This window comes from Vicia villosa, linkage group LG4, assembly GCF_029867415.1.
Source record: "Vicia villosa cultivar HV-30 ecotype Madison, WI linkage group LG4, Vvil1.0, whole genome shotgun sequence".
Taxonomy (NCBI): domain Eukaryota; kingdom Viridiplantae; phylum Streptophyta; class Magnoliopsida; order Fabales; family Fabaceae; genus Vicia; species Vicia villosa.
The window spans coordinates 178,680,905-178,752,993 of record NC_081183.1 but is presented as its reverse complement, the minus strand read 5'-3'; the positions used below and the strand labels follow the sequence as shown (position 1 = coordinate 178,752,993).

General features: G+C 34.7%; 4 protein-coding genes across 7 annotated transcripts; 2 read left to right on the top strand and 2 right to left on the bottom strand.

Annotated features, from left to right (window-relative positions):
- The first annotated feature begins 3,512 nt into the window (after nucleotides 1–3,512).
- Nucleotides 3,513–5,051, top strand: LOC131596172 (uncharacterized). The gene is made up of 3 exons (XM_058868757.1): nucleotides 3,513–3,632; nucleotides 3,761–3,869; nucleotides 4,170–5,051. The coding sequence occupies exons 1-3, from the start codon at nucleotides 3,594–3,596 to the stop codon at nucleotides 4,892–4,894; spliced, it is 873 nt and encodes a 290-aa protein (XP_058724740.1). The 5' UTR covers nucleotides 3,513–3,593; the 3' UTR covers nucleotides 4,895–5,051.
- Nucleotides 5,052–27,454: 22,403 nt separating this feature from the next.
- On the top strand, nucleotides 27,455–43,559 carry LOC131596165 (helicase and polymerase-containing protein TEBICHI). Of its 2 annotated transcripts, none has more exons than XM_058868746.1 (26): nucleotides 27,455–27,747; nucleotides 27,954–28,333; nucleotides 28,783–28,984; nucleotides 29,136–29,948; nucleotides 30,181–30,245; nucleotides 30,689–30,794; nucleotides 30,927–31,127; nucleotides 31,288–31,488; nucleotides 33,049–33,210; nucleotides 33,293–33,532; nucleotides 33,689–33,901; nucleotides 34,230–34,580; nucleotides 34,729–34,881; nucleotides 35,256–35,462; nucleotides 36,564–36,782; nucleotides 36,889–37,006; nucleotides 37,371–38,530; nucleotides 38,654–38,851; nucleotides 39,844–40,103; nucleotides 40,597–40,786; nucleotides 40,884–40,988; nucleotides 41,592–41,944; nucleotides 42,199–42,307; nucleotides 42,437–42,577; nucleotides 42,657–42,753; nucleotides 42,873–43,559. In XM_058868746.1, exons 1-26 carry the CDS (start codon nucleotides 27,712–27,714, stop codon nucleotides 42,971–42,973), a joined length of 6,381 nt encoding a protein of 2,126 aa, XP_058724729.1. In that variant the 5' UTR covers nucleotides 27,455–27,711; the 3' UTR covers nucleotides 42,974–43,559. The 2 variants fall into 2 exon arrangements, with proteins under 2 accessions (XP_058724729.1, XP_058724730.1); XM_058868747.1 differs by having other exon boundaries at nucleotides 27,457–27,747; nucleotides 40,597–40,696.
- A 133-nt stretch (nucleotides 43,560–43,692) lies between these two features.
- On the bottom strand, nucleotides 43,693–45,049 carry LOC131596167 (BURP domain protein RD22-like). Its single transcript, XM_058868751.1, has 3 exons — nucleotides 44,924–45,049; nucleotides 44,731–44,839; nucleotides 43,693–44,624 (listed from the first exon to the last, which is right to left on the bottom strand). Exons 1-3 carry the CDS (start codon nucleotides 44,960–44,962, stop codon nucleotides 43,786–43,788), a joined length of 987 nt encoding a protein of 328 aa, XP_058724734.1. The 5' UTR covers nucleotides 44,963–45,049; the 3' UTR covers nucleotides 43,693–43,785.
- Nucleotides 45,050–51,225: 6,176 nt separating this feature from the next.
- Nucleotides 51,226–54,466, bottom strand: LOC131596166 (uncharacterized). 3 transcript variants are annotated; one of them, XM_058868750.1, is made up of 6 exons: nucleotides 54,363–54,466; nucleotides 54,103–54,250; nucleotides 53,333–53,959; nucleotides 52,554–53,213; nucleotides 52,376–52,435; nucleotides 51,226–52,255 (listed from the first exon to the last, which is right to left on the bottom strand). In XM_058868750.1, exons 1-6 carry the CDS (start codon nucleotides 54,399–54,401, stop codon nucleotides 51,579–51,581), a joined length of 2,211 nt encoding a protein of 736 aa, XP_058724733.1. In that variant the 5' UTR covers nucleotides 54,402–54,466; the 3' UTR covers nucleotides 51,226–51,578. The 3 variants fall into 3 exon arrangements, with proteins under 3 accessions (XP_058724733.1, XP_058724731.1, XP_058724732.1); XM_058868748.1 differs by having other exon boundaries at nucleotides 51,226–52,435; XM_058868749.1 differs by having other exon boundaries at nucleotides 51,226–52,435; nucleotides 52,554–53,153.
- Between the last annotated feature and the right edge of the window lie 17,623 nt (nucleotides 54,467–72,089).

Here is a 72,089-nt window from a genome sequence, read left to right as displayed (position 1 = left end):
CAACAATGTATTTATGGATCTCATCCCAAATACAGTGAAAGTGAACGTAATGAACCTTTTGATCGCATAAACTATCAAATTATAATTTCAATCAGTTACAGATCACTACCTGAGTCTGCATATCATCTCCAGTCACAATATATCCAACTGTACGAACAACAGGACCCAATACTGAAGGAGATGGGTGTTTGAAAATGAGACCATACACAAAGTTAGGCAAACAATCAACCATTGAAACAACATGATCAGGATCATTTTAAATAAAGTACAGTACAACTAATACTCACTGAAGGAGCTGCGCCAGTCGGCCACATACACCAACATCAATAATTTCTTGTATTTTATCATTTGAGTCATCAGAAAGGTATGATAAAGCCAAATGCCCAAGAACTGGAAGAGCAGGTCTCACCTGTCATACAACATATTAACAAAAAGAATAGCCAAAATCTCAACAGACCTATCTCTAAGGTTTGATTTCAATAAAACAATAGATATCATTTAAATGAAACAATAGATATTATACTACCAGCTCAAATGGAGGTTGTGGCTTTCCCCTACATAAGTTTGATAATGTCCACGTCGCATTTCAAGAAGGAAATTTGTGTTTTGAACTTCTTTCTTTCCTAATTTGAAGAGTGAGTACATGAAGAACAATAAACTGAAAACATGGATTAAGAGGGAAAACCTGAATTCTATCTCAAGAAGAATAAGCAACGCAAACAACAACGACTTCATCAACGAAGCCGATCGATCCGATTCAACAAACAATCTGCGAACACACTCTTTCAACATCAACATCATCAACTCAGCAACCAAATTAAAATCTTCAATTTCTCAAAACCAAAGAGAGAATAAGCGACAAAGAAGAGAAGGAAGAACGCAGCCACCACAAGCCGAATGGAAGTAGAAGAGGAAGGAAAAGTGACTTCGAAGCCTACCTCAATTCGTTCTCAAGACTGTTGAAAGTCACTAATTTGCATCTGATAAGAAGTTTAATTGGCAAGACATAGTTGTTGTTTGTTGATATTAGCGATGAGATAAGAGAGGAGATCGGAAGCGAAGAGACCATCGGAGAGATGAGCACTTCGATCGGAGAAGAGAGGCTGAGCGACTAAGGGATCTATACCGGTCGTCGTCGTGAGTGTGAAGTTCGCCGGAGAAGACGAGATATGAGGGAACGGAGTACCGCCGCCGTAGTTTGCGAAGAGGAAAAGAGTGTCGAACTCAATTCAGGACGGGAGTGAGGAAGAGAGAAACAGTATAACCCTAACTTCAGTTTTTAATTTTAAAAAAGGCTTTTGTCAAAAAAAAAATATTTAAAAAAGGCTACGACAGCGCTTTTCAAAAGCGCTTTCATAAGTCCACCTTTACAAGCGCTTTTAACAAAGCGCTCTCGTACCCCCCTCTTTCCCAGCGCTTTCAAAAAGCGCTCTCGTAGCCCCACCTTTACCAGCGCTTTTTTCTCTTGTTTTTTAGTTTTGTTTTTAGCGCAACCTATAGCAGCGCTTTTCCCAAAAGCGCTTTCGTAGATGCGCTGCTAAAAGCCAAATTTGGCGTAGTGTGACTATAACAACAATTCAGGTAAATAACTATAATATGAATAAATCAAGATTAAGTTTATAAACATGTAAAGCGAAAGTTACTTATGGCTCTATAATGAAAAAAGTTGTCCCATGTTGTTATTTTACTATAGTAATACAATTTTATCTGACATTGAAATAATATTGTAGAATTCATCTTCAAACACAAAACTACATACTCACATGCTCTTCCTTCCATATTGATGGACTCATTGTGTCTTTCCAAATGTCAACTTTAAAATAACCATAGAGATATGCAATACATAAAATCATGAAGTCATTCCACATATAGCACAATTGTGTACTAAATGTAAGTCTACAGTATACAAAAGCAACTTCTTCACATAATACAATTAAAAGGTTCATGGATAAGAACCTAAATTTATATTTTTAGGCACAACCAATAAAAAATGAGAAAATTGACATTTGTTAAAAATTTAATTTCGTTTTTAATTGAGGTGGTTGGTTTAATGGAGGAGAGAGACAATTTTATTTTAATTTTCTAATTAATAAAAAAATATGATTGGTTGTGTGTAAATCTATGTAATGTGGCTGTGTCATATAAGAATTTTCCATTAAAAGAAACAAAGACCACACATTTATTTATTCGATATCTGAAAACCCCATTAGTAGGTTCATTACTCTATCCAAAATTAAAGTCAAATGTTTTGTTAGAGTTGTAAAATATTTAAACGGGGAAAAAGACCTGCAAGTTTGAAAAAATAAATCTTTCATGTATTCAACTCCATCTTTCATTGATAGTTATAAATGGTTCACCTTATTTTTACCATGAATGAACAAAAAGCAATCATATATCTTAATTAATCATCTGCCGAGTCCAAGAGTAACATGCACATAAAAGAAAGTAAATGTATTTGACATATATGCATCAATTGAGGGATTGTATCAATAAAACTTATTTTGGCTGAAATCTTATATGACTAGAATAAAAAATATAAGTACATCTCCCTAAAATTTACGGATTTATTGTAAATATGAATTACGACATGAACTAAGAGTGGTTGACATTCTCTCTCAAAGTAAAAAAAATAAAATAGTCACGTTTAAAGTCTTGTAAAATTTCCACCATTGCTTTGTAGCATGGCCGATTTTGTGTGAGCCTCCATAAGCAGCAACACTATGTTTATATGGCGGGTTTTTGGTTGGCGGGCACAATCTGATAGTAATCGTTTTTAAAATTTTAAAAAATAACAGGACTAAAACTGTATGCATAAAAACTTTAGAAAAATTATTCATTGAAAGAAAATTTGTTAAAAACTAAAATTAAATGTTGGTTTATTGATAAGGACGAAAAATATATTTAACCTATGTAATGTGTGTTTGAAATATAATAACTACAATGACTCTTCCAAATATGTGATTGTGTTTAATATCACAGATCAGATTCCATAACTTACTAGAAAAAAAATATGAATAGCATGATTATATGGTTGATTTATTTTGTGATCAAGTTTTTCTCCTGGATTTAAAACAAAAAGTTGAAATATAAATCTGAATATTTTGCCAAAAATATTTTGCAAAAGTATTTCCATTATAGTCAAGCATCGATCGAATGTTTACGCTTGGACTAAATATTATTATGTGTCTACTTGCATTTTTTCACATGTTTCATCAATTCGGATTCCCCAGAACAATGTGTAGCCTAAAAAAAGAAAAGCTGGTGTTGATTATAAAAAGAGGAAAGAGAAAGAAAATTATTGTTTTATCATAATACCAGTAGACAATTATTTCAATATCATCTTTTGTCTTCATTCCAATGCAAGTCCAATTTTCCACACTCACTCCAAACACACCTACTATTGTTTTCAGCACCGTTTCCTAACAAAGTCACACGTTTGCAAATCTGCATGGCACCACCACCCCTTGAAACAAAGCAATTTTAATAATTAATTACATCATACCATCCATTCTCTACATTATATAAAGGCTGCATGTGTCTTTCTTTTTCATTCCATCCTTTCTTTTATAGAATTTCACACTCACTGATCCAATATGGAGTTACATTTCTTTCACTTTATTACCTTTCTCATGGTGACTAACAACTCCATAAACTCCACCACTTTCATTTCTTCAAATACTTGTTGTCATATTCTATCTCTCTATTTTTGCCTTTAAATAAATGATTACTAATGTTAATATATATTCTCAAATGCATGCAGCTTCTGCTAGTGGAAACTAATGCTGCAAGATTATCACCTCAACTTTACTGGAAGTCCGTACTCCCCAACTCTCCAATGCCAAAAGCCATCTCTAATCTCCTACTCCCTAGTCAGTATCATGCTCTAAAATTTATGTCTATGTGATAATATCTTTAAAATCTCTCTACTTTAGATAAAAATTTACTTCGACATATTTAAAATTATTTACTTTTTAAATTTAATTCTCGGTTAAATAGGTATAGACTTTAGATTCAAAAAGGGTTACTATGATGGAGGTAAAGTTGATGTAAATTTCGGAGAATTATCTAATTTTCTTTTTTTAATGTGCTCAAATATAATCATGATGTAATTGACTTGGGTGTGAGTTTTTGAGAATTTTCTAATGTGTTTCAATACGATCACGCTGCAGGTGAGACTGATGTAAGTTCTGAAGAATTACCCAATGGATTCATTTACCGTCATGCTGCAAGAGAGGCTGATGTAAATTCTGGAGAATTATCTAATGGATTTACTTACCGTCATGCTGCAAGTGAACCTGGTGTAAGTTCTGAAGAATTACCCAATGGATTCATTTACCGTCATGCTGCAAGAGAGGCTGATGTAAATTCTGGAGAATTATCTAATGGATTTACTTACCGTCATGCTGCAAGTGAACCTGGTGTAAATTCTAGAGAATTACCTAATGGATTCGGCTACCATCATGCTGCAAGAGAGACTGGTGTAAATTCAGGAGAATTACCCAATGGATTTACTTACCGTCATGCTGCAAGAGATGATGATGTAAATTCTGGAGAATTACCCAATGGATTCATTTACCGTCATGCTGCAAGAGAGGCTGATGTAAATTCTGGAGAATTACCTAATGGATTTACTTACCGTCATGCTGCAAGTGAACCTGGTGTAAATTTTAGAGAACTACCCAATGGATTTACTTACCGTCATTCAGCAAGAGAGACTGATGTAAATTCAGGAGAATTACCTAATGGGTTTACTTACCGTCATGCTGCAAGAGAGGCTGATCTAAATTCTAGAGAATTACATAATGGGTTTGGTTACCATCATGCTGCAAATAAGCCTGGTATAAATTCTGGAGAATTATCCAATGGATTCGGTTACCATCATGCTGCTAAGTAGAACCAGGGTGTGTTGTGTTTGCTATGATGTGTTATTAGAAATATGCTATTTGTTTTACTTTGATGTATTTGCTATAATGTATTACATGTGTACTAAATAAAGTTGCTCTGATGCTATGTCTCAGTGCAACATAAATAAATGTTGTCTTTATCTATCACCCCACTTGTTCCACCTTAAAAAACTAGCAATAACTTGCAAAAAAAAATTTGGAAGAAGAAATGCAAATTTTCTACAATGTCGACACAAAATGATCTTAGAAATGCATGTGATGCTACACCCACTCTCCCCATATACGACCAATGTCTTAGAACCTTGGCACCATGTGCCCGTGCACCATTCTCCAAATCTTCACCGTTTGTTATGATGTTTGGAAAAAAGTCAAAACATTTACTCCGATGACCACGACTATCTCTAATCTATAGTATCAACGACGACCACATGATTTTCACAGTATCATTTTTTTTTTTTTTGGTTACAATGAGGGCCGAAGCCCGAAAAAAAAAGAAACTAAGCTACAATGAATCCCGAAAAGAGAGATCCAGACAAATCATGAAATACAAATTGAGCAATACTATGATGTAAAAGGGTTTAGCAACTATTACCAAAACTAGGGTTTACCATTGAACAAACACAAAACATAAAAGAAGATAAGATTTCATTAATTTTTTCCTTCCTTTGAACAGCAAGGAGGCTTAAATACATACAGCATTGGGTGGATATTCATAATGGGCTCAGCCCAAACGAAAAAGGACTAAAACAAGAAAATATAATAACTTAATCTAAGTTGTAGTCTTTCAAATATGTGGGTCTTTTAATCATCCTTTTGGGCCTGCTATCACTACTTTCCGGCCCACTGACAACCTTGTCCTCAAGGTTGGGGTTAAAATGGGATGCGGGTCGTTGAAAAGCTGTGGCCCAATTAGTGAGATGTTGTGAAGCAGCATTAGGGCAAGCTGGCAACGACAAGGAGGGAGGTGTTGCATGTGATCTAGCTGTGTTGCACTTAGGGGTCTTGGGAACACGCGTCTGGGAGCTGGCAGTGCAAGTGGTCTTGGGAACAGAAGGAGCATGTGATGGGTTAAATGAGGTAGTTGGGGTAACGGACGGTAGTGATGAGTTGGAAAAAGAATCCAAAGGAATGGATGGTGGAGATTGTAGAGACGTTGGGTTCTTGGGAACAGAGGAAGCGTGGATAGTACAACTAGTACTTTGACCCTCATATGTAGATACATCTTTAGTAGCTTCTCCTTCTTTCACAACTCTCTGTTCTCTCTCACTTGTACTTTCTTTTTTTTCATGCCTATCAAGAGTTGTTGAACCCAAATCCTCTGCTAAGTCCTTCTCACTGTTCACACTTCCGTCTTCACTGTGGAAATCCTCTGGAATCGGACAAAAATGGGCCACGGGGTTGTTGCCATGATACGCTCGGAGCTGAGAAACGTGTACAACCGAGTGGATCCGAGATGATGGTGGAAGCTCAAGGTCGTAAGCAACGGGGCCGATACGACGGCGAACTTTGAAGGGTCCAAAATAACGATTGGATAGCTTTTGGGAGCGGCGGCGGTGGACACTCACCTGCCGATAAGGCTGAAGACGTAAGAGGACTAGATCTCCGATCTCAAAGGTACAATGGACTCTTTTCTTATTAGCCTGATCTGTCATTCGTTGTCTTGCGCGTTCCAGGTTGTGTTTCAGAGTATTAAGTAAAACTTGACGTTTTTGCAGGTTGAGATCCAGATCTGGGATCGTGGTGGAACCGATGTGGTGCTGAGGGAAAGATGGAGGTTTACGTCCGTAAAGAGCTTCAAAGGGTGACATACGAATGGCAGAATGAAACGCGGTGTTGTGCCATAACTCTGCAAGGTGTAAGTATTTAAACCACTGATTTGGATTATCACTAGTAAAACATCGTAAATAAGCTTCTAAACATCTGTTCATTACTTCTGTCTGGCCATCTGTTTCAGGGTGATATGCAGAACTAAACTTTAGAGTTGTTCCCTGAACACGGAATAACTCCTTCCAGAAGGAGCTCAAGAAAATAGGGTCTCTGTCCGAAACAATGGAGCTAGGCATGCCATGCAAACGACAAATCTCTGTTGAAAAATGGCGGGCAAGGTCGCGAGCTGTAAAACTGGTTGGAAGGGCAAGAAGATGCACAAACTTTGTCAGACGATCGCAGATCACCCAGATGGTGGTGTGGCCGAAAGAAGAAGGTAAGTGAGTTATGAAGTCCATTGATAATTCATCCCAAACCTGTGAGGGTACTTCCAATGGTTGAAGTAAGCCTTGTTTTTTCTTTGGTAGGTACTTGTTAAGTTGGCAGGTTTGGCATTCCTTAACAAACAGCGCAACATCCTTGTAGATTCCGGGCCATAGGAATGATGCCGAAAGTCTAGCCAAGGTTGGTTGGAGTCCCGAGTGACCTGCAACTGGGGTGGCATGAAACTCCTGAATGATAGCCTGGCGAAGCTCGTTTACTGCAGGTATAAAAATTTTATCCTTGTAGTATAGGATTCCGTTCTTACTCTGAAAATGTGTCAGCATATCTAATTCTGAGTCTGTTTTTGCCATGAGGTTCTGTCCATCTGTTGTGGTGCTATAGTACTCGCGCAGCTGAGTTAGCAGTAGAGGGATAGGAGACGAGATGGCAAGCATGAGGGAGTCTTCGTCCTGTTGGATTCGGCTCAACGCGTCTGCAACTTGATTTTGTTTACCAGGTTTGTAGAATATTTCAAACTGAAACCCTTGTAATTTCGCCGCCCATTTCTGTTGCTCTGGGGTTTGGATGGTCTGAACAAGTAGATTTCGTAGGCTTTTCTGGTCTGTATAAATATGAAAAGGTCTGCCTATCAAATACTGACGCCATTTTTTAACTGATTCAGTAATGGCGTACATCTCCCGCACGTAAACGGAAGAAGCTTGCATCCGGTTGCAGAGTTTCTTGCTGAAGAAAGCTAAGGGATGCCCCTGTTGAGAAAGGACAGCTCCAATGGCTAGGGCGGAGGCATCAGTTTCCACGACAAAGATTTTGGAGAAGTCAGGGAGGCACAAGACTGGTGTTGTTGTCATTTGTTGTTTTAAACTTGTAAACGCTGCTTCGGCAGATGGATTCCATGTAAACTTTGTATGACGTAATAAATCGGTGAGAGGAGCGGCGAGAGTGGCATAATGACGTACAAAACGTCGATAAAAACCAGTGAGGCCAAGGAAACCCCTGAGTGTCGTGAGGCAACGTGGCCTAGGCCAATCAATAATTGCTTGAATCTTTGTAGGATCAGGGGTTACACCAGAACTTGAAATGACATGACCTAGGTAATCAACAGTAGGAACAGCGAAAACACACTTTGACAATTTGGCATAAAATTGGTGAGATAAAAGCAATTGTAGTATCAAAGATAAATGATAAGTGTGATCAGCAAGACTAGAACTATAAATTAAAATATCATCAAAGAAGACTAAAACAAACCGTCTTAGAAAAGGTCGTAATAAGTCATTCATTGCTGATTGGAATGAGCTAGGTGCGTTAGTAAGCCCGAAGGGCATTACTAAGAACTCATAGTGGCCGTCAAACGTGCGAAAAGCTGTTTTGTGTGTATCCGCCGGTAAAACCCTGATTTGGTGATAACCAGATTGAAGATCAATCTTAGAAAAAATAGTTGCTGACCCTAATTCATCAAAGATTTCATCTATGGTTGGGATTGGGAAACGGTCTCGTATAGTTACGGCATTAAGAGCACGGTAGTCAACGCAGAAGCGCCAAGTACCATCTTTCTTGCGAACTAGCAGTACGGGTGAGGAATAAGGGCTTTGGCTAGGTTTTATGATGCCTTCGGTTAGCATATCCGAAATAAGGGAAGACATAGCATCTTTTTGGGAATGAGGGTACCTGTAAGGTTTTACATTGACAGGTGTTGTATTGGGTAGGGTGGGAATATGGTGATCGTGCGGTCTGGGAGGTGGAAGGCCTTTGGGTTTTTGAAAAACTGCTGTGAAAGATTTGAGTATCGTGGAAATTTGGTGAGGAATGGTTGAGGGTAAGGAATCCAAAGGATTAGAGATGTTGGTTGATGTGGGTGAATCTGGTGGTGAAGTGGGTTGGAGAATGAGTAAATGGAAGGAAGCTACCGAATCTGTATGAATGAGGTGGCAAAGTTGGTGGTAAGACGAAGCTGATGGAAATTCTTTAGGATCTCCGGTCAATGTAATGTCGTTGTTGTTGTGGTTGAAGGATAGTTTAGGAATGGAGAAATCAGCAAAGAGAGGTCCAAGGGTGCGTAACCATTCCATTCCAAGGATAACATCAGCTCCTTCAATCGGAAGTAGGTGGAAGGGAATGGTGAATAAGTTATCCTGTAGTACGATCGGAACCTGTTGACAAAGCCCAGAACAGACTAGTTTAGAACCATTGCCGGCCATAACAGAAAAGTTAGGGATGGGAGTTGTAGTGAGCTTGAGGTGGTGAGCAATTCGAGGTTGAAGGATGTTATGGGTACTGCCTGTATCGATTAGGATAGTTACTGGTAATCCCAGAATAGTACCACTAAACTTTAGGGTCTTTGGAGAGATGTGGCCACAAGCAGCCTGTGGTGAGAGTTGAAAATATGTTTCATCAGAATCCGGTTTCAAACTTGTATCAGAATCAGTTAGGATATCCTCTTGTATGCAAGATTCTGCCTCATCAACTAGGAGTAAAAGAAATTTGCTAGCTGAACATTTATGACCGGTTATAAATTTCTCGTCGCAATTGAAACACAACCCTTGCGCGCGACGTTCTTGGAGCTGGGCATTAGAAAGGCGACGGATGGGAATTTTAGGTGGTTGAGAAGGGGGGGTTCGGTTTTAGGTTAGGGGGGTGGGTAGCAGCACTGGTTGTTTGGGTGTTGAGGGGTTTATTGTATGGGCTGGGAAAAGTTTTATGAAGTTTAGGTTTGGCTTCCCTCAATTTAGATTCAATGAGTTTGGCTAGCCCGATGGCTTGTGAGATAGAAGTGGGCTTGTGAATTGCGATTTCATTCTGAATTTCTGGTATTAAACCAGAAATAAAGCAATTAAGAATGGCCTCATGCGACAAACCAAATACTTGATTACCCAATTTCTCAAAGGCAGCTTGATATTCAACCACAGAATTTGTTTGTTTCAATTTAAAAAGTTCTGCCTGGTGATTGGCAAAGGTAGAGGGTCCAAATCTGAGTTCTAAAGCCTTTGTAAAAGAGGCCCAATCAGTAAGTAAGTTGTTTTGGTGCAGCCACTTAAACCATCCTAAGGCTTCACCCTTCATGTAAAAAGAAATCATGGATAATCTATTTTCCGGTGGTAAGTTATAGAAACCAAAAAACTGATCAGCTTGGAACAACCATTCAAGCGGATTTGTTCCATCAAACAAAGAGAGCTCTAATTTAGGTGTGCGGAGAGGGGGTAAGGGGGGAATATGTTGGAAATGGTTAAAGGATTGGTGGGGTGTAAAAGGAATGGAATAATGGTTAGGTGGGGTTATGGTTGTGGAAATGAAGGGAATAGAAGTGTATGGTGCGGAAATGACGTTATGAGGGTTATATGTGAAACTCGGAATAGGAGTAGTGATGGTAGTAAAAGGTATGGTGGCGGCTGTGGAGCGGTACGGTGTAAAGGCTGAAGAGTTGGCAACCGTTGAGGGGGTAGAGGCGGTGGTGAAGGGTATTGTGGTGGTAGAGCGTGGTGGTGTATAAGTGGATGAGTGAGCACCGGCTAAGGGAGAGGTCAACATAGGAATAGAGTAAGTAGTGGATTTAGTACCTGAAGCGGAAGCAGCTGTTGCAGCAGCAACAGTATGTTGCGGTGGTTGTAACAGCAGCTTGTTTAGAGATGTCATAATCGAATCATAACGAGAATCTGAAATCTGCCTATCATTTTCCATGCGAGTGTTGATTTGCTGCAGATTTTGCTGGGTTTTTTCCAGATCTGTTTGAACAAAAAGGAAGCGGTCATCTAGATCTGAATGCAGCTGGTTGACAGCATTATCAAGGCGGATGCTGGAGGTTTGAACAGCCTGTTCAACAATCTCTTGAGGGGTGGGTTGGATCGGTTTAGGAGGCATGGGATCAAGATGAAAGCACCAATGATGTAAAAGGGTTTAGCAACTATTACCAAAACTAGGGTTTACCATTGAACAAACACAAAACATAAAAGAAGATAAGATTTCATTAATTTTTTCCTTCCTTTGAACAGCAAGGAGGCTTAAATACATACAGCATTGGGTGGATATTCATAATGGGCTCAGCCCAAACGAAAAAGGACTAAAACAAGAAAATATAATAACTTAATCTAAGTTGTAGTCTTTCAAATATGTGGGTCTTTTAATCATCCTTTTGGGCCTGCTATCATACTATTAGGAATGTTTTCACAAAACTCCAAATCATCCATACGATCAACAACATCTTTGGCGACAGTATCGTTTTTAGTCTCATAATATAGATGTGCAAACTTATCTTAGTAAGTTTGATTTTTTAATGTAGTAGTTTTCAAACAAGCACTCATGTCTCTATTTTTCCAATTTTTTTATCGCAGTAATGTGTGTATATCTTTATAAGATTTTTTGTGTAAATTTCATTAAAAATAATATTGTTTAGATAAAATTAGTAGAATTAAAGTTAGATAAAAATAAACGTGTGTAGTCTAAAAATGATAATAATATTATTACACAAGTGTAAAAATTATAAACAAAGTTATTTCAAAGGGTTAAATACGTTTTTAGTCCCTATAAATATGCGACCCTGCATTCTTAGTCCCTATAAAATTTCCCTTCAATAAATGGTCCTTATAAAATTATTATGCACATAGTTTCAGTTCCTACTGTCAATTTCTAGAAATGAACTAATAGTAAAATTTAAATTCTTGGTAAAAACAATATTTTATAGATAAATATCGGCAAATGAATAAAACAAAAAATCTATCGTTTAGGCTATTATTTCTCTTTTCATCATTTTCTAAAGTTCTGTTTTATTTGTTATCATTGTGGAACCCAAACCAATAGAGTAGATTTTCAGACTTTGACATGTTTTAATTAAGACAATAAAAGTATTTGTGAAATGATGATAAAAATGCAAAAAATATTTTTTATACATTTGTTGTAAAATATAAATACACTTATTGTCGACTTTGCAAAATGATAAAATTGTTTGTTTATCCTTCCTCCATGTGTTTCATTTATCTTTAAAGTCATGCGTCTAAAATGTATTGCACCAGAATATTGGAAAATGGCGTTCTTAAAAAAGCAGATGAATTTTGGCAGTTAAGTTTGAAAATTTGGGTGTTATAACCGCCATAATGTGCAAAAATGGCGTTTTTAAAAAAATACCGTAATTTTGGCTGCGCAAAGGATGAAATGCCGGTTTTTCAAGAAACGTCGTATGCACCGCCATAATGTACTTTACTTAATGGCGGTTTCTTTTCCGCATATATCAGCATTTTAAACTGTCACAATTTTTACTTCTTTAATTTAAAATATAGAAAATTTGGTCGTTTTTTAACCGCCAGAATTTGCAAAAAAATTTAAGAAAAAAACTTTCTTGTATGAAATAGACTAGCCAATTCTCAATAAATAAAATAAATTTTGTATGGCTTAATAAGTAAAATCAGATAATATATATATATATATATATATATATATATATATATATATAATAATCTCAGCAAGATGAAATGTACTACAAATAAAAAAGTATTGTAATACAAATATATGAAAATAAAAACTTAGGATTCTTATACTAAATTAAACGAAAAACCACCATCTAATATTGAAAGTTTAAATCCCACACCATGAGTCTCCTCCTACTTGAAGCCCAAACAACCTCGTTTTTAGATTCCAGCCAACTTGGAAGACATTGTCTCTGTTAAACTATAGCAACAATTCAGGTAAATAACTATATAATATAATTAAATCAAGATTAAGCCTCGATCAAATCAAAGTCAGCCAATCAAAGTCAGCCTCGCAATCATACTCGAAGAGCGGAGTCAAGGGAACATCCTCTTCAGCCCCGGAGTTTGAGGAACCCCCCTGTTCGCCATCCTCTTCTATCATAGGGAGGTGCGAGTTCCCAACTTCGATCTCCTCGACCTCCGAGCTACTCGCAGTTGTGTCCCGCGAACTAGCCCATGAGCTAGACTCTAAGCTAGAACCCGAGCTAGACCTTGAATGGGATTCAACTGCATGCAGAAGGAAAAAAATGAATTCGACACCTCATCAAATCCACCCTTCCACCGCAGTACAAGTGAAAGGGTAGAGCGGCGGGCAGTGGAGCCCCCGACTAAACCCCTCTTCAGGGACATTCTCGTCCACCAGCCGAGGACTCACCCCATTGAGACTTAGCGAAAATTAAACAAAACATATGCACCCGAGCCCCACGCAACATGATCGACAAAATCCTTGAACGCGCCGAACATAGTTATGAATAAGCCGATGAAAAGAACGAATGCACCGACCAAACCCATGTGTTTGACTAGCCAAATCGTGATGGCACCAGGCAGTGACAAAAAAAATCAACTGCATAATCAACCACTCCCGAGCATCGCTTGAATAACCCGAGGAGACGATTATGGCTTTTGAATCTCACAACGAGAAATTTCCGACTTAGACGATAAAAACAGCGGGGACGCACTCTGCGAATCCCCTGAAAGCAAAGAAAGGCATTTGAAATCAAGAAATAAATCTCAGTCGTACCTGATTATGACATGATTCCGGCAAGACTTGTGCTTGATTCTTCAAAGAGCGTTGCTGAACAATGGAGATCTGGGAAAGTTAATCTGGAAGCCGAGCAAGTGAACGGAGAGCGAAAAACCCCAAATGAGAGGGTTTAACCCCTTTTATAGAAAAAATGCTCGGAATATGAAACATCGCGTCGTCTGACACATCCTCCCCTAGGCGCCTCCATCTACCCTAGGCAATCATTACTCCATGCCCAACAGCGAGTGTTGAACACGCGCGGTTTTCCACCTCCCCCCTCACGAACGGCCCGTCCGAACACCACCAGTGGACGAGGATCAACTGAACATGGGCCGAGCGTTGGCAAAGTCAAAGTTCCTTGCTCGAAAACTCCGACTTGGGGGGCTCCTGTTCTCGACTGGGCCAAGATTCGGCCCAATCTACTTTCGGCCCACTTAATCTTGGAGGTCCAAACCATCCCATGGACCATGAAGGACAGCCTGTGCCCGTCGACTCCTTGCCCGGCGTAAGCGCTTCCCCCGAGCTGTCTGATGCTCAACACAAGTGCTCCCCGCGAGCACCCTCTCTGCCGAGGACCCTACTCCTCGTAGGGCTCCTTCATATCCAACCCCCCGAATAATACGGAGTCCACGTGGTCCCTAAAAGACCGCGTCTCCCTTAAACTTCGGAGTGGTTGACCAGGACGAAGAGCACTCACGCACCTCTGATATTTCCGCCTAGGAAACCTGACAGTCTCCTAGTTGGGCCTGGGAATCCAGCCCAGTAGCGAGATCATGGCCCAGCGCTGGGGGCTATAAATACCCTCTTTCACTAGAGGGTCAGGTATTCAGTCTCTTCTAACCTTTAGCTCGTACTTGCACTCCTTTGCTCGTCTTTTTACTTTGGCATCAGAGTACCTTGTATGTACACCCCCCCTTCACTTTTCAAAGACCCAATTCCAAGTAGGCCGTGACGATCCTTCTGATCAAGTACGATCAATAAACATGTAAAAAGAAAGTTACTTATGACTCTATAATGGAATAGACCACAAGGCAGAGTGGAGTCAATGCCAATTAAAGGCCATGTTTCAAATCAAAGAAACAACCCATGCTTGGGTACAACTACTCTCCATAGACTCCACCGGGTAAAATTTGTGCATTATACTACCCTTCGAAATTGTTCATTATACTAATAAATTAGAAACAGTATTGTAGAAGCAAAATTCAGACATGAAAAAAAATGTCCCGTGTTGTTATTTAAATATAGTAATACAATTTTATCCGACATATTGAAATAATATTGTAGTATATTGAAAGATGAGTAGAAAATCTCAAAACTATTTTATTGATCAGCAAAACTTGTTTATATACAAACTAGTAGCTAAAATATAGCCAAAGAAAAAGGAAAAACAGTCTAAAAAACTAGTCTGTACAATAACAGAATAGCAAAAAATAAGGGAGTCTATTTTTGTAATACCCCCCCTCAAGTTGGAAGGTATATATCATGTAACCCCAACTTGGAGGTAAGAGATTGAAAAAGAGGTCTAGGGAGAGCTTTGGTAAGAGGATCCGCAAGCTGGTCTTGAGAAGAGACATGAACTAACTTGATGAAGTTGGACGAGACATGTTCACGAATGAAGTGGCAGTCGATGTCGATGTGCTTTGAACGCTCATTGCAAGTGGGATTGGTAGCCAACTGTATTGCTGATATGCTGTCACAGTATACCATAACATGTGGTATGTTGATGTTGAAAGCTCTAAGTAATTGTCTTATCCAAAGTAACTCCGAAGTCAGTGTGGCCAGAGAACGATATTCAGCCTCAGCTGAAGATCTCGCCACGGTTTGTTGTTTTTTTGACTTCCATGTTATAAGGGATGTGCCAAGAAATACACAAAAACCTGTAGTAGACCTCCTAGAGGTAGTGCAGCTTCCCCAATCCGCATCGCAGTAAGCACTCAGGCGAATGGAAGAGGCAGTAGGGAACAGTAAACCTTGGCCCGGAGCTTTCTTCAAGTATTGAAGTAGATGATGGACAGCTTGCAGATGAGAAGTCCTTGGTTTGTTCATGAATTGGCTAAGTTTATTAACCGCAAAAGCTATATCCGGTCTTGATATAGTAAGGTATATAAGGCGTCCAATTAACCTCCTATATTGTGAAGCATCCTGTAAAGGGTCCCCATCTGTCTCATTGAGAATGATGTTAGCATCTGTTGAAAGAGTATTGTGGTGTACTTTTCGTTATTATCGTATCCACAGGGATTATTGCGATATCACCGCCGTTCTATAGCCTATTTTGTCTTGAGTTAATGTTACTTTAAGTTTGGGTTTGCAAAAGATCATTCAACACTTTTAGTAGCAAAGAGTAAAGTAATGAAAGTTCTAAGTTAAAGAAAATGTATCAAGATTTGATTTTATCGACCTAAATTTGTATGTCTACTTATAAATATACGTATATGAACATGGTAACGATCAACATAATTACGTATCGACGCCTATATCATCCGTGTCCGCAATGATATAGTTAGATTTACCGTATTGTTTAACCGACGATTTCTCCATCCTTTAAACAATACAAATAACGTTTTAAAACCGATACTAAGTAAACATCAAACGCTAAATCCATGTCTGCAATTTATAGTTTGATGGATGATAAAGTTAGATCTAGATACAAATATTGATTTCTCAAACACTTATACCAAAGAAAAAGCTTTAATAAACAAACTAAACCATCTATATTGATCATCACTTGTTCATACACATATATTCACAAGAAAAACCTACAAAAGGCTAGGAAGATTACATCTTATCTTGATACAAAAGAGATTTAGCTATCCATGAGAATGGTAGCTTGCTCAAGAGGTAAAGGATGAAGATCAACAAGCATCAAAGGCGATTAATCGACGATCAAAGCTTCCAATCTTCAATTCTTAGTTTGCTACAGTGATTAGGGTTTATGAGCTCTTAAGGAAAATGATGATGATCTCCAAAAATCAGAATTACTCTTTATATAGTAAAACCATTTTCTGTTCAGCGCGCGTCGCGCCCTCCAGCGCGCTTCGCGCCATTACACTTAAGAAAGTTAAACCGCCCATGCGCGTGACGCGCGCAACTCTCTGCTTTGAAGCTCCAAAATATCTTGCCCAGGGCGCGACGCGCCCACATCTCCGTGCGACGCGCGCTTACTTCTGCCAGGCACTCTCTTGCAATGCTCAAAACAAGCTCCAAACTTCCCCAAAATTGGCTAAAACCTACAAAATTATAACTAAAACACATATTAACATAAAATGAAAGCTTAATATTATAAACTATAAATAATTATCTAAAACTTCAGGGAATTGTACGAATATCCGATAAAAACGGTCGAAAGGTGCCATTAATTAAACTAAATATAAACACAATTTGGCACCTAACAGCATCCATAGGAGTGTGGAGAGGTTTGGAACCTAAAAAACCAGTGTCCTCTAATAATTGTAAAGTGTATTTTTGTTGACACAAGGATATTCCATGACTGGAGTGTGCAATCTCAAGTCCCAGAAAATAGTGAAGATCACCCAATACTTTTAACTTAAAGTTGTTCTCTAACATGTGCTTGGTAGCATCAATTAGGGACTGATTTGGACCAGCCACCAAAATATCATCGACGTAAACAAGGAGTACAATGAGATCAGCACCAGTTCCTCTAGTAAAAAGAGAGTTGTCTGCTGTACTCTGTTGGAAACCATGATGTTGGATGACAGTGGAGAACTTGGTGTACCATTGCCTAGAAGCTTGTTTAAGGCCATATAGTGATCTATTTAGTTTGCAAACAAGGTTCTTACCATGAGCAGGATAACCAAGTGGCAGTTGCATATAAACTTCTTCCTCAAGTTCACCATTGAGAAAGGCATTGTTAATGTCCAATTGTAGCAGGGACCAGTTTTTCTGAGCAGCAATAGCTAGCAGGATACGGACTGTGGCAAGCTTTGCTACCGGCGAGAAAGTCTATGTGAAGTCTATGCCACATTGTTGTGTGTAGCCTTTGGCTACCAAGCGGGCCTTGTACTTGTCAAGGGAGCCGTCTGCTTTGTATTTGACCTTGTAGATCCACCGACAACCAATGGGGCGTTTGTCTTGAGGAAGTTCCTGAATAGTCCAAGTATGATTGAGTTCTAGAGCTGCAATCTCAGCAGCCATTGCATCTCTCCACTCAGCAATTTGAACAGCTTGATGATAGTATTCGGGCTCATAAATTGCTGTGACTTGCATGATAAAGTTCTTGTATCCCGGAGATAATCTATCATAGGATACAGTATTCTGAATGGGGTAGGTTAAGCCACATTGGTATTCATGCAGGTAAGCAGGGGGTTTAGAAATTCTAGTTGATCTACGAAGAGCAGGGACATCTGTAGGGGGAGTTGGATCGGGAATAATGTTTATGGTAGACGTGGGTGAGGGAGGAATGGGTTCTGAAGAAATGTTGGGGATAGCGGAAGGTGGTGGCAACTGTTGTTGGTCATTAGCTGATGAAAGATCAGGAATAGTGTGAGGGATGGTTGAGTTATCAGTATTTTCTAAGGAGGGGTCTATAGTGATGTTAGTAGTGGTTGTTTGAGGTTCATTTGGAGAAGGACTAGGAAAAACAACATCTAATGGTGGCGGGTGAACAATGGAAGGGAATATTTGTGGAAAGGTTGAGAGATTGACCATTATGGTGATCCTTGAAAGGAAATGAAGACTCTAAGAACACCACATCTCTGGAAATGATGAATTTCTGATTTTGCAAGTCATATAGCTTGTATCCTTTGTATCCTTGAGGATACCCCATGAAGACACACGGACTGGCTCTTGGACTAAATTTTTTTCTGGTTGACATAATGGTGGATGCATGACTAAGACATCCAAAGACCTTGATGAGAGAGTAATCAGGTTCCTTGTTAAATAAAACTTCAAAAGGAGATTTGCCATCTAAGTTTGGAGTAGGAGTCCGATTAATCAAGTAGGTGGCAGCAGAAACACATTCACCCCAGAATTGAATTGGAATGAACGCTTGGAATCGGAGAGCTCTAGCTACATTCAAGAGGTGTTGGTGTTTCCTCTCTACAACAGCATTTTGTTCAGGCCTGTAAGGACAAGAAAATTGGTGCACAGTACCAATGCTCTGCAAAAAATCAGTTAGCAAGAATTCTCTAGCATTATCAGTTCTAATGATCTTGATTACTTTTCCAAATTGAGTTTCTGTATATTTAAAAAAACACTTGATTAAGTGTGTTGCATCAGATTTGTTTTTCATCAAATGTATCCAAGTAAATTTTGAATGATCATCGACAATTGTTAGAAAGTATTGGTAGCCATCATGAGTGATCTTGGAAAAAGGTCCCCAAGTATCACAATGAATTAGATCAAAATTCTGGGATGAGACATTTTGTTGAGAGGGAAAAGCTAATCGTTTTTGTTTAGCTAAAGGGCAAACACTGCAGTATTCCAAATTAAATTTTGCATTGACAATAAATGGAACTTTATTGCTGAGTAAATGAAGAACAGAATCAGACAAATGGCCCATTCTGTTGTGCCAAAGTTTAGCTAAATCCGACATACTACCAACATTGTTACAAATAGTGGAATTTGAATTAACAACAGAAACAGGATCAGGTGAACCAGAAACAGATTTGGATGCACTATTAGATGTGGAAGAGCAGTCAGTGAATGGAAATAGACCATTGATGAGATCACATCTTCCAATCACCTTCTGGTGTGTGCGATCCTGTATGAGACAACAATTTTCAATGAAAAAAACATCAAATTTCTGGGTGTTTAATAAAGCACCAACTGAAATTAAGTTGACATTGAAAGTGGGATTGTGCAAAACATTTGTGATTGTAAAAGAGTGACTCAGGGAAATACTTCCTATGCCACATACTTTAATTTTTTGTTTATTTGGTAGAGTGACATGGGTGTTATGGAGCACAATATAATTGGTGAACTTAGTTATGTCATTACATATGTGGGCGGAGGCACCAGAATCAACCAGCCAAAGAGAAAAAGCAGATTTAGGCAAAGATTCGAGAACCGAAAAACTGATGCCAAGACAGAATTCACCTGATTTTTCACTTGTAGAGACTGCAGCATCAGCCATTTGAGCTTGAATGTATGTCATCCTTTGCTGATATTGTGCGGCAGAAGGAGTACTGGTGGATGATTCTATCACATGGTTTGCAGAAGCCTTGAACTTCTTGTGGCCGGGAGGGTAACCATGAAGCTTGAAGCACTTATCCTTGAGGTGACCAAGAATACCACAATGAGCACACAAGGGACGATCTTTCTTGGGAGCAGGTTTGGATTGAGCAGGAACAGAGGTTTGAACAGCATAAGCAAGTTGAGGAGTGTTAATCATAGGAATGGCGCCAATTTCCCTTTGTTTCTCTTCTTGAAGAGCAAGAGCAAAAACTTCTGCAATCGATGGAAGCGGTTTCATAACCAGAATTTGTCCGCGAAGATGAGAGTAGCTCTCGTGGAGTCCCATGAGAAACGAGTAGACATATTCATTGTGGAAATGTCGCAAGAGTGGTTCTACACCACCACAGTGGCAATGATGACCAGGGATGCACTGCAAGAGTTCTTCCCAAAGTGCTTTGATTCTGTTGTAGTAGCCATTGATGGATTCAGAACCTTGGCTACAAAGAACGAAATCGCGGCGGAGTTGGAAGATGCGTGGGCCGTTCTGTTGCTGAAATCTTGTTTCCAGATCTTGCCAAATCGAGCGAGCAGAAGGAGCGTAAACGATGCTAGTCGCAAGTTCTTTGCACACAGAATTCAAAATCTAAGAAGCTACGATGTTATTGCAGCGCAACCAAGATGCGTAGTTAGGATCTGACGGTGCCGGAATCGGAATTGAACCATCAACAAAGCCATACTTGTTCTTGGAGCTTAACGCCCAAATCATGGCACGCTTCCAAGAATTGTAGTTATCGCCCGTGGAAGAAAGAAGATGCGTAGCGAGAACTTGTCCGGGATTGTCCGAGTGATGCAGGTAGTAAGGACTCAAATGATCTGCAATGAGTGTCATTGAGGTCAAAAAACAACTGCACAGATTCACCGGAGTAGAGGATCAGAGAAGGAGAAGTTGATTGCCGGAGGAGGTGAGGAACGTCACCGGGAAAATCAAGAGAGAAGAGGGAGCGGAAACCCTAATTCTACTGATACCATATTGAAAGATGAGTAGAAAATCTCAAAACTATTTTATTGATCAGCAAAACTTGTTTATATACAAACTAGTAGCTAAAATATAGCCAAAGAAAAAGGAAAAACAGTCTAAAAAACTAGTCTGTACAATAACAAAATAGCAAAAAATAAGGGAGTCTATTTTTGTAATATAGTATTCATCTGCTCTTTCTTCTATATTGATGGACTCATTGTGTCTTTCCAAATGTCAACTTTAGAATAACCATAGAGATATGCAATACATAAAATCATGAAGTCATTCCACATATAACACAATTGTGTACTAAATGCAAGTCTACAATATACAAAATCAACTTCTTCATAGAATACAATTAAAAGAAACAAAGATCACACATTTATTTATTCGATATCTGAAAACCCCATTAGTACGTTCGTTACTCTATCCAAAATTAAAGTCAATTGTTTTGTTAGAGTTGTAAAATATTTAAACAATATCGGGGAAAAAGACCTGCAAGTTTGAAAAAAATAAATCTTTCATGTATTCTACTTCATCTTTCATTGATAGTTATAAATGGTTCACCTTATTTTTACCATGAATGATATTTTTGGTGACCAGGAAAAGATAGATAATTTCACTCTTTTCTGAGATGCATGTTACGATGGATGATGACTAGATAAGAAGGTGCAACAAACCAACGACAAAGGAGTTAGAGGAGAACGAGATTATTTTCAGGGCTCCTATAAAAGGGTTAACTACCTGCAAAAATAAATTAGATATTTAGAATCAATTTTAGCCCTTACCTAAATATTCAAGAGTAACAAATTCATATCTCTTTAATTACCACTATTGGTTGGTGAGATAATTAGTAACATGACTCAATTGTTTAGCAAGAACAACAACAACATTAACAGAGTAGCCATTTACCATGGCATGGAAGAGATATAGCTCTTTAAGGGTAGCAAACTCTGTGTTATCCCTTTTGGTGAACATAGTTTGAGTCAGGACTTTCTGGATGTACCTAAAAACGGAGTTCTGGATATGAGAGGCCTTTTCACTCTTCGTAATATTTGGGGACATCGCCATTCCCCTAAGTAGGTAGGTGTCGAATGTCCCTTAGGGTCTATAGCGGGAACTCATAATCGAAATTGTGCATTTAAAAACTCAGGCTACAAGTTGTTCTCAATTTAGTCTCTCCGCCCGAGGACTCATTCAGTGCCTTAAACAACTTAACCTCTAGAGTACTCAAGAACTCTAGGGTAAGGTTGGCATAGACCGGAAAATCATAGTGTACAAAATAGTGTAGCGCTAAATTGTTTAGTAGTGTATCCACATCATTCTAAAGACCTAAGATATCAAGAGTATCATCATTGGCGTACTAGGTTGGTATTATTGACCTTTGAGAATGATATTCGTACCTTTGTGTGTGTTCCTCTTTCGTGAAAACGAAACCATAAGGATTAACATTTGAATAATTTGCTCTTCCTCTATTGGTTATTTTTCCCTGGCCAACTTTCTTTGGTGCAATTGTTGTATTTTTGAGTAATTTCAAAGTGATTGGATGGGATAATTGGATTAGGTATGTGATTAAGGGTGAGATTAGGTGAAGGTTTTGTGAAATGAGTTTGAGTTGGGAAGAAGGGTTAAAGATGGAAGCTTTTTGTTTGAAGGTTATGGAAGTTTATGGATTTCGAGTGAGAGAGTCCAAAGTTTGAATATGAAGAGAGATAATGATTGTGGTTAATTAGTGGTGAAATTTAACAGAAATATGATTAATGGGGCGTGTTTGGTGGTGTTGAGGTTTGAGATTGGTCAAAAAATTTGGCTTGTTGGGCCCATAAGGAAGAGAGAAGGATTTTTTTGGGGAAAAACCTAAGGCTCACATGACCCGTGTAAGCAGACACAACCAGTTCGTGTCAGTCTCAGTTTTTACTAAGGGGCATGATTGTTCTTGTAAGAGAAGTTGGGGCGGTCTCGCCACCCCGAATTATAGGTATTCGAATAGGGATTCCCTATTTGATTATTGACATAGTTAACGGTATCTTGGATGGTTCCTCCCACTAAAATCATTTGACAATTCCCAGCGGAATGTCCATTCACCCCGCAGACGTCATAGAAGGGTTATGTTGGGGTGGTGGGAGTTACAGCAACTAGCGATGCATGGGCTGATGAGGTTGCAACCAGATTTTCAAGCTTTTAGTATAACCTATCTACTTTTGTGTTCATATGATCAAACTGGCTAACTTCATAGATCCCACCCTTTTAAGTGCCGTAGCACTTTTCTCACGGGCATTTCCCCACAAATGGTGGCTCTTTGCCATATATTTGATCAGATTGTAAGCCACATCTTGCAGGTTGTTCATAAGCGCATCGCCGATAGCCGCGTCAAGAGTCATCCTCGTAGAATAAAGGAGGCCATTATAAAAGGTATGCATCACTAACCACTTATCCAACCCATGAAACAAGCAAAGTCTGAACAAGTCTTTGAAACATTCCCACGCATCAAACTGAGACTCCCCGTCTTCTTGCCTAAAGTTATTAATCTCTCCTCTTACTTGGGCAATTCTGCTTGACAGAAAGTACCACACAAGGAAAGCAACCTTAAGTTCTGTCCACAAGGTTATAGAATTTGGAGGTAGAGATTAGAGTTAAGCTCAGGCTCGGTCTCACAGCGAGAATGGGAATAACCTAAGACGGATGACATTTTGATCAATGCCATTGGTATTTAAAGTGCCACAGTTGGAAATAAAAATTGAAATATGAAGATTCAGGTTTTCCATAGGCAACCCCTGATAACTGATCCTACCGGATCATGCCTATCAACAAAGGCTTAAGTTCAAAATTATTAGTCGCTATGGGCGGATGCACAATGCTGCTATGCAATTCCTCATCGAAGGGAATCACATAGTTCTTGAAAGGTTTGATGTCTACTTCCTCAACCATTTGCTGCAAATCTAGGATTCAATGTCTTTCATGTAGAACACACCTGATCCTGTTAACCGGTTCAACCAAATTTCCAGTCGAATGGGTCCTTCGCATACAAAACAGAGCAAAATAAAAAAACAGAAAACAAAAGTGTTTTAGTCTAGACTTTGTTGAAATAAAATTTTGATATCAAAACTATCTCTCCGAAAACGGCGCCAAAAACTTGATGTTGCCTAACCGCACTTGAACGACAATGCCAAGTTGTATAATAAGATCGAACCCACCGAGAGATGTATGAGTACTGAATTTTATCTTAACAATGTTTAGCTATAGCGATCTCAATACTGGTTGGTTTAGTGCAAGTTGAAATAAAGTTTAATTGATAAATAAAACAGGACATGCGGTTGTGGTTATCTATCGAGACTCACCCTATTGTTTATTTATATTTGAACACAATGATGTCTAAGAGGTTTTATAGAAAAATAGATAAATGTGTCCGACAACCACTTTTCTGGCGTGCGCATCTAGACGTGTTTCTTACTAGGAGAAAGCGAGTCACATTGTCACGGCGAGCGCCTCACTATTCTATTATTTACAATCCGCGGTCCAACATCGATGCATTTCCTTTCAAACTATGATCATGTCTGAGTTTCTTGAGCATTCCATCACATTCCATCACTTTTGGTATCTTCCGATTTAAGAGGAATGATAAAATTGTTGTGTTCCGTCATACAATACCCAAATAATAAAAAGTTATCTTTGTTTCATTCCGCTTCGTTCCACTTCGGTCAAAGTATCCTAATAATCTAGAATGTTTCTCAACGCACCCAAGCACATCTTATACACCACGCAAATTTTCATTTTGCCATCTACTTCCGTAGATGCACATCTGGAAGCACCCCATATTTTGAAAAAAATTGCTTCCTTCCGTAGATGCATCTATGGAAGCGTATAAAATAAAATAAAACACAGTTAATTTTACCTTATTTTTCATTTTGAAAATACTTCCATAGATACATCTACGGAATATGGTGGAAATAGAGTGTTTTGTAGGTGCATCTACGAATCAGTCTGCTATTTTTTGAATTCATGTCATTTTCATTCAGAAACTCCATTTTTAAAGACATTCATTTTCATATTCAGTAATGCATTTTAAAAACAATAGTAGGTAGACCAATAAAAATACAATATATAAATATTGTCGGTCAAAGGGTCGAGTACATAATCAAATACATACAAAAAATAAAATATAAATACATCATCAAATATAACTACTGAGTATGTCGGGCGTCCTCCCGCGTACCATCCTGCGCATCCCCTCCGAATCCACGAAGGGCTCTGCTGGCTCTACCCCTAACATCAAGTGTCCCACGGGTCCTGGCACGATACCGACGGTACAGAAATGCACTCTCTGCCATCTCGATCATATCATCCAGCACACGCCTAGAAGCAGTCCCCTTAGGGATTAAATAGCTATCTCGTCAAACGGAACCGCCTCCCGGTGCTCATCATAGCAGCAGTACCTGATGTTCTCCGTGACCATGCGGTCAAGAGCACGCCTGTAGGGATCCGGCACCTGGTTCCCTCTAAGGGGGTGAAAGCACTGGCACGTGGTATGACCTCTGTGTACTCCTCTACCTCTCCCCAACCAATAATATATGGGAAATGCTGTAGTATCCAACCCTGAAAAAAAAACATGGTTATTTTAAAGTACAATAAAAAACTATAAAAAAGTAGAAGAGTGTAAGATTGTTACCACCAAAAGAGTATAACTTCCCGCAACTGTCCTTGTCTTCCACATGCATCCCTCTACAAGTCTATGGTAACTGTACGCATGTACAGCCGCTCCCCAGTTGTACTCATGGATACGTGCTATATTTGATAAATATGTTAGGTAGACAACGTCTGTGTTTAACGAGCTCGTGTCCACAAAGAGCTAAGTGCCTATCAAATATAGGAAGTATCATCTCAGTGCCCGCTCTCTGTGTTTAGCCTGCTCCAACTCGTCCCCCTCAGCTTGCAGTGCCGCAGTGAGCTCCGCATCATACTATCTCTACAGGAATCTAAACCTGGCGTGAGCCCCTCGTGTCCTCTCCACCTCCTCAAGGGCGTCAACGGGATCAGCCCCCAGCTCAGCAATTAGCATCTCCTGAGCTTCCGTCTTTGTTAGCCTACTGTGACGAAGGAGGGTACCCCTTATAGGTAGATGAAGTAGACATGCCACATAATCTAGGGTGATGGTAATCTCATCGTGGGGTAGATGAAATGAGGATGTCTCTGGATGCCATCTCTCCGCAAAGGCCACAAGCATATCATTATGTATGATATTGCAGTCGAGCATACAGAGGTCCCTTATGCCTGAAGCTGCCAGTACCTCCTAAAACCATGGCTCGTCAGGCTGTACGAGATCTTTAATCTTCCGCTCATGGTCGTAGAACCTCTGGGGATCCCTACTCTGAAATTTTTAAAAAATTCAAACGGTTAGTAATAAGCAAGGTCAGAACTGACGCAAATAAAAAGTAATTAACAAATAAAATGCACCACTCCATCCCATACGCCTAGCTGCATGCTCGTCATACTCTGTCAAAAGGGATGTGTCTACAGGACCCCCAGAGTACCAAATAAGCTCCGACACCGGCTCATCCTCGTGTCCCTGCGTAGGTGGCACAACAGATCCTGCATCGTCCGTCATTGCCACAGGCACATGAGTAGAAGTAGAAGTAGTGCCACGACGATGTCTGCAGGGTGGTGGCATATGTGAAGATCCCTCCGCATCATCCCGAGACCTCCGTGAAGTAGTAGTAAACGGGGAAGGCTGCTCAACTAGGACAGCTGTAGAATGCCCGACTGTAGCGGGTGTATGAATTGGAACAACAACTGAGACCCCTCAACTGGGACAGATGTAGAAGTCCCAGCTGGAGCGGGTGTATCAGGTGAAACAACAACTCCATCAATCACCAGAGATATAACACGCGCCTGTTCGCGATGCACAGATGCGTGCTGCGCAGTCCTTCCATGTATATCTTTATCAGCCCGTGAGGCATAATGTCTGCATAGGTAACTGTACATGAACAATGAAATATTAATAAACAATAAATTAAAAAATACCTTTTCGTAGATGCACCTACGAAAGTATGTTAGTTTCAAAAACATTGGGTACTTTCGTAGATGGACCTACGGAAGCATGTTATTTGTCGATACATTGGGTGCTTCCGTAAATGGACCTACAGAAAGCCCCAACGTTCATCTCTTCCGTAGATGGATCTACGGAAACAACTGAAACTCAGAAACGCAACAATGACGTTTGAGTACAGTTCCAACCACTACAAACTCAATTTTTATGGCTTGACCGTCCTTTTAAAATCTCAAACAACTCCTACATTGTCTCTAAACACTATTGCTAAACCTACCAATTCATTTCTACACCTAAATAACACATTCTAATTCAATTTCAAAACTACTCTAAAATAACTAAAAATTTCAAAAACTTACCGATTAAAATATCACTTTGAACTTGATAGATAGTTGATGTTGACAATGTAGCCGAACTTGATATCGATTTTGAGGTAGGGGAAAGAGAGTTTGGGGTTGAGATAGTACGAGGGTTGAGAGAGTTGAGTTTGAAAATGTGAAGAATGAGGGAGAGGAAAGGTCTGGCGCGAGATATAACACCAAAATCTTTCTGTAGATGCACTTGCGGAAGACTTCCGTAGATGCATCTAAGGAACAAAACAACGTTTAACAAAAAAATGCTTCTGAAATTGCATCTACGGAAACACGAAGGCAAAATGAACAATTCGATAGTGCGTGAGAAGGGCATGGTGGAGAAATTCTAATAATCTACTATTCCTAAAAATTTCAATTTCACCCTCTTTCAGCAAACGCCACTGTCAGTGTAAACCGCTTCATTATATTTTTCAAATTAGCGCTTGACGCGAAAATATTCAAAAAACTCTTCAACGTTCATGGCTTCTCACCCTTATTAGTCCACCACCACCACGACGACGACGAACAACCACCCACGCCTCCTTCCGCTTCCGCACTCCAATATCTCCCACCATGTCTTCCTCCTCCCCTCGGAATCGCCTCAATCAGGTTCTCCCCTATCTCCATTTCCACTTCCCCAAACCCTAGTCGTCACCGTATCACATTCCATTCAATTACTTTGCATCACGACCTAGTTTTTGAATTCATGAATGTCGCTATTTAATTTCTGGCTTTACGATTATAATTCCAATATTTGAATTTTGAAATTTGAATTTTTTTGACTTGCATTGCTGGTTTTGTTGTTTGTTGGACAGTTTTATGCTACAAAGAAAAGGAAAGTGATTTCACCTATTTCTAAGGCTGGGAGAATCGAGAAAGGTGCAAGGCTTGTGGGTGATGGGTCTCCAAGTGCTAAAGGATCGTTGGAAAGTTACTTGATTTCGTCTCAGGGGGAGCCGATCGACGAGCCTGTGAGGCCGGATTTGGTTCGGAGAAAATTGGCAACCGATATTGCTAGTTATTCTCTTGATAATGGACTTGATAAGCAGCCTCATGCTACTCGGACCGGTTTTGAAAAGGAAGTGATTGTGGTTGGTGAGCCTGTCCAGGAAAACAAATTAAGTGATTTTAAACATGATGGTGAAAAGTCAGAGCTCAGACAGTTTAAAGCAGAACTCTTTTCTCTCTATTGCGGGTACTACATTCTGTTTAAAGTTTATAACTTGACACAAATAAAGATTAAATGTCCATTTGAAACTTTATATTAAGTTAAAGATCCCTGGTGTAGCTTTGCTTTCCTTGCTATGTAGCACCGACCCATCTGAAAAAAGGTGTGTCTGTGTTGGTGTTGGACACCTACACCGACACTTGCGGTTACGTGTAACTTATACATTTTTTCAAATTATTACCGGTGTCGCTGTGTTAGTGTCGGTGTTTTGTTCGGGGTGTTCGTGTTTCATTGCTTCCTTGTATATATTTGTGAGTAGTAGTTTATGTAGGCTATTTGTTTTGGGTTGAGATGTGCAATCTGGATTGCTGTTGATAGTTTATTTCCTTAGTCTTTTATTATTATTGTTATTATTAGTAAATTATTATTATTATTGCTGTTGTTGAAATTTAATAGTATATGAAAATGATATTCAGTGAATTGCAACCCAGCATTAGTTCACAATTGGACGCGAGAGTGAAAGACCACAAGAGACATGATTCTCTAGCATTAGTAGAAGAAAATGGTACTATACCCCCGAAGTGTGATGCCACCAGTGAGCCACATTTTGGCCGTGAAAACATTTTGAACAACAAAGTCTGTAATACCATGAAAAGTGTTCCAGGCTGCTCTGCAAAGGTTGAAACCGGTTTCATTACTAGTTTAGATTTTGTAGCCAAGTTCATACTTCAAATATATATATATATATATATATATATATATATATATATATATATATATATATATATATATATATGATGTTTTAAATGATTTGCCTTTTCTGTGGCAGGCTTCTGATGGCGGTGATACTAATGCCTTTGACACAGGTTTTAGAAAATGTAGTAATACTCCTACGTCTATGAAAATGGCTGAATGCCAAACACCCGGATCATTGATTGTTAAAGCGTGCATTAAGGGGACTCCAAAGTCAACACGTGGAAGCTCGATGTTTTCGCCCGGAGAGGCTTTCTGGGACGAAGCGATTCAACTTGCTGATGGTTTGACTGTTCCCATGGATAATGATTCTTCTAAGGTTATAGAAGAAAGTAACGTGATGGTGGATCAAGTTGAGATGAACTCATGTAATTTACAAAATTATGATGGTAAAGCAAGGAAGATATTGGATCAAAGTAAAAACATAGGGTTAGCAGAGATGCACACAAAAGATTCTATGAAAGAAGCATCCAGCCTTCCTGTAAGGCATTTTGATTTTTCTTACGAGGACAATAATATGGATGAGAATACCCTTCAAAATTGTCGTGTCAATAATCTGGTCAATGTCACTTGTGGGTCTGGAAAGCAGTATGAATCTATTTCTGTGGCAAGTCATGCACATGAACAGACATATAAATTGCAGGAGAAGATTTTAGTAGATACAGTTGGCAAAAGAGCTGGAAAGGATAATATCAATATGACATCTAATAATTTTAATTCACCCAACAACGAGGCCAGAACAACAATTAATATACACGCATCCGTTGAAGCCAAAACTCCTTCAAGTCATGTGTCACTTGATGATCATTTAGACCTACATAGCTGGCTTCCATCTGAAATATGCAACATATATAAGAAGAAAGGCATTTCAAAGCTTTACAATTGGCAGGTTCTGATTCATTTTACTGAAAGATGCTTTTTACATCATTAATATATTGATTTCCTGTACATTATTTTCTTTCTATATGATTGATTTAATTAGTTTTGTTAGTCCTGGTTCCTATTTTTTTCCAACCAATTTACCTTTTGTTTTTCTGAAATTTTGGCTTTGAAGCTGAGTTAGGCCATTATTTGATTTTAGTTTGTGTTTTTTTTTTTATTATATATTTTCCATTTTTTAGGTTGACTGCCTTCGGGTGAATGGTGTCCTACAAAAAAGAAATCTTGTGTATTGTGCTTCTACCAGGTATTTTATCATTTAACTTGCAATTACTGCAAATCTCATGTCATAGTTCTGTCATTTCCGTTGATATATTGTTTAAAGAATTAGATGACTGGAACATGAACTTGGGGATAAGAAGGCGGAGTAGGGCTGCCTCTATCTAAAGTTGGATCTGTGCATTATAAGTTTCATTTCCGACAATAAAGAATTCACCTTCAGAGAAAGTTGAGAGTCTCAATTTTGGTACTGACCACTACTATACGGGACAATAAATGGATACTTTTTCTTGAAACTGCAGACACTTTTATACTCTTGTCTCTTTTATCACCGAAGTTTTGCTGCATGTCATCTTTAGTGTTTTACACTTATACTATTCTCTCCCAATTTTTTACCCTATTCTCTTGCTATCTTTCTTTGTCTTTTTTATTTGAGAAACTAATGTATGAAATGCTTTTCTTTTGCTGCAGTGCTGGAAAGAGTTTTGTTGCTGAGATTTTAATGCTGCGGAGGGTGATAACAACTGGAAAAATGGCAATACTTGTTCTTCCATATGTATCAATTTGTGCAGAAAAGGTGTTATCTTTTGTCCTTTTTTCTGTCAAAAAATTCATTTTTGGTTGTGGGGAGCTGTTTATGATATATATCTAGTTAAAAATATATGAAAATTTCAATTTATTTAATTATTAGTGTTTTTGATTTGTGCAGGCAGAACATCTTGAAAAGCTTCTTGAGCCACTTGGTAAGCATGTTCGTAGTTATTATGGGAACCAAGGTGGCGGAACACTTCCTAAAGATACTTCTGTAGCCGTATGCACAATAGAGAAGGCAAACTCACTAGTCAATAGATTATTGGAAGAGGGCCGTCTGTCAGAAATGGGAATCATTGTGATAGATGAACTGCATATGGTATCACGAGTCCTTACTTTTGTAGCTATTTGTCATGGGTTCTATTATACGCTGTTTCTTTCAGCATTTTTGTATTTGGTTATTATGAAAAATGAAAGATAAATAGAAAAGGTACACTAGAAGGTTCCCGTGGCTTATTTCTCTCTACATCTATTAACAGGTTGGTGATCCACGCCGAGGTTATCTTCTAGAACTTATGTTGACAAAGCTTCGCTATGCAGCAGGGGAGGGCATTTCAAAATCAAGTGATGGAGATAGTTCAGGTGGAAGCAGTGACAAGAATGATCCCGCTCAAGGTCTGCAAATTGTTGGAATGAGTGCGACAATGCCAAACGTTGCAGCAGTTGCTGACTGGCTTCAAGTAAGAATAATGATGAGTACCACTTACTCCATATCATATACATAAATTATTGGGCTTTCGCTTTCTCTTACTATTGCCCAGCTGTCATTTTTTTTTGGGTGTGATTTTAGGTGTTATAGTTGCTTCAACAAGTAAGCCTTATCCCACCTAGGTGTATATAATTGCTTCAATTTGTTGAAACTTGAAATTGGATCCGAATAACTTCTATTAAAATTTGATGTTTAGCCTTATAAAACCTAAATCCACCTGGTGTTTGCTATGCTAGCAGCATAATACATACATGTTTAGCACTCTTAATTTTACTTTTCATCCAAAAGAAAAATAACTTTGAATGTAATGATTTATAAACACTAACTAGAAATAGAGGAATATTGGATTTTTCAGTCCTGATTGAGCTATCATTCTCATGGTTAATATGTTTTAGAAGAGAACAAATTTGAGTGGCATTAAGTGATTTATTTGGGTTTATGGATGAAACAAAGTAAGGAGAAGACACAGGAGATCAATATACCCTGAAATTATCACCACTTCTAGCATATACCCTGTTATCATGGCCCCACTATTCTGAATTCATACCAGAATACTTAGTCTTTTTATGCCTGACTTGAAACTTTATCGACACACTTATCTCACAGTTAGCAATATTATTCACACAGTACTTTATAGATGATTCAATGTTTCGAACACCAAGACTATTATCATGAAAATTGCGGATGATGGTATTTTTAGAGTTTGCTTGGTCTTTTCTTTTGACTTAATAACTAGATGAGTATGGATTATATTATCATACTATTCTTTTGGTTTCCAAAATAACTAGGAAAAGCTTTTTCTACAAATGTAGACATGGAAAATACAGTACTATATGACCCAATGTATTTGCATATGTAGATGCTGTACTTTGACCAATTTGAAAATGCTTAGCAATCAGCTGATCAAAATTGCCTAATGATTTGTTGTATATGGGAAAATTTTTCACGGAATATAAGAAAACCAATTATGCCGCAGGCTACTCAATGGCAATGAGATGTCAGATGTGTGGATCTAGACATTTAGATAACTCAGACCTTCTTCTGATATCATATTTGATGCATGCTCTTCTTTTATGAGTCTGGCGTTTTGCTTTGACCCAATGATGCATTGGTTTCCTTTGAAGTATGAGGTTCTCCTGTGAATTGTATCTTAGAATGTGAACTATATCTTAGCAATTAATATTTCTAATGGATGACTATGTATTGTTGGTATATTTGACAATGCTGCATTTGTAATAATGATTCCTTTTATGATGATCATCTTATGTTGTTTCATAGGAAGACCTTCTGCTATTGCCTTTTATTGTATATAGATAGATAGATTTATTTCCTCTTTATTTGAGCAACTTTGTTTCATATTTCTCATTATTTTGTCAGCTTTTCTTTCCTTAATTTTAGGATAGCAATTAATAGAGTTAATGTACATTAGTCTTTAAATTTTCAAGGCATGTCTTTGTAAAAAGCAATTGATACTCGATCAATTTTCCCGCTTCAAGCTCTTATAAATCTGTTTGTCCCAAATTGTATCAAGGCAGCACTATACCAGACAGAGTTCCGGCCAGTTCCTTTAGAAGAATATATTAAAGTTGGTAATTCCATTTATAACAAGAATATGGAACTTTCTAGAACAATCCCAAAAGGAGCTGACCTTGGTGGCAAGGATCCAGATCATGTTGTTGAACTATGTAACGAGGTAGGCAATTTAAAGTCTTAGCCACAACTACAATTTGCAATTCTTCAAGATGAACAAATTTGAATAATTGATATTTTTTCAGATTGTTCAAGAGGGACAGTCGGTGTTAATATTTTGTTCTAGCCGCAAGGGTTGTGAATCAACTGCAAGACATGTTGCAAAGTTCCTTAAAAGCTTCACTGTCGATATTAATGAGAATAATTGTGAGTTTGCTGATATTACTTCTGCTATTAACTCCTTGAGAAAGTGCCCTGCTGGGTTGGACCCCGTATTGGAAGAAACTCTTCCAGCTGGTGTTGCATTTCACCATGCTGGCCTTACGGTAATTCCATTCTTTTGGTGTTATGGTTTCCACTAACATTGTTACTTGACTTATATTTTGGGAGTAAAATTTCATATTTGATCTCAATGGAATGCTGGGTTTATTTTACCTACCTTCACGGCCTAACCCATTTTTTACCATTCTAAATTCTAATAGGTTGAGGAACGAGAGATTGTTGAAACTTGTTACCGGAAAGGTCTTTTGCGCGTCTTAACTGCCACATCAACCTTGGCAGCCGGAGTTAATCTACCTGCTAGGAGAGTAATTTTCCGACAGCCTAGAATTGGTTGTGATTTTATTGATGGGACGAGGTACATGCAGATGGCTGGTCGTGCTGGTCGAACTGGAATTGATACAAAAGGAGAAAGTGTATGACTTCTTCTGTTATATCCTCAACTATTATAGATGGTAGTATAAGTGTGGTTTTTCTAGGCTGTCACGCTGATAGATTGTTGAGAGTTTCTATGTTTTTGTTTATTATATACTACTATTTTTTGTATTTTTTTCCCATTGTCCCCTAGTTGTGCTTACCATATCTTTCTTTCTTTTCCTTTTTTTTTTTTTTTTTCTCTTTCTCTTTCATTTTACCTTTTTACTTTGCTATCATAATTTATTTTGGCATATCTATGTGGCTTTGACTGTAGTCATTTATTTTGATTAATTAGAATTAAGTCAAATGATTTGTTGACTTGCATAGGTACTCATCTGCAAACCTGAGGAGTTAAAAAGAATTATGGGACTTCTGAATGAAAGCTGTCCACCGTTACATTCCTGTTTATCTGAAGATTTAAATGGAATGACTCATGCAATTTTAGAAGTGGTTGCTGGAGGAATAGTTCAAACCGCTAATGACATTCACCGGTATGTTAGATGTACTCTTTTGAACTCCACGAAACCATTTCTGGAGGTGGTAAAATCAGCTCAAGAATCCCTAAAATGGTTGTGCCAAAGAAAATTTCTTGAATGGAATGAAGATACTAAACTCTACAGTACCACACCTCTTGGACGTGCATCTTTTGGCAGTTCTCTCTGTCCGGAAGAATCACTTGTAAATGTTTCTGTCTATACTTTTATTCATTGCTACTGTTCTTTTTAACTAGCTTTGGGTTTGTTTTCGTACTGTCATTTCCTGCAATATTAGGTAGTATAATCATGCTGTGACTGGCATTAAACCCATGTTGTGATTGACTTTTTAGATTGTGTTGGCTGATCTTTCAAGGGCAAGGGAAGGATTTGTCCTTGCATCTGACTTGCATTTGGTTTACTTAGTGACGCCAATCAATGTTGATGTTGAGCCAGATTGGGAATGGTACTATGAGCGTTTTATGAAATTGTCTCCTCTTGATCAGGTGAGTTTGTGTTAAAATAAATTTCCCCATTCTTGTTTTTCAGTCAACAATGTTATTAAACCTTCTTAGAGTTCACCACATGTTTTTACTATCACCTATTTTATGTTGCGTTTGAGTACATAGTATATCATTATTATTTAGGAAGAAATAAATTTGTAAGAAACCAGATTTTTCTACAGAAAGATTTATACATCAGTGCCATTCTTGTAATAAGGTTTACCCGTACTTAAGAAGCGTTTAATTTGAATTGTCATTCCACCTCTATAGATATCGATTTTTGAGTCTTTCATTTTTGTAGATTTGAAATAGCAATGTAATCTTGACATATTTGTAAATATTGTTAATTGTATTTGTAATTGTAATATGTTTTGTAGTCAGTTGGCAATCGAGTAGGCGTGACAGAACCGTTCTTGATGCGTATGGCACATGGTGCACCAATGGGCTCAAGCAAGTCAAGATGGTTGAACAATAAACGGAAAGGTCAGCATGGGATCTCAAGTGGAACTGTCAACTCGGAAGATCAAACACTTCGTGTCTGTAGAAGATTCTACGTTGCTCTCATTTTATCTCTTTTAGTACAGGTGCTTTTCTCTAGTATATGGACTCAAATATATCTACTGCTTATTTTTTGTTAATGAATATTTTTTTTTAAAGAAAAGAATATTATTATAAAAAGCAGAAGGATGATATGGAATGCTTCTTGGTTAAAAGTCATAGGACAACAACCACATACAAGGAACTAGGAAAAAAAAGCAGAAGATGATACACAATACTTCTTGGTTAAAAGTCATAGCCTAGGACAGCAACCACAAATAGGGAAAAATGTACTAATAGACCTTTCCAATCTCTTGCTCATCTAACCACGGAAGATTTCAGGAAGAAACCATGTGAAGAGAGATCAATTTTCATATTATTTGTTGTTACATAAACATATCCTATATATGGAGAGAGATCAATTTACACTCATACAACACTTGAAGACTATTATACTATTAATAACTTCAGATATAATATGATTTTTTGTCGATCCAACCGTAGTAACACTAATAAATTATTTTAAGTCTTCCTTTAATCATTAAATCCCATATCAATAGTTTCAGGACTCTTCCCATTCCTTCGCGAGTTTGGTTCATTCGTGTGTCCCTTGGCCTAGAACCTTGCCAAAAGCTGTTCCTTGCCCGTGCCATGCCATTTTGCATCGATGCTCCCCACCTTCATCAGTCCGAGGTATCATAATAACAACTTGAGGAGGAAGACTAGTAATATGAGGCTAGAACCACAAAGGGTCACCAGTAACACAATTAATTTTGTCCAATAGTGTTTGTTGAAGAACTACTGATGTAACAAGATTTCTAATGCATAACTACCTATAGTAATTGGTAATTAATAATCTTGAACTAGCACAGAGTTTAAGCTTAATACTTCAGTTTGAGACGGAGGGTTAAAAAATTAGGGTCTCTTTTGTAGGTGCTGTACAGTTGGTATATTGTACAACACTTGCACAATTGTATTTTTTAAGTAGCCCACATTATTAGCATAAAATGTTATTAGGCCCTTAGGCTTATTGTTTTGTAAATATTAAGAGTTTTTTTAGTAAATTATGCTTTTGTGCTCCTTCCCTATCTGTTTTTTTTTTTTTTTTTCTCTTTTCCATCTTATCTTTAAAATGTGCTTTAATGAAGGAAACTCCTGTGGGTGAGGTTTGTGATTCATTTAAAGTTGCCAGAGGAATGGTTCAAGGTTTGCAAGAAAATGCTGGTCGATTTGCATCTATGGTTGCTGTGTTCTGTGAGAGGTTGGGGTGGCATGATCTTGAAGGCTTAGTTGCCAAGTTTCAAAATCGTGTATCATTTGGAGTTAGAGCAGAGGTTGTTGAGCTTACCACCATTCCTTATGTTAAAGTAAGTAGCCTAAGTTTCCATGTTTGTTTTACAAACTCCTTCAAATAACTTATGGTTTGTTGTTTTAGTACTCACCTTTCCTCTGTCTTTTCCATTCAATTTGCAGGGCTCTCGAGCAAGAGCACTCTATAAAGCAGGTTTACGCACGCCTCTTGCAATTGCCGAAGCATCCATTCCTGAAATAGTAAAAGCTCTTTTTGAATCTTCATCATGGGCCACAGAAGGTAATGTGTGGAAATTGTCAGTAATTAGTCTAACATTTTTAGGTAGCAAAATGGTTGAAATTTTGTTGTTCATGTTTTATTCCTTGAAACTATATAAGTTAAACACAGATAAAATATTGGATTAACATATTCTTTATGCTACTTTTTTGCTACTGTTTTCTTGAGGATGCTTTCAGGTGAAATGTCATTAGCAATGCATTATATTTCTAGTTTGTCCATGTGCATTCTTGTGTTTTGTTTTTAACTATTTCACCAAATAAATTCGTTATGCCAATCTTTTAATTTAAAGTATGTGAAGCTGCTGTAGATTTTATTTTATTTTTTATCATTGAAAGTTGATTCCAAATTTCCAATTCTTTTGAAGGTTCTGCACAAAGGAGCTTACAACTCGGTGTTGCGAAGAAGATAAAGAATGGTGCTCGCAAGATTGTTCTTGATAAAGCTGAAGAAGCCAGGATTGTTGCTTTCTCAGCCTTTAAGTCACTCGGATATGATGTCCCGCAGTTAGCTCCACCCATACCCACCATTGCATGCAATTCTATCAGAAAAGAAGTTGGAAGTTCCTCTGGAAGTGATACAGCTGACACTAGTCATAGCTTTGTTGATGCAAATCACATTGATAATTCTAAGATAGTTGCTTTAGAAAAAGAAAAGGACTTGAATAAATCATCTGAAAATGATGCTCGGGCTTCTGTAGAAGATAAATCAGACAGCGCGATGCCATGTAGTTTGCCTACTGTTCCAGTTGTAGTGCCTACAACAAATGAGCTCAGTATGACTCTCGGTACTGCCAAAATTCCTGATGTTACCACCCTCTCCGGCCAGTTACAGAAACAAAATGATAAGTCCAGTATACATGATGGATGCCATGCTCATGGTACAGGGGAACAAAATCATAAGGAGAATTTGGCTAGTGGTAACATGAATAATTCCAGCCGAAAAGGGCCCATCAATGCAGTTAGTACTCCTGGTGGGCTCGATTCATTCTTGGATCTATGGGATACAGTACCAGCGTTCTACTTTGATATCCATTACATCAAACGGTTGGAATTGCACTCTGCCGCCCCTTTTGAAGTACATGGGATTGCCATCTGCTGGGAAAACTCTCCCATGTACTACATTAATCTTCCTAGGGATATTCTGTTGTCTAACAATAGAAAAGACGACGGGTTTTCCTTGAATGCATGCAGTCCTAAGCTTAAAGGTTCATCATCTAATTCTAAACAAGATTTGATGAATGCCATGAACAGATGGAGCAGGATTAGCAAAATAATAGAGAAAAAAAATGTGAAAAAGTTCACCTGGAATTTGAAAGTTCAGATTCAGGTGCTAAAAAAGCCATCAGTTTCAGTTCAGAGGTTTGGTTCTGTTGATTTACTTGATAAAAATATGGACCTTGAAGTTGTAGACAATTCTTACATATTGTTGCCCCCAATCCATGTTAAAGAGGCAATTGACATATGCATTGTTGCTTGGATTCTTTGGCCTGATGAAGAGAGTAGCTCTAGTCCAAACCTGGACAAGGTAACCTAAATAGTTGTCTTGTACTGCATACATTGGTGTACACACATGCACATCTTTGTTGTCCGAAAGTGATGATTTGATAGTTGAGGGTCCTAGTATTAACAATCACATTTGGTAATTTAGGAGGTAAAGAAAAGGTTATCCCCTGAAGATGCAGGAGCTGCTAATCAGTGTGGCAGGTGGAGGAATCAGATGCGAAAAGCTGCTCATAATGGTTGCTGCCGCCGGGTTGCTCAAACACGAGCATTATGTTCTGTTCTTTGGAAATTGCTTGTTTCTGAGAAACTCGTAGAAGTGCTTATGGAAATAGAAATCCCATTGGTAAGAATCTATGAATCTTCAGTACATTTAAAGAAAAGCGATTTCATGTCTGATGTTATTTTCAATCTTCTTTTGCTCTTAATCTTTTATACCAGTCATTACATTCCAAAATAAATTAAAAATTCTAATATCAAATATTCATCTAAAGAAAGAAAAATAGCATTGAATAATTTTTTGATTCACTTGGGACCTCGGTGCTGGAGACATCTTAAACATTCATTTTGCGCAGCTTGATCTTTTTGTGTGAATTTTATATTTAAGGTTTACAATTCCTGATACAAGTGCACAACTTCAATAAAAGTGCCTCATATTGAATTAACGTTGCATGAAAACTCGAGCAAAAAGTCGAATGGAACAAATGTAATTAAACCAGAATAATGTGACTAATGGGTGAAATTGGCTTCTATGTGGAAAGTGCATTTAATTTTAATTTCAAGAGTCGAGACATGTATTTATATATAGCTTAAAACAATTAAGGATTTGTTTAAAGTTTGGTGGGCACAATCAAGTGTTACATTTTGAAAGACTCTTTTATCTTTTGTTGTCCTTATATTATTTTTCTCTTTAATGTGTCATGGATAATGTCACAATAGACAATAAGAATTTGGGTTGGGCTTAACTCAACCTTACAACAAATTTGAATGAGTTCTGATACCATCTTAGAATTTAAGTTTCAACCTTACAATCCAGTTTGTAAGGTGAGGATTGCCCCTACTTATAAACATATATATCATCTGATGTGAGACTCTTAACATGATAAGATCGGGAATATCGTTAACTGTACCAAGTTAATTTATCGTTTACCATTGTGATTTTATGTTCAATCACTTTAAATGCTTATATTACAATTGAGAGTAGATTGGGCTCAATTCAACCCCTAAATCTAGCTCAAATGGGTATGTAAGGTATACATTACCTTCATACCTGGACAGTGTGGGATCTTAACAGGATACATTTGAAGTATTTGACACTACTTTAACACATGTCATTAGGTGAATGTTCTTGCTGACATGGAGCTTTGGGGAATTGGTGTTGATTTGGAGAGATGCATCCAGGCTCGGAAATTGTTGGTGAAAAGGCTGAAGCAACTTGAAAAGGAAGCTTACAAACTGGCTGGAATGACGTTTTCATTGAATATGCCAGCAGATATTGCAAAGGTGCTGTATGAACACTTGAAACTGCCGATTCCTGATGGAAAAAATAAGGGGAAAAACCATCCAAGTACTGACAAACACTGTTTGGATGCACTACGGTATTGAGAAAGTTTCCTTTTCCCTGTTGTTTCTCTTCGATCCATACTAAATAGAATTATATAATGAATTTTTATGATTTGATGTTTCGTTCTTATGCATTTTAGAAAAGAGTAAATTACACCATCATCCAATCTTATAAAACCTACACTACATAGATGAATGACTATGATTGAGCTTTGGAAATTATTTTTCTTTATACTTTTGTCACCAGTAATTAGTTATGAACTCATTATAATTTTAGGTTTAGAAAAGGTAAAGTTAAGTTTTGAATAACTTAGTGCAACATATATATTTCCATCTTCTAGTGTCTCAATTAAGAGTAAGGGTTCAAAACTATACATTAGTTAAGAATCCTAAATGGAGAAGAGCTATCCATAAAAAGTTAAATCACAAACTGAGTTTCTTTTAGCATCACTTGTCCTTATGTTCTCTATGCACCTCAGTAAGTACTTGTTTGATTGAATGCATTTTTTTAATAAGTATTTATTTCAGGCATGAACATCCCATTGTTCCAATCATCAAAGAGCACCGTACATTGGCAAAGCTCCTAAACTCTACACTAGGATCAATTTGTTCTCTGGCTAGGCTATCTGTAAGCACACAGAAGTACACATTACATGGTCATTGGCTCCAAACATCCACAGCAACTGGACGGCTTTCAATGGAGGAACCTAATCTTCAGGTTTGGGTTCTCTTATCACATGTTTTACTTTTGTTTATTCCTTCTTTCAGCTAGCTGCTACATTTAATGTGATGTACAATCTTGTTTGGTAATGCAGTGTGTTGAGCATCCAGTTGACTTTAAGATGATAGGAGACAAAAATGGAGGTGATGCTGATGAGAGTTGTAGAATCAATGCCCGTGACTTCTTTGTTCCAACCCAGGTGACATGGGCCTTTTACTCTATTTATTTTAATTATTTGTTGGTTGCTCTTAATCATGATTTATTGCCTTATTTAATACCTATTGGCGCATTGTATTAGTATAAAGAAGTCTCAGTGCTTAGACAAAACTATCAATAATAATTTGAAGTTTTGTTATTTTTGGAAATTCCGCCTTCATTGTAGTCCGCCCATAACCGCCTAATTGCGGCTTTTGGGTTGCCTTCATTGCAGCCTCCGACACCTTTCATTATGAAGGGGTGTTAATCCCACACTACCTAGCGATATGACTTGTGTAGTGTTTATAAAACTTGGGCAATCCTTACCTTACAACCCAGTTTTATAAGGTTGAGTTAGGCCAACCATAATTTTAAGAATTAATTCTCTTCCCTCTTACAAACTAACAACCTGACACTAGTCACATGCTAACAAAATACCTCTGGATTCTGCTTATGCCTCCTAATGTAAGCCTCTTCTAAATTCTGCAACCAGTCATTCAGATCCTCTTATATCTTTTTTTCTTTCTTTCTTTCTTTCTTTCTTTCTGGTTTTGGCTTTATATTTGGTTACTTGTGTTCTATTCTTATATATCTCTTTTGACTGCAGGATAATTGGTTTCTGTTAACAGCAGATTATTCTCAGATAGAATTGAGGTTGATGGCACATTTTTCTAAAGACTCTTCACTTATAGAGCTTCTGAGTAAGCCTGATGGAGATGTCTTCACAATGATAGCAGCAAGATGGATTGGGTGTCCTGAGGTATCCGTTGGTTCTCAGCAGAGAGAGCAGACCAAAAAGATGGTGTACGGAATTCTGTATGGTATGGGTCCAAATAGCCTTGCAGAACAAATGGATTGCACTTCGGATGAAGCTGCTGAAAGGATCAGTAACTTCAAAAGCACTTTTCCTGGTGTTGCTTCTTGGCTTCACGAAGCCGTTGCATTTTGTCGTAGCAAAGGGTGAGGAGACTTTGTGCCACTTTTGCACATCCTAACCCATTCCTTTAGCAGGATACCTTGATGATGGTTATCTTAGCATTGGATCCTCTTTTAGTTTGAAAATGATTATATTGCTGATTTATCTTTTTCGTTGACAAACTGATTGCTTTTACTGGTATTTAAAATATTTGTCCCTATTGTAATTTGTAACTGGCACCTATTCTTTCCTTAAATTGGGATCTCTATACCTAATAATGTAGAAAACTTTGATCCAGATATGTGGAGACTCTCAAGGGAAGGAAACGGTTTTTGTCAAAAATAAAATTTGGCAGCAGTACAGAAAAATCAAGAGCCCAGAGGCAAGCTGTCAATTCCATTTGTCAGGTGTACTATATTTTTTTCCCTCTTCCAAATTGGGATATGTTTCCTTCAAAGATATCAGTCATCATTTTAGTGTTTACTTCATAGATATCAGAATTCATTTATAATGCTGTCTCCTTCCCTTTCTCCCAGGGATCTGCTGCCGACATAATTAAAATTGCAATGATTAAAATTTACTCTGAAATTGTTACTGGCGTTGATAGCCCGGAGTCAAGTTCTTCAGGTGCAACCAAGTTCCACATGCTTAGAAATCGCTGCCGGATTCTGTTACAGGTTAGTTTTAAATGATTTGTATTCTCTAATTTTTTTGATGTTTCTCTTTGTTTTAATCGTTTAAGTATATGTTAACTAGGTACATGATGAATTAGTGCTGGAAGTTGATCCCTCTGTGGTGAAAGAAGCTGCAATATTGTTGCAGACCAGCATGGAGAATGCAGTATCACTTCTTGGTTTGTATTCGTTAAACAGATTATTCTTTTTGGTTGAAGATATTGATTGGTAAAAGTAATTGAGGTTCTGACTGTATGGTCAAATCACATATTCATTGTTTACACGTATACTTCTGCAGTTCCTCTGAATGTCAAATTAAAGGTTGGAAGAACATGGGGATCCTTGGAGCCATATGCACCTGATAAATTCAAGGCTGACACTCCCATGGCTGAATCCTGAAGCATCCAAACCGTCTTTATTCATGACAGTGTAAAAAGATATTTGTTGATATTGGGTGGTGCATTCGCCATAATTGATTCCAAGATTTGAAACATGGAAGCAGCGTAAATATCAAGTGCCCCAGAATACTCAATTATCATGATGAGGTATGCATTTTTTGGAGTGAAATTAGTTTCAATGTACAGCAACGTGCAATGTAGTTACCATCCACCATTCTTTACAGCATTTTTGATCTATAGGGTAAGATAGCCAAAATTTTGTTTTGTATATTGATTCGAATATTGGCTTCTAATGCTGTGTTGGAAAGAGAAAAGTCTTCCCATAATGTATATAATGAAATAAGCTTCCATTTAAAGCACTTTCCAAGTTCTTATTTGGTAATGTACCCAGATGGAAAAGTCGAGGAAATCGTTTATATTTTTTTTACTTGATCACTGAGTTGTTTTGGATATATTGACATCTTGAGATGAGATTGTTTAGTATAAAATAGAACAAGCTTAACTATAATGAAGTGAACATTTTTAGTCAATCTGAAAATCTTAAGATGATTTTCACACAAATGATAAAGCTTCACTATATCATATTTAGCACATATGTAATACATTAGAGCTGATACAACATACCTAAAACTGGAAAAGTAAAACAAATATCATACTTGCAGTAATACAACATAGTAAATACGGCAAACCTAAAACAGTGGAAGTAAAACACAGCAGTAATTTATAAAGTACTAGGATAAATTTCATAGTTCACTTTATTCTGTTAAAACTGCATAAATATTCATCAGTGTCACCAATGGGATTTGTTTGTTTCTACTTGGAAACCCAAACAACATGTTCCTGTGGAAGGAAGTGACAAACTGGAACAGTTCCAGGTTGAACTTTAAGCACTTGAAAAGCCAAATGTTTAGGATTCCATTGTGAGGTATCAGTGTGACAAACAGCAATAGCATTAACTCTATTTCCATCAACACCTTCCAATGGCACTGAGTAAACTTTAGTTGTATCTGTTTTATGACAGTAGAAAACTGCATAAGGATAATTCTCTTTGTGACACACAACAGCTGTGTTCTTCTCCCCCAATTTCTTCACTCCTTGTGCTATTGTATATTCTTGAAACTCACTTTCTTTGTTCACTTGTGTTGAAATAGCCTCAACATTTTTCCCAAGTTTAAGAGCAGTGAAATCAATCATGGACTCCAATGATGTCACACAAAGCTTTTCTTCTCCTTTGATGCCTTGTTCTTCACACTCACTGATTGTGTTCTTCACAATCTGAGCACCCTTGGTCCCTTTCTTGATGTTTAATTTGTTGAGTATGTATTCCACCTTGTTTGATGAAAAGGGTATCGAATTGGCAACTTCTTTAGGCAAGAACTTTGCTTCATTATTTGAAGTGGTCTTAGGAAACAGCAAGTTCAATTTTGTCCCATGGTGCAAGTCCTTTTCCAAAAAGAAGAGTGCTACATTTGGTTTATCATGTAATTGAGTCTCACTTGCGGCATACAGGTAATTAAATGGAGAATCAGAATGTCCAACTCCAACATTCACATCAGTTCCACTTCCTTCATTGTAGCCCTTTCTCACTCCAACATCTACACCACCCTTGCCTACATCCACCCATGTTGCTTTCTCTTCACTCCAATATCCACCTTCATATGAAAATAATAAATTGAAATTAAAATGTGTAATAAAGTTTTCTACTTTGAAGCATTAACAATTTTAGAAGCATAAACAATTTTAGAGTATGGTACTAACTAGGGTGTAGGAGATTAGTGATGGCTTTTGGCATTGGAGAGTTGGGAAGCATGGACTTCCAGTAAAGTTGAGGTGGCAGTGTTTTACCATTAGTTGCCACTATCAGAAGCTGCATTTGAGAATATATTAACATTAGTAATCACTTTTTAACAAGCTAAATGAAAGTGGTTGAGTTTATGGAGTTGTAACTCACCATGAGAAAAGTCATAATGTGAAAGAAATGAAACTTCATATTGGATCAATGAAGCTAAAATTCTAAGTAAGAAATGATGAAGAGAAGTTGAGATGGAATGAAAAACAATGGCTCATGCAGACTTTATATAATGTAGAGAATGATGTATCTACTTATTAAAAGTGAGATTTATCACAATGTATCAACCAAGTTATTAATTCAACTTCCACTGTCTCAACTATATTGGTAAGAGGATTGTTCATTGTTTGGTTACATATATGGCTGTAAATGCCCGAATGTCATGAGAGTTTTCTTTTGTCGTCGGTGACACTAAAGAATGTCATAAGAAAAATGAAAAAGTTAACAGAATAGCCTAACATATATGATTCTTTTCCCTCCTTTTTAAATCATACTATTGAATCCTCAATATTCATGAAAAAAGGACACTCGTAGAACACTACAATTCTATCTCCCCAATTAATCAAAAAGCTATTTTTAAAATTATGAAAAGGTTCATTTGAAAAGAGTGTGCTATCTTATTTATAGGAAAAGAAAATAATAAATAGTGCATTAAAATAAATTCTAGTTTATATAGATGGATTTGAATCACCTTAAATGTTGACCTGAATCGAACACTACATAATTAATTTTCAGTCAAATTTTTTAACATGGGTTTCCGATTAATATTTTGTAAGTCTTACCAAGATTTGATTCTAGTGGGTAGGTAAATTCAAAAATAAGAAATGCCGCTTCAAATCCAAGGCACTGATGACTAACTCATGATTGAAAAAGAGTTATTAGATTCAAATCAAGCTTATTTTGGTTTGTCATGCTTAGCCAATTTGGAGGAATTAACATGCCATTCCATAAATTAAACATGACACCCTCCAAAATTTGAATATTTCAAGTTTACTCTTGATGAGATACAAACAATTTTCGGACGAAATTTTTTGGAGGAATTAACATGTCATCCCATAAATTAAACATGGCACCCCTCAAAATTTGAATATTCCAAGTTTATCCTCGATGAGATACAAACAATTTTCGGACGAAATTTCCGATACACCCTTATAAAAAGTATTGGAAATTTCGAAATTTCTGGTACAAAATACAAGAAATTTTGAAATTTACGAAAGTTTGCGTATGTGCATCTACGGAACAAAACAACTTTAAACAAAAAAAAGTACTCCTAAGATACATCTACGAAAACAAAGAACATTTTAGGAAACTCGCATGGTTCAAGAAAGAAACAAAGGGTGAGGTAAGATATTTCTTTCATTTTCCTCCCAAAGTTTCAAGTCATTATCCATTTTAGTTATCATCTTTTCCTTAAGCTCCCACGTTTCCGGATCAACATTTCCCTAGTAATACACAAAAATGATCTACCTAAGATGATAAGAGCTTCAACTTCTTCTTCAACGTGGACAATTACAAAATCAACATGGTATATGAATACTTTCACTATATATATCCTCCATTATTCCATGAGTAATTATGGATGACTTATCGACTAATGTTAGTGTCATATTTGTGGACCTTGCTTTTCCTCCTATATTTTTCTCATCATAAATAAGAAATCAATCACTTTGAAACTCCACATTTGTACTTAAAATGTTGTTGTAAGGTGTCAGTTTCCCTTAACCACAATCCATGTAAAAAATAAACTAAACATAGTAGAAATCGTAAAAATACAAATATATCATATTATGTCCAAGAGAATTAAATAAAAGTATTCTCTAAAATTATTAATAACAGAACTAAAATTTTACAACGAAATACGCGTAAAAGATTTAAATCAATTTTTTTAACAATCAATCTTATACATTTTATATGCAAAAATATACATACCCTTAAAACTACATGATCCGGATATTTATGCATGCTTTTTTTTTTTTTTTTTTGGTTTGGATATAATTAATTGTTTCCCATGTCACTTCATGAAATATGTCAATTACATTTTCAATATTACATACAGTGCAAATGAGTGATAGTTGCTAATCTATCAAACAGCAACAAATCATTTTGAATGATATTCAACTTAAGGGAATTTGAATAAAAGTTTAAACTTTCTTGCTATTCAAATGAAAATGGAATATGAACATGGAGTAAATATATTATTGAAAACATTACATTTCAATACCAGTCATATACACCAACAAATACTCAACCAATCCATAATGATGAAAACAAACATGTTCAAAGTCTATATAATATAGACCAAAAAATGGAGACGATTTCATCAATATCTCTTGAATGCTTCCCGACCTCATTTAGATGAACATATGCAAGCTCGGTTTAACCAAGAAGTCTCCTTCGATATAGTTTATGTTTGGTTGTCCGGTAAAAAACATTAAAATCAATTCTGGACTTGTAAAATCAATTTTAGAGTGTTTGACATTCTCAAACAGTCTACCGCCACCATGTTTTTTTCTGGTTTAGAATTGATTTTTTATGAAGCTACAATTCCTAACTTCTTGAAATCAATTCTAGGAATCAATTCTCCATTTCCATTAAATTTTTCTTTTTTGCCCTTAAATTGAACAATATCCTTAATTCTTACCATATTTTTTTACGATTTTCGTCATTTACACATCCAAAAGTCATTTTGATAAAATATCCAAACAACATTTTTCATACAAATCACTTTTGTTGTGAATATATCCAAACATAAAGCACTTTATATTAAACTCAAATTTAACTAACATCAATGCTTTCAAAATTAATTTTTTTCACCACAAAACCAAACACACATATATTGATATGGCCATTTTATAAAGAATCAATTAAACTTTTTCTTTACCTATCAAATGATTTTTCTTAACAACATTCACTACTAGAAATACTTTATTTTCCTGCGTATTTACCTGCGAATTTGAGCTAAAAATTCGTAGGAAAGCCGTTTCCTACAGTTTTTTTCTGGCGATATTCGTCCCCAGCTAAAACCTTTCTGAATAATAGTAAATCCGTTGGTAAATCTCCAGGAACCAAAATCCGCAAGTAATTCCCTAGGAATCTATATCCGCATGTAAATTATTTCAAAATTTTAAAATAATTAAATTAGTTTTATTGATAAATTGAGACTGTTATTTTCCTATGCAATAGAAGTTAGAACAAAATTTTATAAGGTTTAACATAACATAAATATTATTAATATTTGAAAAATTAAAATGTAAAATATTATAAAAATTGTACATGATTGGCTTAAATCATCTGCGGGACAAATCTAGAGTTTCACAAAACATAACTACTTTCAATTATATTAAAATATCATTACACGTTACCAATTACACGTTACTAATATAAACCGAAGCGTGGACATTTCACTTCAATCTCAAATATATATCATTACACTGAGTTTGTCAAACACTTATTCAAATATACAAAGTGTCAGATATCAAGTTGACATACACAAATAAAATCTTAAGGTGCCAGCCATATATCGGTCAACATGTCCTACGTGAATAATATCCCTCACGCCCATCTTATACTTTGTGCAAAGTTTGCAGCGAGTATCCTTCATCTGAATAATCACACAACTTATTTAATAGATAACATAAAATAAATAAAATTTCAAGTGTTAATGGATTTTGATACAAAGAGACATGCATCAAGGATAACAATAAGCTTGTGTACCATCTAAGCTACAATACACCTTCTGATGATCTTTTCATTTTGTTTTTATCGTTCCTGTCTTATGTCACACTTTCATGCAATCAAGTATCTTTGGTCAAGTTCCTACTTTGCATGCAGTTACAATGGCCTTAAATAATGATATTATAGAAAAAATGGTCTTAATTTTATTGGCTTTGCAGGTATCTCATATTTATTTTACTAATGGCTTTAACTATTTATTGTAGACAGAAATATGTGAAACGAGTAAATGAGTAATTAATGGTATTACAGGAAAAAATTGTATCAAAATTAACCATTTATTGGTTAGTTTGATGTATTTTGTGTAAAAAGAAATTCATGGAGTACCCAATATAGCCTTAATTAGTTGTTGCTAGCAACAAGTATTGGAAAGCACTGGTGAAAATAAGATTGCTATTTATTGTGAATTTGTGATGTTCAGAGGTGTAGGTTAAGGAAGTGAAAATTGGAGACATTATTCTTTCATTGCATATGCATAATTCTTGTATCAATATCAAACAAAATAGGAAGATGATGGATTCCCACTTCTTAGTATGTGCATAATTCTTGTCCCTCAATTTTTTTTTTTTTACGGATTGTCCCTCAAAATTAAAATGTGAGAATTGTTGCAAAATGATTAAAGGGTGTTGGAAACAAACACAAGACACAACCAATACACCAAGAGGAATATAACGGTTGCAGAGATCATTAAAAATATGCTAGTAAATCTAAGTTTAATTTAATTAATCTCAATCATTTGTCTAGTTCTTTTATTTTAATTTCTATAATATATATTCTTGCGTAGGGAGAGTGTGATGGTAGTTGACAGACGTTGGCCGCACGTGAGTTGGGAGTGCGTGATGGTAATTGAACAATCATTATTTCTTCTTCCAATAACAAATTGCATGTCATTGTTAGTTTCTAAGGCTGAACAAAAGGGGTGATGGACACAGACAAAACATTTATTTATATTGCAGTGAGCTATAACATCAAAGCAACATTATTTAGCACACATGTAATACATCATAACAAATACATCAAAGTAACACAAATAACACACTTGTAATAATACATCATAGTAAAGACGACAAACCTAGAACAGTGGAAGTAAAACATAACAAACACAACACACCTGACTATATTTGAATGCGTTAGGCAATTCTGGCAGCATGATGTAATGTGAAAGCATTAAGTAGTTCTCTAGAATTTACATCACGCTCACTTGCAGCATGATATTATGTGATAGCATTAGGTAGTTCTCTCACTTGTAGCAAGAGCGTATGAAAACGCATTAGGTAGTTCTCTAGAATTTAGATCACACTCACTTGCACAAAGAGCGTATGAAAAAGCAATAGGTAGTTCTCTAGAATTTACATCACGCTCACTTACACCAAGAGCGTATGAAAAAGCATTAGGTAGTTCTAACTCTAAACCACCCGTGTGATCGATTTATTACTTATGAGAATTTGAATCGCGATTATTTTATAAGCTTGAGTTCTTATTATATACACTTTTACGAATGTAAAAGAGTTCTCAGGTATTAATAATGAATCAAAAGAACTTATCGATATTCGACAACAGGTTTGTAAACAATCAAATTCGATGATACGAAAGTACTTGAAAGCGATTGAGAAATGTCCCATCTTTATAGTCGTGCAAAAGTAATGATCTTCAATAAATAACTCTGTGCGAGCGAGAGCCGACGAGCGTCTTGTTTATGGAAGGTAAGATAACACGCAGGCGAAAGCAGACAATGTCTACATTTATCTATTTTCTATAACTCGCGCAAGAATTCTTATAACTAAAATAAGTCAATTACATGGAAACGTTAGATAAGGTATCATGATCTTAAGTCCTGTTTATTTTTGAATAAAATCCAAGTTTAACTCATTTAAGATGTTTTCAAAAAGTGATTTTTATTTAATTTATTTTGACTTAAGTGATTTTTCACTTAAGTATCGTTAATCCCTATCAATTCGATTGCTCTAGCTTTACATAGATAGAATAAAAGTCGATACTTAACCATTGGTCTCTGAGGTTCGGTATTTTACTACTCTGACATTTGTCGTGCACTTGTGGACGTGTCACTTTCATAACATGATCTCTTTGAGATGAGGTGCCTTAACTACTCTATATGAGTTACGGAAAAGAAAGAAGCATTCAATCAAATATTTTCATACCTTTAGAAGTAACTGTTATGTATTAAATGACAAAGATCAAAAGGATAAGAAGGATCCCATAAGTGATGAAGGAATATTTCTGGGTTACTCTCCAAACAGAAGATTTTATAGAGTTTTTAACTCCAAAACTAAAGTTGTTGTGGAATCCACAAGTGTGGTAATAAATTATTCAATCAATAAAAAGGAGATAGATGTCGAAGACAATGTTGAAACATCTTCTGTGTTGACTGAGGAGTCATGAAAAGAAGCTAAAAACGATATCGTGGAGTTCGTTGTGGCCATCATTAATATTATAGATTAGAGATAGTCGTAGCCATCAAAATAATTTTTTTTTGCGTAGGGAGAGTGCATTGGCAGTTGAAGACATTGGCCATACGTGAGAGAGTACGGGATGGTAATTGCATTACATGTATTTCGAAGACCAATTTTTGTCTATGCTGTTAAACAATCCCGATTTCTTCTTCCAACCATAAATTGCACGTCATTGCTAATTTTTAAGGTTGAACTATAGAGTTGATAAATAAAGAAAACACATTTATTAATGCAATGAGCCATAACATCAAAGCAACATTATTTAACACACATGTAATACATCATAGTAAATACATAAAAGTAAAACAAATAACACACTTGTAATAATACGACATAGCAAATATGGAAAACCTAAAACATTGAAAGTAAAACGTAGCTAACACAACACACCTAAACGTCTAAGGAAAGATGTTGTTCTACTTGGAAATCCAAACAACATTATCCTTAGGTAGGAGGTGGAAAACCGGAATAGTCACAGGTTTAACTTTGAGAGCTTGAAATGCCAAAAGCATCAGATTCCATTGTGATGTATCACTGTGACACACAACAATAGCTTAAACATCAGGCTCACTTGCAGCATGTTTATAAGAAAAGGCATTAGGTAATTCTCCATAATTTACATCAGCCGCACGTGTAGCATGTTTGTAAGAAAAGGCATTAGGTAATTCTCCATGATTTACATCAGTCGCACGTGTAGCATGTTTGTAAGAAAAGGCATTAGGTAATTCTCCATAATTCACATCAGACTCACTTGCACCATGTTTATAATAAAATGCATTAGGTAATTCTCCGGAATTCACATCTAGCTGACTTGCACCATGTTTGTAATAAAAGGCATTAGGTAATTCTCCGGAATTCACATCACGCTCGCTTGCAGCATGTTTGTAAGAAAAAGCATTAGGTAATTCTCCGGAATTCACTTCACGCTCGCTTGCAGCATATTTGTAAGAAAAGACATTAGGTAATTCTTCGGAATTCACATCAGGCACGCTTGCAGCATGTTTGTAAGAAAAGGCATTAGGTGAGTCTCCGAAATTCACACCAGGCTCGCTTTTAGCATGTTTGTAAGAAAAGGCATTGGGTGATTCTCTAAAATTCACATCAGACTCACTTGCAGCATGTTTGTAAGAAAATGCATTAGGCAATTCTCCAAAATTTACATCAGGCTTGCTTGCAGCATGTTTGTAAGAAAATGCATTAGGTAATTCTTCATAATTCACACCAGGCTCGCCTGCAACATGTCCACAAAAAAAGGCATTAGGTAATTCTTCATAATTCACACTAGGCTCGCCTGCAGCATGTTTGTAAGAAAAAGCATTAGATAATTCTCTGAAATTCACATAAGACTCGCCTGCAGCATGTTTGTAAGAAAAGGCATTAGGTAATTCTTCAGAATTCACACCAGAGTTGCCTGCATCATGTTTGTATGAAAAGGCATTAGGTAATTCTCCAGAATTTACATCAGACTCACATGCAGCATGTTAGTAAGAAAAGACATTAGGTTATTCTCTGGAATTCACATCACTCACCTGCAGCATGTTTGTAAGAAAAGGCATTAGGTAATTCTCCGGAATTCACAGCAGGCACGCTTGCACCATGTTTGTAAGAAAAGGCATTAGGTAATTCTGCAGAATTCACATTAGGCTCACTTGCACCATGTTTGTAAGAAAAGGCATTAGGTAATTCTCCGGAATTCAAATCTAGATGACTTGCATCATGTTTGTAATAAAAGGCATTAGGTAATTCTCCGGAATTCACATCACGCTCGCTTGCAGCACGTTTGTAAGAAAAAGCATTAGGTAATTCTCCAGAAGTCACTTCATGCTCGCTTGCAGCATGTTTGTAAGAAAAGGCATTAGGTAATTCTTCGGAATTCACATCAGGCTCGCTTGCAGCATGTTTGTAAGAAAATGCATTAGGCGAGTCTCTGAAATTCACATCAGGCTCGCTTTTAGCATGTTTGTAAGAAAAGGCATTAGGTGATTCTCCGAAATTTACATCAGGCTTGCTTGCAGCATGTTTGTAAGAAAATGCATTAGGTAATTCTTCATAATTCACACCAGGCTCTTGTGCAGCATGTTTGTAAGAAAAAGCATTAGATAACTCTCCAAAATTCACATAAGACTCGCCTGCAGCATGTTTGTAAGAAAAGGCATTAGGTAATTCTTTAGAATTCACATCAGAGTTGCCTGCATCATGTTTGTAAGAAAAGGCATTAGGTAATTCTCCAGAATTTACATCATACTCACCTGCAACATGTTAGTAAGAAAAGACATTAGGTTATTCTCCGGAATTCAATCAGACTCACCAGCAACATGTTTGTAAGAAAAGGCATTAGGTAATTCTCCGGAATTCACAACAGGCTCGCTCGAACCATGTTTGTAAGAAAAGGCATTGGGTAATTCTCCGGAATTCACACCAGTCTCGCTTGCACCATGTTTGTAAGAAAAGGCATTAGGTAATTCTCCGGAATTCACAACAGGCTCGCTCGCACCATGTTTGTAAGAAAAGGCATTGGGTAATTCTCCAGAATTCACACCAGACTTGCTTGCACCATGTTTATAAGAAAAGGCATTAGGTAATTCTCTGGAATTCACACCAGACTTGCTTGCACCATGTTTGTAAGAAAAGGCATTAGGCAATTCTCCAAAATTCACATCAGGCTCGCTTGCACCATGTTTGTAAGAAAAGGCATTAGGTAATTCTTCGGAATTCACATCAGACTCGCTTGCAGCATGTTTGTAAGAAAAGGCATCGGGTGATTCTCCAGAATTGACATCAGGCTCACTTGCAGCATGTTTGTAAGAAAAGGCATTAGGTAATTCTCCTGAATTTATATCAGGCTCACTTGCATCATGTTTGTAAGAAAATGCATTAGGTAGTTCTCCAGAGCTTACACCAACTTCACCTCCATCAGAGTAGCTCTTTTTCACTCCTACATTTACACCGGAAATTAAATGGAAATTAAATTCTAAATGTAAATAATTTTAAATATATAAAAGAAAATTTACATCTATACAGTAAAGTGAGAGAGTTTAAAGATATTATTTATGCATAATTTTAGAGTATGGCACTGACCAGGGAGTAGGAGATTAGTGATGGGTTTTGGCATGGGAAAGTTGGGAAGCAGATTAGCGATGACTTTTGGCATTGGAGAGTTGGGGATTACGGACTTCCAGTAAAGTTGAGGTGGTAATCTTGCAGCATTAGTTGCCACTAGCAGAAGCTGCATTTGAGAATATATTAAGATTAATAATCATTTATTTACAAGCAAAAATAGTAGTAATGTGGAATGAAAGTGGTTGAGTTTATTATGCATGGAGTTGTGAGCAACTCACCGTGAGAAAAGTAGTAATGTGAAAGAAATGAAACTTCATATTGGAACAATGATGCTGAAATTCTAAAAAAGAAATGAAGAGAAGAAGTTGAGATGGAATGAAAAATAAAGACACATGCAGCCTTTATATAATGTAGAGAATGGATGGTAATTATGTAATTATAAAAATTGGTTTTGTCTACCATGGATGGAATGAATAGCATTATTTAATACAATAATTCATTTGATTTTAAAACAATAATTTTCTAATAATGGATGGGCTGAATGACATTATCTAATAAAGGAAGTTGGACTTGCATGTGTAATTATTGTCAAGTGGTATGATAAAACAATAATTTTCATTTCTTTCTCTTTCCTCGCGTTTCACGATCCGCTTTCTTAAATTGTAAAATAGATTTCAAATTAATGACATGCAAATTAATAACAAATGCTAAATATTTCTTCTATACTAAAATTAGAAAGTAGCTTATTTGATTTTGTCCTCAATTGCCAAACGCATGCCTCAATTTTTGGTGGGGCAGTATATTTACTGTATCTACTTAATCTAAATGCAAGGTTGTCATGATGGCAACCTTGAAGATAACCCTAACCCTAATGCTTATGTGGCATGATTTTAGCAACTTTGAACACAAAATGCTTATGTGGCATAATTTTAAAATTTTCAATTTTTATGAGCCACTATTTTTTTCTAACAATATTATTAAAACCACTTTTCTAACCACTATATTTTTAACAATATTATTAAATCATCTTTCTAGCAATAACATCAAATAGTAATAGTATAATAATATTAATAAACAGTTATTACTTTATTACTAATCCTTCAATAATTATATTTTATTAATAATCTTAAATTTTTTAATAAATTTATAAAAATATATAATCATAAAAATGGAAATAAAAATAAAATATAAATTTAAAATTGTGATATTTTAATATTATTATTATTATTATAGTTAGACAATTTTTTTAACATTGAAAAATTCAAAAGTCCAATTAAATAATATATTTTATATAAATAATTTACACATCCTTATAAGTCAATGTGTCATTTTATTATAATTTCAATATTCAATATTACATTAACTCTAATTATCTACATAAGATCTTCTCCAACCTTATATTTCTAACTCATAATAATAATAATAATAATAATAATATAATAAAAAATTATAATATAATATTCATCAAATATTAATAATAAATAATAAAATTATAAACAATAAACATCTAATAAAAATAATAAAATAATAATAATAATAATATTAATATAATATTAATATTAAATATCCAATATAATAATAATATAAATAATAAATAATAATATAATATTCATCTAATTTTAATAACAAATAAATATGTTATTAACAATATACATACTAATAATAATAATAATATAATAAAAATTTTATAAATAATTATAAAATAATAATAATATTTATACAATAATAATTTTAATATATTAATATAAATAATATTGGTAATATAAATAATGAATTATTTCTAATATAAATAATATTGGCGGTATAAATAATAAATAATTTCTAAATATATTATTAAAATATACAAGTAATTAAATTTCAAAATATTTTAATAGAAGCAATTAGAATTTTAATTTTATTTTAACTATTTTTCAATAATAATTGAAATCTTTTTTAATTAATGATTATTTTAAATATCATGAACAATTGAACAATTAAATGAAAATGTTGTTCTAACTTTAACCGAAAAACATTTTGAGGTCAATTAACTGTAACTGAAAATTATTCATCTAACATTTATAATAATAATAATAATAATAATAATAATAATAATAATAATAATAATAATATTGATATTAATATTAAACATCCAATATCAATAATTATAATTATAATAATATTAATAATTATAAAATAATAATAATATTTATACAATAATAATATTAAGATTAAATCACCCATATTAATATTAATATAATATAAATATTAATATATTAGTATAAATAATATTGGTAATATAAATAATGAACTATTTCTAATATAAATAATATTGGTGGTATAAATAATAAATTATTCTAAATATATAAGTAAAATATGCAAGTAACTAAATTTAAAAATATTTTATTAGAAACCATTAGAATTTTAATTTTATTTAAACTTATTTTTCAATACTAATTGAAATCTTTTTTAACTAATGAGTATTTTAAATATCATGAACAAATGAACTATTAAATAAAAATAATGTTCTAATTGTAACTGAAAAGCGTTTTGAGGCTAATTAATATTGTAACTTGTAACCGAAGATAATTAAAAAACGTTTTGAGGCCAATTAATGTTGTAACTGTAACCGAATATAATTCATTTAATAATAATAATAATATAAATAGTAAATTATAATATAATATTCATGTAATCTCATAATAATAACAAACAAAAATGATATTAACAATATACATAATAACAAAAATAATAAAACAATAAAAATATTTATAATAGTTATAAAAAATAATAATAATATTTACACAAAAATAATATTAATTTTAAACCACCCATATTAATAATAATAATATTAATATAATAATAATATTAATATACTAATATAAGTAATGTTGGATATTATAAACAATGAATTATTTATAATATAAATAATATTGATGGTATAAATAATAATTGATTTATAAATATATTATTTAAATATAAAATTAATTAAATTTCAAATTATTTTATTATAAAACTAAAAATTTAAAAATGGAACAAAAGATATTTAAAAAACAAATTATAATAATTATAAAATAATAATAATACTTATACAATAACAATATTTATACAATCATAATATTAATTTTATGTCACCCATATTAATAATAATAATAATATTATTATTAATTTAATAATAATATTAATGTATTAATATAAATAATATTGGTAATATAAATAATTAATTATTTTTAATATAAATAATATTGGTGGTATAAATAATAAATTATTTCAAAATATATTATCAAATATTACAAGTAATTAAATTTCAAAATATTTTTTTTATAAAATTAAAAATTAAAAAATGGAACAAAAGATTAAATGATATGATAGTTTGAAGTTTATAGGTATTTTATTTTAATTCTTTATTGATATAAATAAAGGCATTTATAAAAAAAATTATAATAATATTTTTAAAAAGGCAAATTATCATTATAAACATCAATTTCAAAAATTTTGACGTTACATTGTATCTACTTCTAATCAATTAATTCATTTAATATTTTAAAATAAGTCATTAAATTTTATTTACTAGACTAGATTTGTGAATTATATTCCATTAAAACCTCATTTAAGGAGATGGAGTTTATCAATTCCACCGTAAAATAATTTCATTTAATGAGTTTTTAAAACAAATGTTTTCGGTATTATTAAAATGTATATGTACAATGCTTTTGGTATCTCAATTTAATTTGAAATTTTTACTAATTTTATTTAATGTCTAATGATACAACTCCTAAAAATTATTCTATACAGGAATTCTCCTATATCATTCAAATATTTAATAGTTTCTTAAATTATGAATAAATAAATAAATATTAAATTTATGAATTATTTTTTATACAACAAAACAACCATTAAATAATTAATTATGTAACAATTTCTTTATCATTTAATTCTCATGACTTATAGGCCCATTATACATTTTTTAACAAAAAAATAAATTAATGAAAGCATTTAATTATAAGAGATTTAAGTAATATACAAGGACATATTTATATTTTAGATGAATTGTATGTTATAAATTATATAATCAAATAATTAATGAATTGAACCGTTACAATTTAAAAAATTAATATTGTCATTTATATTAATTAAAAAAAACTTTATGAATCTTTGAACTACTCCCTAACAGTGGTATTAATAATAAATTTTTCTGTTATAATTTTATTAATTGTTATTGGTATACTTGCTAGGTGAATATAAATATGGCGCTTTAGTTTCACATCTTCACTTTTGTGCTACTATTTAGGTTTGTATGATAGTTTTTATCTTCTTTTTCTTACTTTATACATGTGTATTGAATATTATTTTTTATTTTCGTGGCAGGGTAAAAGATTATTCATTTGCTAATGACACCTCAGGTAAGTATTTAGATGTTTTTATCTCTAATTTTTAGATCAGTTAAATTATATTTAAATAATTTGCATATATATTTATTTGTATAAAAATTGATATCGATAAGCTTTTTTAGATAGTAGTTTTTTTTTTTTGTGAAAAAATTTAGGTGAGTTTGGCTTCGGGGGCTTGACATGGTAAGACAGTCCTCAAGGATCAAAGAGTACTAATAGAGGCACTTACAAACCATCTATGAAGAGAATTCTCACATCATCCGTGGGAGTTGAACTCACGATCTCTTGGTGTGTGAGTCAACTCATTACCAATGATTAAATATCAGACATCTGAAGTAAATATCACATATCAAGATTAAATGTCACGTCCTTATATTTCATATCATTTCAAAATTATTCTTATAATGGTTTTTAGAATTCATTATGTATAAGTCTTACAAAGATACTTTTTTAATGTATAATCATTATGAAAATATATGCGTTTATGCGCAAGAAGAATAAAGACATGTGCGATATTCTTTATGAAACACCTTAAAGGTAAAAGGACTTACAAATAAGTGGTTTAAAATATACTCATGGTAAATCAATATTTTTATTTTCTTTTTATTTTCTTCCTTTTTTCCTTAATTATTTTGTTTGGTATAGTAGGTTTTCGGCCATTAAAAAAAACTCTAAGTAGTTTTTCTATTATTTAAATTCAAAATTCTATACAAATGAAAATAATTTTAAAATAAAAGATAGAAGATTATAAAAAATTATAGAAAATTTAAATGATTAAAAAAACAAAATATTTGATTGACAGAAAACTTGATATTTTCTTTTAAGTGTTTTTTAATATTGCTTTGGTAAGTTTTTATACCTAATTACAATTATATTGTTCTCATGTTTTTTTTTTTAAGATCCTTAGAAAATAAAATAAAAAGAAGCAAGTGACATAAAACAACAAGAAATTCACATATTTATTAGTAAAGTTATAATTTATCAAAATTATGAATTTTCTTAAAATAATAATCATATTTTAACATAAAAAATTCTTATAAATATACTATATAATAAAAATCATGCAACACACAAGTTATATACTTAACCTCAAAATCTGTAAGTTTAACTTTTAAAAATATTTATAAAAAAATTCTTACAATTAATATTAAAGTTTTGTGTTATTATATTAATAAAATTATGAATGATTCAATTTTTATGGTAGATAAAAGATAAAATTATATAATAGAATAATATTATTAAAAATATTTTGATGTGATGTAATTATTATAAATTAAGACTAATAATATATTTTAACATGTTAATTAATAATAAACTAAATATTAAGTTTTAATAAGTATCATAATTTTTTAATTTTAAAATACCCGTGCATCGCACGGGCCAACAATCTAGTTACATAATATCCATGGATGTATTAGACTAGCTTGCTAATATTTTATTCCGTATTTGAACTATATGTGATTATGATATATTATTATTTCAATAAATTTAAAAAATAAAATATTTTCTATTACAAAATTAAAGAAATATATGTATATATAAAAAATTTAAAAATAATTATTTTTAATACAACTGAAAAATGATATTATTATTAGTTTTTTTAATATATAATTTTTTTTGTTTTTAATATTATTTGATCATGGAGGATGGAATTCTATAAAAGAAACAATAAAAAAAATAAGCTAAGATGGAATGAAAAACAAAGGTGTGTGGCTTTTATATAAAATAATAAAGGTGAATATTTAGCTACCCTGCTTGTAGGGTTGTAAATGAATCGATTCGAGTCGTATTCGCCTCAGCTCAGTTCGACTAGTTAAGAATTGGTTGAGTTTAAGTTCATCATAAATTTTTTTTAGTTCAAACTCGACTCGTTAAGAATTGTTCGATTTCGACTTCGACTTCATCGCGCGAAGGTCACGAATAACATTATCAAAACAACATCATTGACATAACAATATATTATTCTCAACTTGAATATTCAACCAAAACACAATTACAGTCAATTTCTCAAAATACCGTAATTTACCGATAAACCGAATAATTGGTCCAAGTCCAAGTATATTCCAATCACATAGACTTATTGGAATCAATTCAACTAATAATTTAATTATCCAATTAATAATCAAACTATATTAATTTCAATTCAACTATTATATTTCTATTCCATTATTTTCCAATTCTACAACAAAACCCATTATTTCACTATCAATGGTTTACCCACAACAAACACAACAATCTAATACACATAGATTATCAATTGCACACAACTTATAACATTTATATCATCACATTCCAACAAATCATCAAATACCCAAAATTGTAACATAGAAGAACATGGATATCAAAGTATAGAATCAAACCCACCATAACATACTATCATACAACCCTTTAGCATGAAAGAACCCCACTCTTACCTTGGTAAATATGGACTCTTTCACCATAGCTCTAAGCTTTTCTCCAAAAGAAATCCTTTCTAACATCATTTGGAGACACACCTAAAAACCAGTTCGGAAATCAGCTTATCAGACGAACTTAAAACCTTCAAAATCAAAATCGCTCCGGTCAGAACTTACCTCTATGGGTCAGGAACGTTGTGTCTAAGTACCGCAATGATCCAACGGTTGGATTGAGAGATGCGTCCGTTTTTCTAAGGTGACTCTTTGCTGAAACATAGCTGCGAAAATGGAGTTTCTTCTAGCTTTTCTCTTCCACTGTTGTTCTCTTCCCTTTTGCCTCTTTTCTCTTCTTCCTATCTTTTCCCCCAAATGAAAATAGTAACCTCTAAAGCCCTAACCTTTTTTTACTATCTCACTTATGTCAATTGGGCTTAACCCACCAATCCATCCATTATGTTTCTATCACTTAGGTCCATTGTTATATCTCTCTAATAACTCAATTAAGTCAAACAACACAACCACTCACATAATTAAATACTTAAATAATTATTATATCACATAATAACTAAATAAATAAGTAATTATTAAAAACACCAAATAATATAATTACTAATATAATTAGTAAAAATATTAATAAAAATCGGGATGCTACAGTTTGCCATAGAGCTATCCATACCATAAGGAGGGTAGGAAGTCTTAGGAATTAATGAGAATAGTCATTTAAGGCAACAAGTAAGGATACCTTAGCATTAGGGATGGCAAAAAAACCCATACCCGCGGGTATCTGCGGATAAAATCCGTCATGGGCACGGGTTGGATAGCTTAACGGGTATCCACGGGTATTATAAACGGATATTTTGTTACCCGTTTACTTACGGGTACGGATACGGATTTGATGGTATCCATATCCGCGGGTATCCATATCCGTTAATAGTGATTAAAATTACTTAAATATCCTTTTAAAATTAGTATACTTGAATATCTTTTTAATATCAATTAGTATACTTAAATATTCTTTTAACATTTTCTCACATTCTACGTCAACATTCGTTATAAGATGCTTTTGAATTTAATATATTAAATGTATAACACATACTTTTCTATTAATAAAAGGATAAATTTTCTATTCAATATATAAAAAAATTAGTAAATTTCAATTAAAAAAAAGTATCCATGGGTATCCGTAAATACCCGCGGATATTTAAAATATCACGGATACCCACCCGACAGATATCCACACGGGTATGGGGCGGATATGGATATCATTTTTATTAAACGGATGGGTAGCGGAAGACTACTATCCGTACCCATGGGTATCCATTGCCATCCTTACTTAGCATTCAGATGGACTATCATTATTTAATCGAAGCGTCATTGAGGGACAAGATCATTTTAATCGTAGGCAACTCGAAGGGACTATGATCTTTTATCGGAGGGACTATGATGATTTTGAATCGTAGGCAACAGGCTAAGGTATCCCTACGTTCGAGGGACTTGACTATTATTCGAAAAGGCAACGAAAGAGAGGTTACCTTAAATGTGTGTGGGTGCAACAATCACGTGAATTGGATTCAGATATTTATCTTGCATTAGGTGAACTAGATTCAATTAATCGTTGTCACTCCCTATTTTACTAACCGCGCAGTTAATATCACACAGAAATTTAAAGCAGTTTATGGGTGCAGAAAGTAAATGTCCTACGCTATTACAAGGCTTCGGAGATTAGGGATACATAACCAAAAATAGGGGAGTGCGGAAAATAAAGCCTAATTAAACAATTACAACTCATTGACAATTACATAATTGTAAAAGTATGCGAGAAAATAAATAGTGGACGAATTGAAGAATAAAGAGACATTTGAAGTCTTGGAAGTAAAAGAACTTGTAAAAATAGTAGATGTCCACAAGTAGAAGTCCGAATGCCTCTAGATGATAATACCTCGTAAAAATCAAGAAAATGTTAGTCACGCATGATAAAAAATACTAACAATTATTGATTGAGATTATTTAAGAAAAATATAACACTAAGCATGTTAAATCTAAAAAAAGAGATTAAGAATGAATGACATATTTTTGTGTTTTTTAATATGGAAAAATCTAATTAATCTAAATTTCACATATTTGTATTTTTTAGATATTAGAAACTATAATGAAAATAAAACAAATTTAAATTTTTGGAATAATCAAGGAATTAAAACATTATTAATACAAAATTAAAAATAAAATTAGAATAGACGTGATAAACTAAAGTGGGCTTGAAAAACAGTAAATGGGGTATGGAAAATTGAAAGCAACCTAATGAAGGCCCAACAGCTCAATTAAACTATTAAACCCTAATTGATTATAATGAAGGCCCAACAGCCCAATTAAACTATTAAACCCTAATTGATTATAATGAAGGCCCAACAGCCCAATTAAATTATTAAACCCTAATTGATTATGGTTAAAAAGAACAACAACAGCACTAAGTGGGGCGGCCTCCATCCCCTTCCATCTCTATTCTTCTTTTTCTTTTTTTACTTAAAATCCTACCAATATAATGACCCTTGGCACTAAAAAAAAGGGATATAAACATTCATGTAGTAGCAGCATTTGACTTTTTAAACTTTAGAACTTACCAACCATAGTACGACACGTGGCTATTGAAAAACAAGATCGAAATAAAATTATGAATTCTTATCTACCAAATTCAAAAAATTGGATAAGGTTATCGTTAATGTAAAATGTTTTGGAAACAATAAATAATTATACTATTTTATAATTAATTAAATATATTAAAATTAAATTCAATATTGTGATTGATTTTTGGACAGTGTGAAAAGTTGGAGTGATTGTATCCATCCTTTCTTTCTCTTTTCACCGTGACATAAGAAGAAATTACAACAAAGCAATTAAATAGTTACTTCAAAGACACAAAAAAATATCACTGTGCATTTTCAAAAATATTTAGAAATTGTTTCACAATCTCTTACCTTTTATTGTGAAATATAAAAATAAATAATTGATCGTAAAAATAAAATTAAAAATAATTTTAATTTATTTTATAGATGGACGAATATTCATCCATTCAAATATCTTAATGATGAATTAGATGTATTTTATTTTTAATAGATAGATTGGACTAAATTTATTTAAAGAAATTTTAATAAATTATGAATTAATGGATTATTTTAAATCTTGATTTTTATATTTAGGTTTTGTTTGCGAGTTTGGATGGGAAGGGATGAGAGGTTTTGGAAAATAGAAAGAATTGAGTGAAGAGAATAAAAAAAAATTGGATAGAAGGGTTTTTGAGGGTTTGATTTTATTCATAACACCAAAAATCTCATAAAATGGGGAACTCAAAAGTTGTATTATATGAAGATTTTGGAGGGCTTACATAAATTTTTCAAATATCTTTTAGGTTGTTATACTACTATGAAAATTAAAAATTTAGTAATGATAATGACTCTTTTATCATTCTAAACAAAATCATTTTTTTTAAAAATGTTAAATTTTTTTTTAAAATTTTGTTTTCGGAAGCCTTCCCCTCTCCTCCAAACAAAGCCTAAGGGTCTGTTTGATTCAAATGAGGGGAAGAGGGGATGAATTTTAATGGAGAGAATGAAATGAGAGGTGAGGGATTATTTTTAAAAAGATAAGTCTTTGGTTCAAAAGAGGAGAGGAGAAGTGTTTTAATTAAACATATGTTTGGTTCAGGAGGAAAGAGTATGAGTTTTATTAATAATTTACATTTTTATCTTTATGCTCTTATATAAGTGATATGATATTCAAAATCCATATATATTTTGTTTGGTAATAAAATTTCGATTAATGAGGGACGCAAAATAGATAAATATGATAGATATAGATTGAATTCTTAAGGTGTGTTTGGTTTGAAGTATATAGAGAGGAGAGGGGAGGGAAAGAGTGGAGAAATTTTTAATTACAATTAAATATGTTTAGTTCAAATTTTAGAAGAGGAAGAGAGAACACGAGAGGAGAGCAAAATCTCTCCAAACTAATTTTTTGCGTCCCTCATTAAATCGAAATTTTATTACCAAACAAAATATATATGGATTTTGAATATCATATCACTTATATAAGAACATAAAGATAAAAATATAATTATTATTTGTAGGCTTTAACATTAATTTCATAATAAATATAAAAAATATCTCAAAATGTCAATATAAAAAAAAACTTAATTTAAAATTTGTTTTAAATCTCATATTATATTATGCTAACCCTGAATGGATGGTATTGTGTAATTATCAAAATTACTTTGTTTCAAGCAGTGGTTAGGAAACGGTGCTGATCGGTTGTCGTCTCCATATCTAATTGTCTGCCACGGATAGGATGAATGGCATTATTTGGTACAATAATTCATTTGATTTTAAGACAAAACTGTGTTTGGACTGATTTCAAATTAATAACATGATAATATTTAAAAATAGTTGCCTTTTATTTTAAATTCTATTTATTTATGAATGATTATGATAATTCAAAAGAGAGTTTTGTAAAAAAGTGCGATTAAATAGTTACTACAAAGACTTGCATCTGATGAATTATTTGCTGAAAGAAGTGGCTTATCTATTTTCTCATTCCTATAATGAATTATCTAGTTTCTGGATTGATGTTATCGTTATGGTTTAAGTTTTCTTTTACTGCTAATTTAATATAATAAATATATTTGTAATTCGGCATATTTGGCGCTGCTTTATTCCAGATCTGGTTCAATTGCATCCTGATGTAGATTCTTCTGTTAGCTTCTCTTTTTTTTACTAATAATAGATAAGACAATGACATGCAAATTATTAACAAATGCTAAATATTTCTTCTATACTAAAATTAGAAATTCATTCACAAGAAAGCTGCAGGCCTGCATCAACTTCTCATTTCAAGACAAAGTAGCTTATTTGTCCTCAATTGCCAAACACATGCCTCAATTTTTTTTGTGGGGCAGTATCCATGCATGTGTTACACGAGTTTGCTAATATTTTACTCAACTTCTTATTATAAAAAATTACTTTTTAAATTAAATAAATAATTATTGTATTATTATAATATTATGATATATTATTATTCAATAAATTTAAAAAAATAATTTTTTTCTATTAAAAAATATAAGGAAATATATGTATATATAAAATTTAAAAATATTTTTTTTTAATATAATTGGAAAAATGATAATATTATTATAAGCTTTGTTAATAATTTTTTATATAATTTTTTACTTTTGAATATTATTTGATCAGGAAGCTGAAATTGTATAAAAGAAATAATAAAGAAAACAAATTAAGATGGGTTGAAAAACAAAGGTGTGTGGAAATAAATGAATGTACGGTTATTTAAGTATGGGAAAATGATTGGATTGATGGATTGTAAATGAAAGGATAAAAGAAATTTATTATCCATCTATGACCCAGTAAATATTATTTTAAAAATTTCAATCCTTTAAAAATAAAATCTATCCAGTCTATCTATTATCTTTTCAGAGCAATTCTTGCATGGACACGACCCTAAATCTACATTTTTAGGCACAACCAATAAGAAAGAGTCTTTTTTAATTTATTTTAATTTTAATTTTGGTTTTAATTGGATTCATGGGGTGGTTGAGATTATGAAGGAGAGAGAAAAATCAGTATTTATTTTTTTAATTAATTAAAATTTTGTGATTGGTTGTGTGTAAAACAATTTCTTAGGTATGTGTCCACCTAAGAATTTTCCATCTTTTCAAGGGATGATATTCACCGATTTATAAAATTAGTTTTAATATTTTACAATAATTTTTTTGATTTAAAAACAAGAACTATTGAACATTTCTTTAAAATATATTTTTCTTATATATTAAGGAATTCCCACTAGGAGGGAAGATCTTCCTTGAGATGATCCCCATATTTTGCAATTCATAAAATCAAAATGTAGCCAAATTGAAACTGAGAGGTGTTAGTGTTACAAGATTACATGATTTGATAATAATTGGTACTATAGATAGTACATAAGAGAGGTGTAGGCTAGTAACTATTGGTCTTGAAAATTTGTCCCATAAGTAGAAATATATAGGGTTAATTTGCGGATTAGATCGTTTTTTTTAAAATATTCTATGACTTTATTCAAAATTATATAAGGTAACCTAAGATAAAACAGTTCAATTTTATAATGTGCGTTTACTATTTTTATGATAGATAATTGATTTAAAATTACATCATTTGATGGTATAAAGAGTAATTGAAAATGATATAACTACTTGATTTAAAATTACATCATTTGATGGTACAAAGAGCAATCGAAAATGATATAACTACTGCTCCTAATATATGGTATAAGATTAGTCATATAGTTTCTCAAACAAGAAATTTTTCTAAATAATTCTCAAAAAAAAATATTCAATAATTGTCGCTTGACCACTCAATAATTTTTCAAACAAGAAAGTTCAAATAATTTTCTAAAAAGAATTAAGTATCATAATTTTTCAATTCAAATAAAGAGAAATTTAAATAATTCTTTAAAAAAAATTAAGAAAATATAAAAAAAATTCAACAAGTAAAATGAAAAATGAAAAAAAAAAATTGATTCTTCGACAATTTCAAAAACACATAGTAACGAGAGTGAAAAAACAAGAGAGAAGAAAGAAAAACTCAACTTTTTTTTATGTATCTACCATAGAAAAAAATTTAGGCTGTGGAAAACTCTCATTTACCTTTAACTCTTATTCTGCCACGTCACTAAAATGTTATTTTTGGTCTTTATTATACACTAAATTCCTCACTTTTAATATTAAAATAATACTACCTCTCATTAGTATAAAAACCCAAATGATCATTTCTCTTCATTTTCTTGATTTTTTCTCTTTCTTCGATTTTCTTATCATTTCTCCAATTTCTCTCCTCACCCTTTTATGCAGATATGTTTCTTTTTTCCCCTTTCTCTCTTCACCTTTTTCTCTTTCTTTGATTGTTATTTTATTTCTTCCACTTTCTCTCTTTTCACCATTTGCTATGCCGATGAGTGTGGTGGGGGTGGAAACAGGTTTCCGGTAATGAGTGTGGTGGTGGTGGAAACCAATTTCCGGTGACGATTGTGGTGGTGGTGGTGGAAAAGGGTTTTTGGCGACGAGTCTCGTGGTGGTCGAATTCGAAAAGGTTTATGTATGAATTTATCAATTTAGGTTTTGTTATTATTATTAACTTATTTTGGTAAATTTATGTGTTTAGGTTTTGTTATTACGAATTTTTTATTGTTTATGACAGAGACGGTGCAATATCAACAAACTCCAGCGCGAAGTTATAATGATACATCATTAGTATATTTGAACTCTTTATTATAGATCTGAAGTAATTATTATAGATCTGAAAACTCACTCATTTTCTTGGACTTTGGACAGTTTCATATCATGTATGTTAGATACACCATTGGTGCTCAACTATAGTAATTGGTTATACTGATTTGGTTGTTAAAGTTACAAATCCAAAAGGCTTTTAATAAGTGGATCTCCAAAACACCGACGATTATGTTGTATAGCTTGCATTAAGTCCTCACGGTTTTGCAGGGAGGTGTCCAAGGTGGGGACTATGGTAGATCCGATTGTGTAGGAGGGAAACGATGGTGGCGACGACCATAAAGTGCCTCAAAGGGTTACATCTGAAGGGTTGAGTAATAAGTGGAGTTATACCAAAACTCTGCCAAATGTAAGAAATTAAACCATTTCTTAGGGTTTTCACTCGTATGGCATCGTAAGTAAGTCTCTAAACACCGGTTAAGGACTTCTGTTTGGTCGTCCGTTTCAGGGTGATAGGCGGATTTGTACTTCGAGGTTATTCCCTGAACAAAGAAAAATTCTTTCCAGAAGGTGCTAAGGAACAGAGGATCGCGGTCTAAAACTATAGACTATAGGACTCTGTGTAGGCGGAAAATTTCCACATAGAAACGAATGGCGAGATCTTTCGCATGGAACTTAGAAGGAAGAGCAATGACATGAGAAGACTTCGTGAGCCTATCGCACACGACCCAGAGTGTTGTGTGACCGTGAGAATTCGGTAAGTGCGTAATAAAATCTATACTTAAGTCATTCCATACTTGAGTAGGTGTAGGCAGAGGTTGAAGGAGTCCCTGTTTCTTGGTTGTCTTGTATTTGTTTTGCTGGTAGGTGGTACAGGACTTAACAAAACTTTTGATTTCCTTGTAAACTCCAGGCCACAGGAATGAAAAAGACAAGCGAGCAAGTGTTGGCTGTAATCCAAAGTGACCGCCTTCTGGTGTACAATGATTTTCGATGATGACTACATTTCGCAACTAGTAAGATTCAGGTATAAAAATTCTTTCTTTGAAATACACAAGATTGTCTTTGTGTTGAAATTTATTCTATGAGGAGGTGTCAGTATGAACCTTAGCCATAAGTTGTCTTCCTTCTGAATCTGACTTGTAATATTGTTTCAATTGGTTGATGAGGAGTGGAACAGGGGATGAGATGGAGAGCAGAAGAGTCTTCGTCAGATGGAATGCGGCTTAAAGCGTCAACGACTTGATTTGTTTTTCCAGGCTTGTAATGAATGTCAAACTCGAACCCTTGTAACTTAGCGGCCCACTTCTGTTGTTCTTGTGTTTTGATAATTTGAACCAATAGATTCTTTAGGATTTTCTGATTTGTAAAAATGTGAAAATGTCGACCTATTAAATTTTGTCTCCATTTCGTAACAGCTTCAGTAATGACAAACATTTCGCGGACGTACACCGAGGATGCTTGGAGGCGGTTGCAAAGCTTTTTGCTTAAGAAGGCGATCAGATGGCCGTCTTGTGATAGGAATGCGCCAACTATCACTCCCGAAGCATCAGTTTCAAACACGAAGGGTTTGGAGAAATCTGGAAGACCAAGAACTGGGGTTTCCGTCATTTTTCGTTTTAATGTTGTAAAGGTCGTGTCAGCTATTGTATTCCATTGTAACTTAGTGGAATGTAATAAATCGGTGAGAGGAGCGGCGAGAGAGCATAGTGACGCACGAATCTTCTATAAAAGCCGGTGAGGCCTAAAAAACCCTCGAGTGCCTGTGGTTTCGGCCAGTCTAGGATAGCCTGAATCTTAGTCGGATTTGGGGTTACACCAACACTTGAAATAATGTGACCTAAATAATTAACACTAGGAATAACAAACACACGTTTTGATAACTTGGCATAAAATTGATTAGATAAAAGCAATTCTAAAATCAATTTTAAATGATGTGCATGGTCGGTAATAGAAGAAATGTAAATGAAAATATCGTCAAAGAAAACTAACACAAACCGTCTAAGATATGGTCGTAACAAATCGTTCTTGGCTGATTAAAAAGAACTAGGAGCATTAGTTAAGCTGAAAGGCATTACCAAAAACTCATAGTGCCAATCAAATGTTCTGAATGCAATTTTGTGAGTGTCCTCTGGTGTCACCCGGATCAGGTGGTAACCTGATCGTAAGTCAATCTTAGATAAAATAGTTGCCAAACCCAATTTATCAAATAGTTCATCTATTGTAGGTATTGGATAACGGTCACGGACTGCGACAGCATTGAGTGCTCTATAATCAACACAAAAACACCAAAATCCATCTTTTTTTCTAACCAAAAGCACCGGGTAGGAATGTGGGTTGTTACTGGGTTTAATGATACCATCATTGAGCATATCTTGTATAATGGTAGTCATTGCATCTTTTTAAGAATGTGGATATCCATATGGTTTTACATTAATAGGAGCAATGTTAGTAATGATAGGTATACGGTGGCCGTGGGGTTGGGGCAAGCCTTGGGGTTTGTTAAAAATGGTTGCATAAGATTTTATGAGGGAAGATATTTGGTGGGGAAGTGTGGCGGGGAGGTTATCAAGGATATTGCTAGTGGAAGTTTGGAAATGATCGTTTTGATCATTAGAGGGTTGATAAAGTAAAAGGTGGATAGAGGCAACAAAATCTATTTGTAAAAGGTGACAAAAGTTGTTGTAGGAAGAGGGGGTAATGAGGGTTTTGGTATCACCAGTGATAGTGATATCATTGTTGTTATAATTCAACGAAATCTTGGGAGTAAAAAAGTTAGCCATGAGAGGTCCTAGAGTTTGTAACCCCTCCTTACCAAGAACAACGTCGGCGCCTTCAATCGGTAGTAAGTGAAATGGGATTGAAAAGGATGTATTTTGGAGCATGATAGGTACCTTTGGGAAGATGCCGAAACAGGATAATTTAGAACCGTTGCCAACCATGACAAAGAAAATGGGAACTGGGTGGGTTGGGAGTTTTAGGTGGTGAGCTATATGTGGCTTTAGTATATTATGGGTACTTCCTGTATCAATCTGAACATCCACTGAAAGACCATTGATGAATCCCTTGAATTTTAATGTCTTAAGGGAAAATTGACCATTGGCAGCTTGAAGAGAAAGTTGAAAATACGTGTCGTCCTGTTCAAGGGTTAGGGTAGGTTCTTCACAATTCTCATCTAGTTCAGGTTGATTAACATCCTCATCTTCCACCACTAAGAGAAATTTTCCACCTGTGTATTTATGGCCAGGAATAAATTTCTCGTCACAATTGAAACACAGTCCTTGGGCACGACGTTCTTGTAATTGAGCATTGGATTGGCGTCGGATAGGCAGTTTTGGTGGTTGAACTGAAGTGAAAGGTTTTTAGACTAGCGTGGAAACAGGTGTATTTGGGATTGGTGGGTTGGGTTTGGTGGGGTTAGAGGAGAACGGTTTTTTGGAACTTAGGATTTGTTTCCCGTAATTTGGATTCAACAAGCTTTGTAAGCCCAATTGCTTGAGAAATAGAAACTGGTTTGTGAATAGCTATTTCATTTTGAATTTCTGAAATCAAACCAGAAATAAAACAATTTAGGATAGCTTCGTGAGATAAACCAATAACTTGATTTCCCAATTTTTCGAATTGAGCTTGGTATTCCACAACAAAATGGCTTTGTTTCAGTTTGAATAATTCAGCTTGGTGATTTGCGTATGTGGAAGGGCCAAAACGTAATTCCAACGCTTTAGTGAAGGAAGTCCAATCCACTAATTCTTGATTTTCATGCATCCATTTAAACCAACCTAAGGCCACTCCTTTCATATAAATTGAAATCATGGCCAAGCAATTTTCAGGGGGTAAGTTATAAAAAGTAAAGAACTGCGCAGCTTGAAACAACCTTACTAATGGGTTCGAACCGTCGAACATGGAAAGTTTGAGTTTAGTTGTACGAAAAGAGGGAAGAGGTAAGGTTTGGTGATTTTGTAGATAAGGGATTTGGGAAAA

Coding starts and splice junctions, on each gene's coding strand:
- LOC131596172 (XM_058868757.1), top strand. CDS start 3,594: ATGGAGTTACATTTCTTTCACTTTATTACCTTTCTCATG. Junction 3,633..3,760: donor ACTTTATTACCTTTCTCATG/GTGACTAACAAC, acceptor AAATGCATGCAG/CTTCTGCTAGTGGAAACTAA. Junction 3,870..4,169: donor CTCTAATCTCCTACTCCCTA/GTCAGTATCATG, acceptor ATCACGCTGCAG/GTGAGACTGATGTAAGTTCT.
- LOC131596165 (XM_058868746.1), top strand. CDS start 27,712: ATGTCTTCCTCCTCCCCTCGGAATCGCCTCAATCAG. Junction 31,489..33,048: donor CAGTTGCTGACTGGCTTCAA/GTAAGAATAATG, acceptor AATTGTATCAAG/GCAGCACTATACCAGACAGA. Junction 35,463..36,563: donor TTTTATCTCTTTTAGTACAG/GTGCTTTTCTCT, acceptor GCTTTAATGAAG/GAAACTCCTGTGGGTGAGGT.
- LOC131596167 (XM_058868751.1), bottom strand. CDS start 44,962: ATGAAGTTTCATTTCTTTCACATTATGACTTTTCTCATG. Junction 44,840..44,923: donor ACATTATGACTTTTCTCATG/GTGAGTTACAAC, acceptor TCTCAAATGCAG/CTTCTGATAGTGGCAACTAA. Junction 44,625..44,730: donor CACTAATCTCCTACACCCTA/GTTAGTACCATA, acceptor TTTCATATGAAG/GTGGATATTGGAGTGAAGAG.
- LOC131596166 (XM_058868748.1), bottom strand. CDS start 54,401: ATGAAGTTTCATTTCTTTCACATTACTACTTTTCTCACG. Junction 54,251..54,362: donor ACATTACTACTTTTCTCACG/GTGAGTTGCTCA, acceptor TCTCAAATGCAG/CTTCTGCTAGTGGCAACTAA. Junction 52,436..52,553: donor TTCTTACAAACATGCTGCAG/GTGAGTGATGTG, acceptor AACATGATGCAG/GCAACTCTGGTGTGAATTCT.